We start from the raw sequence: 70540 nt of genomic DNA on the forward strand, positions 1-70540 counted from the left end.
ATCTTCTCTAGACAGGAAAAACAGGAAGCATGTATAAACTCAAACCCAAAACACCAAAGTAAATGGCAACAGGACCATACTTATCAATAATTACCTTAAAAGTAAATGAGTTGAATGCCCCAACCAACAAAGACTGGCTGAATGGATATAAAAACAAGACCCCTATATATGCTGTCTACAAAACACCTACCTCAAAACAAGGGACACATACAGACTGAAAGTGAAGGGCTGGAAAAATACATTTCATGCAAATGGAGATCAAAAAAAAAAAAAAAAGGAGGAGTAGCAATACTCATATCAGATAAAATAAACTTTAAATAAAGGCTGTGAAAAAAGACAAAGAAGTACACTATATAATGATTAAAGGATCAATCCAAAAAGAAGATATAACAATTTAAAATATATATGCACCCAACATAGGAGCACCACAATATGTAAGGCAAATGCAAACAAGTATGAAAGGGGAAATTAACAATAACACAATAATAGTGGGGGACTTTAATACCCCACTCACACCTATAGATAGATCAACTAAACAGAAAATTAACAAGGAAACACAAACTTTAAATGACACAATGGACCAGCTAGACCTAATTGATATCTATAGGACATTTCACCCCAAAACAATGAATTTCACCTTTTTCTCAAGTGCACACGGAACCTTCCTCAGGATAGGTCACATCCTGGGCCGTAAATCTAGCCTTGGTAAATTCAAAAATATTGAAATTATTCCAAGCATCTTTTCTGACCATAATGCAGTAAGGTTAGATATCAATTACAGTATAAAAAAACTATTAAAAATTCCAACATATGGAGGCTAAACAACACGCTTCTGAATAACCAACAAATCACAGAAGAAATCAAAAAAGAAATAAAAATATGTATAGAAATGAATGAAAATGAAAACACAACAACCCAAAACCTATGGGACACTGTAAAAGCAGTGCTAAGGGAAAGGTTCATAGCAATAACGGCTTACCTCAGGAAACAAGAAAAAAGTCAAATAAATAATCTAACTCTACAGTTAAAGCAACTAGAAAAGGAAGAAATGAAGAACCTCAGGGTTAGTAGAAGGAAAGAAATCTTAAAAATTAGGGCAGACATGCAAAAGAAACAATAGAGACCGTAGCAAAAATCAACAAAGCTAAAAGTTAGTTCTTTGAGATGATAAATAAAATTGACAAACAATTAGCCAGACTCATCAAGACACAAAGGGAGAAGAATCAAATCAACAAAATTAGAGACGAAAATGGAGAAATCAAAAAAGATAGCACAGAAATACAAAGGATCATAAGAGACTACTATCAGCAACTATACGCCAATAAAATGGAAAATTTAGAAGAAATGGAAAAATTCTTAGAAAAGCACAACTTTCCAAAACTGAACCAGAAAGAAATAGAAAATCTTAATAGACCCATCACAAGCATGGAAATTGAGACTGTAATAAGAAGTCTTCCAGCAAACAAAAGCCCAGGACCAGACGGCTTCACATCTGAATTCTACCAAAAATTTAGAGAAGAGCTAACACCTATCCTACTCAAACTCTTCCAGAGAATTGAAGAGGAAGGGTCAGCTTCCAAACACTTTCTATGAGGCCACCATCACCATAATACCAAAACCAGGCAAAGATGCCATAAAAAAAGAAAACTATAGGCCAATATCACTGAGGAACATAGATGCAAAAATCCTTAACAAAATTCTAGTAAACAGAATACAACAACATATTAAAAAGATCGTACATCATGACGAAGTGGGCTTTTTCCCAGGGATGCGAGGATTCTTCAATATCCTCAAATCAATCAATGTAATACATCACATTAACAAACTGAAAGATATAAACCATATGATTTTCTCAATAGATGTAGAGAAAGCCTTTGACACAATTCAACATCCATTTATGATAAAAAAAAAAAAAAAAAAAACCTCCAGAAAGCAAGAATAGAAGGAACATACCTCAACATAATAAAAGCTATATATGACAAACCCACAGGAAAGATTATCCTCAATGGTGAAAAATTGAAGCATTTCCCCTAAAGTCAGGAACAAGACAAGGGTGCCCACTTTCACCATTACTATTCAACATAGTTTTGGAAGTTTTGGCCACAGCAATCAGAGAGAAAAAGAAATAAAAGGAATCCAGATTGGAAAAGAAGTAAAACTCTCACTGTTTGCAGATGACTTGATCCTCTACATAGAAAACCCTAAAGACCCCACCAGAAAATTACTAGAGCTTATCAATGAATATAGTAAAGTTGCAGGATATAAAATCAACACACAGGAATCCCTTGCATTCCTTTACACTAGCAATGAGAAAACAGAAAGAAAAATTAAGGAAACAATTCCATTTACCATTGTAATGAAAAGAATAAAATACTTAGGAATATATCTACCTAAAGAAACAAAAGACCTATATATAGAAAACTATAAAACACTGATGAAAGAAATCAAAGAGGACACTAACAGATGGAGAAATATACCATGTTCATGGATCAGAAGAATTAATATAGTGAAAATGAGTGTACTACCCAAAGCAATCTATAGATTCAGTGCAATCCCTATCAAGCTACCAAAGGTATTTTTCACAGAACTAGAACAAATAATTTCACAATTTGTATGGAAATACAAAAAACCTCGAATAGCCAAAGAAATCTTGAGATAGAAGAATGGAACTGGAGGAATCAATCTGCCTGACTTCAGGCTCTACTACAAAGCCACAGTCATCAAGACAGTATGGTACGGGCACAAAGACAGAAATATAGATCAATGGAACTAAATAGAAAGCCCAGAGATAAATCCACATACCTATGGACACCTTATCTTTCACAAAGGAGGCAAGAATATACGATGGAGAAAAGACAATCTATTTAACAAGTGGTGCTGGGAAAACTGGTCAACTACTTGCAAAAGAATGAAACTAGACACTTTCTAACACCATACACAAAAATAAACTCAAAATGGAATAAAGATCTAAATGTAAGGCCAGAAACTATAAAACTCCTAGAGGAGAACATAGGCAAAACACTCTCTGACATAAATCACAGCAGGATCCTCTATGACCCACCTCCCAGAAAATTGGAAATAAGAGCAAAAATAAACAAATGGGATCTAATTAAAATTAAAAGCTTCTGCACAACAAAAGAAACTATAAGCAAGGTGAAAAGACAGCCTTCAGAATGGGAGAAAATAATAGCAAATGAAGCAACTGACAAACAACTAATCTCAAAAATATATAAGCAACTCCTGCAGCTCAATTCCAGAAAAATAAACGACCCAATCAAAACATGGGCCAAAGAACTAAATAGACATTTCTCCAAAGAAGACATACAGATGGCTAACAAACACATGAAAAGATGCTCAACATCACTCATTATCAGAGAAATGCAAATCAAAACCACAATGAGGTACCATTTCACACCAGTCAAAATGGCTGTGATCCAAAAGTCTACAAGCAATAAATGCTGGAGAGGATGTGGAAAAAAGGGAACCCTCTTATATTGTTGGTGGGAATGCAAACTAGTACAGCCACTATGGAGAACAGTGTGGAGATTCCTTAAAAAACTGGAAATAGAACTGCCATATGACCCAGCAATCCCACTACTGGGCATACACACTGAGGAAACCAGAATTGAAAGAGACATGTGTACTCCAATGTTCATTACAGCACTGTTTATAATAGCCAGGACATGGAAGCAACCTAGATGTCCATCAGCAGATGAATGGACAAGAAAGCTGTGGTACATATACACAATGGAATATTACTCAGCCATTAAAAAGAATACATTTGAATCAGTTTTAATGAGGTGGATGAAATTGGAGCCGATAATACAGAGTGAAGTAAGCCAGAAATAAAAACACCAATACAGTATACTAACACATATATATGGAATTTAGAAAGATGGTAACGACAATCCTGTATGGGAGACAGCAAAAGAGACACAGATGTATAGAACAGTCTTTTGGACTCTGTAGGAGAGGGAGGGGGGGGGGAATGATTTGGGAGAATGGCATCGAAACACGTGTAATATCATGTAAGAAGTGAATTGCCAGTCCAGGTTCGATGCAGGATAAAGGAAGCTTGGTGCTGGTGCACTGGGATGACCCAGAGGGATGGTATGGGGAAGGAGGTGGGAGGGGGGTTCAGGATTGGGAACACGTGTACACCCGTGGCAGATTCATGTTGATGTATGGCAAAATCAATACAATATTGTAAAGTAATTAGCCTCTAATAAAATAAATAAATTTAAATTAAAAAAAAAAAAAAACACCAATGGAAATAGAACTGCCATATGACCCAGCAATCCCACTGCTGGGCATACACACCAAGAAAACCAGAGTTGAAAGAGACACATATATCCCAATGTTCACCGCAGCACTGTTTATAATAGCCAGGACATGGAAGCAACCTGGACGTCCATGAGCAGATGAATGGATAAGAAAGCTGTGGTACATATACACAATGGAGTATTACTCAGGCATTAAAAAGAATACATTTTAATCAGTTCTAATGAGGGGGATGAAACTGGAGCCTATTATACAGAGTGAAGTAAGCCAGAGAGTAAAACATCAATACAGTATACTAACACATATATATGGAATTTAGAAAGATGGTAACAATGACCCTGTATGGGAGACAGCAAAAGAGACACAGATGTATAGAACTGTCTTCTGGACTCTATGGGAGAATGCAAGGGTGGGATGATCTGGGAGAATAGCCTTGAAACATATATATTATCATATATGAAACAGATTGCCAGTCCAGGCTTGATGCATGAGACAGGGTGCTCAGGGCTGGTGCACTGGGGTGATCCAGAGGGATGGGATGGGGGCTCAGGAGGGGGAACACATGTAAACCCATGGATGATTCATATCAGTGTATGGCAAAACCCCCTACAATATTATAAAGTAATTAGTCTCCAACTAAAATAAATAAATTAAAAAAAAAGGAGATGCATCAACTTGCATGGATGGTTGAATTAAGGTTTTTCTTAGTAGATTGAAGGGATGATTACACTAGAGTAGAATCCCCCACATAATCATTTGTGGTCATCTATTTACCGAGTTTCTTTGAATCTGTTACATGCATCCCAGACAAAGGAGTTAATAATCTAGAGTCTCTGCCTGAAAATCTTGAGGAAGTAGAAATAGGTGGGTTCTGCACACAGTCCTGGTTATGACTCCTAAGTGTCTGGGGATTTCATGAACCAAGAGTTTGGTGAAGCCGTGGTGAGCATGACACTGCCCTACATTGAACATGATGACTTCATCTTGTCTTTCATCCTTTTAACTTGAGCAGATTTGGTTGTGCTCCCTCTTGGGTGAGTCTAAACCTTGTACCTTTATAGGGAATTGGGAGACATTGTCTACAGTCCTGCCCTACTTTACGATGAGATGTTTAGACTGCACTTAGTCATTAAGAATGTTTTGCTTAAAACTCAAATGGGGCACTGTATCAACATAGAGGGGTAGGATTTGGAGGGAGATGGGAAGAAGCTTGAAAAGGGAGGAGATATATGTTTACCTATGGCTGATTCATGTTGAGGTTTGACAGAAAACAACAAAATTCTGTAAAACACTGATCCTTCAATTTAAAAAAAAGAATTTAAAAAAAGGAAAGGTTTACTTTGCACTCTTGATTTCAAGTTACAGAAATCAACTCAAGCCATCTGATGCAAAATAGCTTAGTGGACTATGTAGTTGCAAATCTCAGACACAGAGAGATTTGAGGATTTGCAGGACTCTTCATAAATGTCTCCTTTTTCTATCCCTTATCATTACATTACTATATTTTCACTGAACATTTTCATTGGTGGCAAATGTGATTTTGGAGGCATTCCAAGGCTCATGGTCATGAATATTTGAGAGCATGTCTGGATCTTCCACATTCCATATCAGCCTAACAAGAGCCTTGTTGGTTCACATGCCTGCTGTAGGGCATCTGATGCTTGAAGAGAAAAGGAAACCTGATTATCTAGCCCAGGTGTCATTCGCAATTTTTATTCTGGAAATTATGGCATGGAACTTACTGCCATTCTCAGACCAGAGACATTTCAAGAGAGGCAAGTACAGGAAACAGACAAAATTCACAGAAGTCACTGGAAGTCCCTTTAAGAACATAGAAAAATTGTATTTTTTGTAACATATAATAAGTATAAGAGAATAGAATAAGCCTCCTTCCTGTAGACATTGCTTACAACTCCATGCACAAATCACATTGCAAATATTAGTATGTAGAAATTTGTAAACCTACCTCATGGAGATTTAATTCCTGGTGCCTTGCAGCCTGGCTAAAGAGAAATTATTTTGTCACATATCTAATATGCCTGCTTCTGTTCCATCCAGGGGAGGAATTATTTCCAAAAGATGGAAAGTGAAAATTGATATTTCATTCGTTGGATCTCTGTCACACGTGGGAGGTGAGTCCAGGGAGGAGAGAACCAGTGGAGGAGCCAGGAGAGGGAAAACCTCCTTCATTTCTTCCACCTGTGAGAATGGGCTGTGGCCCATCAGACTCAGCAGTTCATGAACCTAAGGGCTGGGATGCTCGGGTTGAGGGGAGGAAACCATTGCTGAAATGTTCACATAGAGGAATGAAATGGAGAATTTTGGACAATGAAGACAAGGCATTTCTTTCCTTCCATGTGATATGCCTTCTTTGGTTTTTTTTTTTTTTTTTTTTTTTAAGGCAGAAATAGTAATTGTTCAACTGATGTGATGACTTTCTTCCCTTTTTCCTCTTGATACTCAATGCTAATTCTTGATGGTGACCATGTTTGTTGATTTTTTCAACATTTATTCTTGTTCTTGCCCATTCCAAGTGACCGCTCACCACCCCTCCCTCCCAGGCCCTGGAGAAATGTAAGGACACAGGGCTGACCAAGTCCATTGGGGTGTCCAACTTCAACCACAAGCAGCTGGAGAAGATTATGAACAAGCTGGGGCTCAAGTACAAGCCCGTCTGCAACCAGGTGAGCAGCTTGACTCCTCTCCCTCCTGCTCTTCAGAACCTCCTTCTTACACTGGAGCCAGATGTCTGTCTGTCCTTCTCTCCTGTTCATCTGACCTTTGTGGGACAGAGGACTCTAGAGAGCAGAGTCTCTGTCTGGGTGGTGTGAATAGAATCCAAAGTAGTATCTCTATGTAATCTGGATGGAAAAGGTGGGGAGGGCATCCTTCTGAATTTTGGATAGAATCTAGAGCTAGAGGTAGGAGGTGTTTCCCTGAGATTAAAGGATGACAAGAATGGATGGGAGAGTGCCCTGGAACGAACTGTGTAAAGGAAGGAAGCCTTGAAAACATTGAATGGGAAGTAAATTAATAAAGTAACCAATCAGCTGAGATGAGTGTTAAGTGTTTTTGTGGGGTTCTGATGACTGAATCCTTAGTCTTGGTGTCTTAGCCTTTATGAGTCTCAACAGAGAGCACAGAACAGAAAATGTGCTGGAGATGATTAAAGTCATCCAGGTTAGAGGGTGAAGTTAAAGGCTAGAGGTGATGTTAACAGAAGATAAAACATTTACCCAAGAATATCTACTCAAATATAGAGTACACCTTTTTATTACTCAACCTGGACTGGTTCTCCCATCCATGGTCTGTCATAAAATCAACTGTATAAACACACTTTTCTCTACTTCTCTCTAGATGTTTATATTTCCATTTTACATTTAAAGTAGCAATCTTTCCTTTAGGCACTTAAAACTTTTAATCTGCCTCTGTCATGTTAATACTACCTTTTCAAATAATCTGACACTCTTCTCTGTTGACATTTTACAGGTGGAATGTCATCCTTATCTCAATCATAGCAAATTGTTGGATTTCTGCAAGTCACATGATATTGTTCTTTTAGCCCATGGTGTGCTGGGATCACAAGGAGTAAAAGAATGATATTGAATCCTATTGAAGACAAGTGGGAGTTTCCCTAAAATTCAATTTTTGATGAGATATTTTAAAATACAGTACTCAGATAGCTCTTATAAGCAAAGGGGAGATAGGGGATGGATGGAATATTTTCTTTTCTTTTAATTTCCCATCGCCCAGCCATTTTTTTGTACATTGTAGTAGCTGCGATTCATGGGGTCACAAAGAGTTGGACGTGATTGAGCAACTGAACTGAACTGAACAGCTTGTAAACTCATCATTAAATGTCTGCAATAAAATCTATATATAATCCCCTAGTTGGAACCAGAGACAGAAGCTTATGTCATGATTTATGTAGTTATTAACTAATAAAACATTTCTAAAGATAGAAATTCCAAGCCTCAGTTACCTTATGTGTAAAATTGGGATAATAATATGCAATTGTGAGGTCTATTATGATAGAAAAAAACAAACTTGAACCACTTCTATAAATATCTAAAGAAAAATAATGAAGAAATAAATGTCTCTGATTTTGAGACTACTTACTTTTTATTAATGCCTTAGGAAAGTGAACAGAGAAGGCAATGGCACCCCACTCCAGTACTCTTGCCTGGAAAATCCCATGGACAGAGGAGCCTGGTAGGCTGCAGTCCATGGGGTCACTAAGAGTCGGACACAACTGAACGACTTCACTTTCATTTTTCACTTTCATGCATTGGAGAAGGAAATGACAACCCACTCCAGTGTTCTTGCCTAAAGAATCCCAGGGATGGGGGAGTTTGGTGGGCTGCCATCTATGGAGTCGCACAGAGTCAGACACGACTGAAGCAACTTACCAGCAGCAGCAGCAGCAGCAGCAGGAAAGTGAAATTTAAAAAATTCCTGGTCTTTCCCTTCTGTTTCTCTGTTCATGCCCTTGATTATAGAAGAAAAACAACCTCTGAGAATTAAAGAAAAAACCCACAACTTTAGCAATCCTGGTCTCAGATCAATAATGCATCCAAATACCTGCAGAGTTTTGTAAACACAGAATGGGAGGTGACACAGTTGAGATGCTGATTCAGTTTGTCTTCAGCTAAGCCATGAAATTTGTATTTCTAACAAAATCCCAGGTGATACTGATGATGCTGGTCCATGGACCACACTTTGTGAAGCACTGGTGTAGAGGACACCTACTTAATCTGTCTGGGAAAACTACTCACAGACTGAATACTTAGTCTCAGCTCCTCTGGATTTCTGAATTTCTTTCCAGGGTGAATGTGAACCACCCCATTCTCTTGGAGGACCCGGTTCTTTGTGCCATTGCCAAAAAGCACAAGTGAACTCCAGCTTTGGTTGTCCTTCACTATCAGATACAATGTGGGGTTGTGGTTCTGGCCAAGAGTTACAACAAAAAACGATTCAAAGAGAACATACATGTGATGAGTCGGGCTATGGGTAGAGGGCTCCTAAGGAATATCCTTCATTCCAAAGGGTCATTCTTTGTCTCTCAAGACTTTCCTTGAGTCAAGATGATTTACTGGTTCTTCCCTGTGCATTAATGCCTTGTGTGTATTCCTGATGATTTTCTCCTCTTGCTGTGGCAACAGGAGAGGTGGCCTGGTTGTAGAGGGGTTCAGTTCTGTTCAGTTCAGTCACTCAGTCATGTATGACTCTTTGCGACTTCATGGACTGAAGCACGCCAGGCTTCCCTGTCCATCACCAACTCCCGGAGCTCGCTTAAACTCATGTCCACTGAGTCGGTGATGCCATCCAACCATTTCATCCTCTGTCTTCCCCTTTTCCTCCTGCCTTCAATCTTTCCCAGCATCAGGGTCTTTTCCAATGAGTCAGTTCTTTGCATCAGGTGGCCAAAGTATTGGAACTTCACCTTCAGCATCTGTCCTTCCAATGAATATTCAGGACTGATTTCCTTTACAATTGACTGGTTTAATTTCCTTACAGTCCAAGGAACTTTCAAGAGTTTTCTCCAACACCACAGTTCAAAAGCATCAGTTCTTAGGCACTCAGCTTTCTTTACGGTCCACCTCTCACATCCGTACATGGCTGCTGGAAAAACCACAGCTTTGACTATATGGACCTTTGTCAGTAAAGTAATGCCTCTGTTTTTTAATATACTGCCTAGGTTTGTCATAGCTTTTCTTAGAAGGAGCAAGGGTCTTTTAATTTCATGGCTGCAGTCACGATCTTCAGTGATTTTGCAGTCCAAGAAAATGAATTTGGACAGAAAATGGAGATTTTAGTTTCAGTGCTAGGTCTGCAATTTATCCTATCACCTTGTACAAATGATGTCTTCTTATCTTCGTTCTCAATGGATGAAATTGCATTATGTGATTATTTTATGCCATTTGGACTGTTTTAACAAAATGCCACAAATTTGATGTCTTAGAAACAATGAAAATTTGCTTCTCACATTTCTGAAGCTGGAGGTCTGAGGTCAGGGTGCATTCTTGGTCAGGTGAGGGCCCTCCTCCAGGCTTCTTCTTGTATTTTAATGTAGTTAAGGTGGGAAGGAGAGTTCTCCCAAGTTTCTTATATGACTATGATGTTGTTGAAATCTCATCACAAAGGCTCCACCATCATGACCTAATCACCTCTCAAAGGCTCCATTTCTAACACCATCCACATGTGAATTTGGGGGCACAAAAATTAGGGCAGCAATCTTTCATCTCCAAACCATAGTGGTTTTATTTTGCATTTTCCTGAATACTAATAAGGTTTCATCTTCATATGTTTAAACTTCTTGAGTTTCTGTCTTTGTGAAGTTCCTCTCAAGACTTTGTCCACTTTTGCATGGTGTCTCTCATTTGTTTTCTGTGAAACAGAGCATTACTGTACCCTTAAGCATAGGTGTACAGAAAACTCTCTCCAGTTTTAAGATTTAATACAGAGATCAGTTATGTGTCTCTTGATTCTATGGTTTGAGATTCCACCTGCACTCAGCTCAACTGTTGTCTTCTTGTCTGGGCTCTCATGCATTTGCTGTTCAGTTCAGTACAGCTAGGCAGTTCTGCTTTAGCACTTGTCAGAGGAGCCTGCATGCTTCTCCATGTAGTTTTTCATATATATTTGGCTAGAATCTGGTCAGCTAACTTGGTTTTCATTTCAGGACAGCGCTGTAATTTCAAGCCAGGGAGAGGGAAAAAATCCATGTCATTATCTCAGCTCAGAAATAAGTCACCACTTCTTTTGGCAAACTTCAGTCTCCATTGGAAATTACAGTCTCCATTGGAAATTACAGGAAATTACAGTCTACATTGGAAATTACAGGAAATTTTTTTTTTTTTTTTTTTTTGGAAATGAACGTAAATTTATTGAAACTGGTGTTGGGGAGGATGGGTGGGTAGACAGTTGAGGGTTTTCCAAAGAACTGTGGGGAGGAACCAGCGCCCGGCCGGATGGGAGCGGGTGCCTGGCCACAGACCCTATCTCAGGCCCAATTTCTTCTTCTCCTTCTGCTTCTTGCGCACCACGTCCAGGTTCCGGTCCTTCCACATGCTCTTGCGCAGCCTGATGGGGCGTGAGCCCACATACTTCCCGTTCATCTCACGCATGGCGTGCACATAGTCACTGGGGTCCTTAAAGCTGACGAAGCCATAACCCTTGGTCTTGCCTGTGCGCTTGTCGCGAATAACCTTAGCCTTAAGGAAGGATGGGAAGCGGCTGAAGGCTCGGGCCAAGATGTCATCGTTCACCTCGTTGCCCAGGTCCCCACAGAAGATCCGGAAGTCATCTGCATCCCACTCTAGCAGGCTGGGGTCCTCCCAGCTGCTCCCAGCTGCTGTGCGAATGCAGCGCTTCAGTTTCTCTGGTTTCCCTTTCTTCTTGTCCTCACTCAGAGGTTCCGGCACCTCAAGAGCCATGAGGCCAGGGGGTGGTTCAGGCCGAGGTGGCCGGGGTCTTGGACGCAGGGACAGGAGCTCAGGAATGCGCAGTGGGGGCAGTAGGCCTCACACAACTTCCAGTGGGAGGGGCAGGGGTTCAGGCTCAGGCAGAGGCATGGCCAGGGCCAGTGGCAGGCTGGGCCCAATGACTGCAGGGCCAGCTGGGGCGCCCCCGGCTCCCACCGCCACTGCTGCACTAGCCTCCTCCAGCCCAGCCGCTGCTGCCACCACAGCCTCTTCGTTCTCTTTCAGGCCCAACCCCAGGCCTAGGCCCAGCTCTCGGGGTGTTGCTGGCTCTTCCAGAGGAGGCCTCAGCGCAGCCATGGAGCCCAAGGGCGGTCCGGGGGCCCGAGCCATTGGTGGTAGCATCATAGGTGGTCCAGGGGGCCCAGGCAGGGGGGGGCCCACGAGGGCCTGGTGAGGGGGCCGCAAGGCCATAGGGCGGGGCCCAGCTGCTGCTCGCCGCAGGAACATGGCTTCTCGAGCCTCTGGACTGTCCAGGTGACTCCGATCACCAGGGCCAAAGCCAACTGGACCCACAAAAGGCGGGCCACCCACCATGGGAAGAACCACTATGGCTGCAGCGGCTGCTCGGGCCTCCAGAGTCTGTTGGACCTGCTGGTATGTGTTGGTCGCGATAATTGGGCGGATCACAGGAGCTGCTGGGACTTGCATCGCTTCAACCGTGGGGACTGTGGGCACCGCAGGCACGGCAGTTGGGATTCCTGTTACGGGAGCCCCCAGAACTTCCTGCTCAAACAGGGCCATCTCCGCCTCCATCTTCTTCAAGCGTTCCTCGCCGCTCTTTCCAGGGATGCCGGCACCAGGACCCGGAACCATGGGTCCTCCTGCACCCGGGAGGCCCGGGGCTGGCCCCGCTCCGGCCATTGCTGCTGCCGTCACTGTCTCCGGTACTACCGCCTTAGCTCTGTCGCCTCCGCCGGTTCCGCTGTATACTCTCTGGCTCATTATCTCAGCTCAGAAATAAGTCACCACTTCTTTTGGCAAACTTCAGTCTCCATTGGAAATTACAGGTCAGGCCATGTCAAGGGTCAGGTGCATGGTCCCCTGAAAAATTGTTTTTCTGTTTCCATTGAAATTTCATTCGAAAATATATCTGAAACTGATTTTTTTAATGTGGTATAAAAATGATTGCCTATATGTTTCTTTATTTAAATAGAAATCTAAGTGTCTGTGTATTTCATTGATTTTTATTATCAACTCTGTCATATAATAAGTGTCCATAAGTACATTTGTGGCCCTTCTCTTCTATTTAAGTATTCAGTTTTCTGTTCTGTGTTTTTAAAATGGAAAGTAAGTGTTCTTCCTTAGAATGGTACATTTGTCTTTAAGGATATCTTGACTGCTCTTGACTAGCTGTTCTTTTATTTAAAATTTAGTATCACTTTACTGACTTCCACAAAAGATTGTGTTTTAGACTTTGGTTCATGTTGCACTGAATCACTAGATCACTCTGGAAAATGTATTTCTTTAGAAAATTAAGCTTTTCTTTTCATGACTGTGATGTGAATTTTTAATAATTTGTGTTCTTTAATATTTTAAAGACTTTTCATTCATAACTGTTTACACTAAAGTGTTAGTTGCTTTAGTTGTGTCCAGCTCTTTGTAACCCCATGGACTGTAGCCCACCCGGCTCCTCTGTCCATGTGATTCTCCAAGCAAGAATGCTGGAGTGGGTTGCCATTTTCTTCTCCAGGACATTTTCCCAACACAGGGGTCTTCTCCACTAAGGCACTGACATATAGGTTTTGTTAGATTTATTATATTAGATAATGAGCAAGTTTCATATCAGATTCCTGAACAGGCTTTCATGGGGAGCCTCCTTCCCACACTGCTTCAGCTGAATGCTGTCACCCTTAGGGCATGTTGGGGAGAGGCAATCAGTCTAGTGTCAGCTCAGGTTCAGTATCGAGTCAGGAGTGTCTAAAGCAGTGTGTTTGGAAAAAGCAAATTTTAGTTTGTTTTCTGTCACAAGTGATTCACTCAGAAAGATAAGGGACTGATGCACTGTAATGTTTGTGAGGTGGACAGAGTAGGAGAAGGTGTGGAAAGAAGAGGTGAGAATTCGTCAGAGGGGCCCAGATTGTTCTCCTGGAAGCTGAGGACAGACACGTCTTCCTGACTCTTCTTGTCTCCATCCAGCTGAAAAGTCTTCCAGTGCCCTGGAGGAGGCCGGCTCCTTCCAGGAGAGGTTAATGTGATTGTTCCTTCCTTCCAGGTGTTTGGGTTTGAACTGAGTCCAGATGACATGAAAGCAATCGATGGCCTCAACAGAAATATAAGATATTATGAATTTCTAATGTAAGTGACTGTTTCACACACACAGTTTTGTTTTGTTTTGTTTTGTTTTGGTAGTAGACAGGTGAGCAGGGGAACTAAGCTTCTTAAAAGCTTCAGTCAGTCCTCTTTTCAGGACTGAAAAGAAAGACAGTCCAGCATAGGAGTCTTCCAGCATAGGAGTCAGCCAGGTACTTCCCGCAGACCTCAAACCAGAAGTTTCCTCCAGGGCTCCATCCTTGATCAACAGAAATGAGACTGGGGCCCAGGAGAGCCCATCAGTAAAATTCCCACAGTTAACATTGTGGTGAATGAATTCACTACTTTGTGCCCCTAATCCCTGTGCCTGGTGTACCTCCTCTCAGAGCCCAGGGAGCCAGGAAACACAAAGGGCACAGTGCCTGCAGCCCACTATTCTTTCAGGGACTAATGAACATGTTTAATGTTTAATTCTTTTCACATCAGGGGAAAATGATTATATTAATTATAAAACTATGTTATAATGAGGCCAGAGTTCATAAATGAATATATCTCTTTGTCTTCCAGTGGTGTCAGTCACCCTGAGCATCCATTCTCTGAATAATATTGACTCTCAGCTCTCCCTGTGGTTCTTCGATAACTTCATACTTCTAGGGTGGTTAAGAAAATTTTTGTGCCTGAAAGAGAAGTTTAAATAAAGTGTCTGAACTTTCTGAAACCTTGCCTTTCCTTTTAAAAATAAACTGTTTATGAAACAGCATAGACTTCAAAGTAAGAATACTCTTTTTCCTGATGATTGAAATAATACAGATATATGACAGAATATTTAGATAGAAAAGGGACAGGATAGGGAATGATGATAAGCTGTGTCCACTCAAAAACACTTCCTTTGGTGCATTTACATTGTGATTTTACTTGACAAATATGTGTGTTTGTTCATTTACAAAGACATATAAACTTCAATCTATAGGTTGTATACTTCTTTTGAAACATAGCCTAAGTATCTTGGTAAGCTAAAAATATGATTTAAAAAATCCAGTATTATATTTTGCTTCCTGTATAGCAAGCAGCACATCTTAGTTATTTTTGTAATTTCTTGTCTGCTCATGCTCAGCATTTTGATGAATCCTTACATATTTTGAGTTTATTCAGTGGTCATTCCACAAAACTTTACTGAACATTCTTTAGAAAGACATTGTTATATCAACAAATGTCAATAACTGAAATGAGAAATGTCTTGAGTCATTAGTCTCATGTAGAATGAGACTGTGAATGAAATCATGAGAATTTAACTGTTAGAAATGGGTAAATGTCTGTTGAGATAATTCTGCACAATCTTTTTTTAAATTTTATTTTATTTTTAAACTTTACAATATTGTATTGGTTTTGCCAAATATTGAAATGAATCCGCCACAGGTATACATGTGTTCCCCATCCTGAACCCTCCTCCCTCCTCCCTCCCCATACCATCCCTCTGGGTCATCCCAGTGCACCAGCCCCAAGCATCCAGTATCGTGCATCAAACCTGGACTGGCGTTTCATATATGATATTATACGTATTTCAATGCCATTCTCCCAAATTCTGCACAATCTTTCCCATTTCTGTACTTCTGTTAGGCAGAGACACAAGCTACCGTTCACCCCACACAACTTTTCATTTGTACCAAACAGCCTTGAAAATAGAGACAGTGGCTCCCTGTATTTCTCTGGAACAGAAAACACTCATTCCAGGAAGGAAGGGTATTCATGGAACATTTAAGGGCCAGCAAGTCTGCTGATGTGGGTGGAGTTTAGTGAGGTGGGGAGACAGGAGCTGAAGACAAGTCAGAGAGCCAGTGGGGCAGAGGGTCCTTGTCACATAGGCTTTTAAAGGACTTTACTCAGAGGGAAATGGAGAAAGATATTTCCAGAACACTGCTCCTCAGGCCCCTCTCTGATAGCCGATGGCCACCCTGGCCCATCCAGACATCCTGCTGGTCTGAGCCAGATCTGTACCCCTCACTGCCCACTCTGCCCAGCATAGGCGGCCCTTGTCCCAGGGAGAGTGAACTAGATCCAGAGGTGCTGAGGGGGCATTTGTGGGCTGCGGGGCACATGGGCTGCCCAGTAAACTGGCTGAGTCCTGGGCAGCATCTGGCCACCCTCTCAGCCTGTTCCAGGACCAGGAGCGGGTGCGTGTCTCAGGAGAGGAGTCAGGTTCCCAGGCCTCCTGTGGGTCCTCCTGGGTTCACAGCAGCTGCGGGGTCATGACCTCCCAGGGTCGTACCAGGGCTGCAGTGCCCAGTGTGTGGTGTACACGGGTCTCTCCAGGGAGGATCTCTGAGCCCCTGTCACCCCTCTTGTCTGGGGCCCTCCCGGGGTTCAGTCCTCATCTGCCGGCTTCTCTTCCCTTCCCACCCAGCTCTGTGGGGACAAGAGGATTTTACAGCCCTGGTGTGGACAAGTCTTCCTGCTGTTGTCATGTGTTATTAGGAGATGTGACCCTGATGTGCTCCTGGGGTAGCTGAGCTCAGCGTCCTCTTGCCCACCTGGAGCTCCTCCCAGCACAGTTGTGACACTCACTGTGAGCTAAGTGTGGCTCCTGTGATTGTTCAGGAAGAGTTGGTGCTGATTTCTTTTCTTCGTCTCATGGATCAGGCTTCCCAGGTATGGCAGTGGTAAAAAATCTGCCTGACAGTGCAGGAGATACAGGTTGGATCTCAGATCCAGGAAGATTCACTGGAAAAGGAAATGGCAGCCCACTCCAGTATTCTTGCCTGGAGAATCCCATGGCCAGAGAAACCTGTCAGGCTACCATCCATGCTGTCACAAAGAGGGGCTTTGACTTAGCCAACTAAACAGTAACAACAACAGTTCCATGGCTCATGTCATTCTCTTTTTCTTTTTCCACTCTGTCTCTCTTTTTTAGCTTTCTTGTTTCACCTTTCTTTATTGTACGCCTTTTCTCTCTCTTCCTCTGTATGTTCATGACTGGGTACTTGGACAACATACCCACTGTTTTCAGATTTTTACCACATCCTGATTGTCCTTTACTAGGTGGCATGGCATGTGCCTGGTCCGGGATCAGCCCAACAGGAAACTAATGGCAGTTCAGTTCAGTTCAGTTGCTCAGTTGTGTCCAACTCTTTGTGAGCCCATGGACTGCAGCATGCCAGGCCTGCCTGTCCATCACCAACTCCTGGAGCTTGCTCAAACTCATGTCCATTGAGTCAGTGATGCCATCCAACCATCTCATCTTCTGTTGTCACCTCCTCCCACCTTCAATCTTTCCCAGCATCAGGGTCTTTTCCAATGAGTCAGTTCTTTGCATCAGGTGGCCAAAGGATTGGAGTTTCCGCTTCAACATCAGTCCTTCCAATGAATATTCAGGACTGATTTCCTTTAGGATGGACTGGTTTGATCTCTTTGCAGTTCAAGAAACTCTCAAGAGTCTTCTCCAATACCACAGTTCAAAAGCATCAATTCTTCTGTGCTCAGTTTTCTTTACAGTCCAACTCTCACATCCATACATGACTACTGGAAAAACCATAGCCTTGACTAGATGGACAAAGCAATGTCTCTGCTTTTTAATATGCTGTCTAGGTTGGTCATAACTTTCCTTCCAAGGAATAAGTGTTTTTTAATTTCATGGCTGCAGTCACTATCTGCAGTAATTTTGGATCTCCAAAAAATAAAGCCTGCCACTGTTTTCACTGTTTCCCCATCTATTAGCCGTGAAATGATGGGACTGGATGCCAAGATCTTAGTTTTCTGAATGTTGAGCTTTAAGTCAACTTTTTCACTCTCCTCTTTCACTTTCATCAGGAGGATCTTTAGTTCTTCTTTGCTTTCTGCCATAAGGGTGGTGTCATCTGCAACTGAGTTCATTTCTGAATCAACAACATAGCTGACCCATGGATGACTCTGGTTATGGGGAATTTATGACTGTTTTTGAATGCTTTACTATCCCCCAAATCCACACCTGTTATACTCAGTGTTTAACATGGTCTAGTCTTGTTTCTCCACCGTACTCCTTGTCCCTGTCCCCACATATAGAAATCCCTCTGTAGCTGTAAGGAACCACCCCTGCTGCTCTTCAGTTTAAGTTCAGAGTTAAGTGAAAGGGACACCAGTCTTCAGTCAGCCCCCAAGTAGGTGGGAACTTTGCACATAAGGATTTCTGTCATCAGTTTGTTTTGAGGGAGACAACTGGGTGCTGAGCTGCTGCCGTTTACAGATCAAGACACCACCGTACAAGTCAGAGAAGAGGTGAATGTGAATAAAAACACACGTAAATGTCCTTCTGCAGTTCTGGATCTTTCCTAGTTGCATGTTCACTTTGTAGCTGTAGATCTTTGACTGTTCCCCAGAATGCCTATGACATTTTCAGCTGCTTTCTGTTTCCATACTTCCTTCTCCAAGGGAGACTTCACTTCTCCTACCTCACTATTTTGCTGACATCACTCTGTGTGTTAAACTATATTTTCCTTCACAACATCCCCTTGTACTAGTGCATCATGATTTCCCTTACTCTTCTCAATTTTGTTGCAGTTTCAGTTGTTTATAGATTTTCCTTTTATGAATAATGTTGAGCAGGATAGTAAATTATCTAAGTATTTGTCAGCTATATTATGAGTGTTTTTTAAAAAATTATGTAACAAAGTCCATGGTATAAACACTCAGAGACTGTTTGCACACTGCACATGGTAACCAATAATTATTAATATTTAGTCTCCTATAAACATCTTGCCAAATATCTGGCTTTGGTATCCTTTTCAGGATTTTACCCTTGTCAGATCTGTAAGGGTTTCTCAGGTGGCTCAGTGTTAAAGAATCTGCCTGTCAATGCAGGAGTTGTAAGAGAAGTGAGTTAGATTCCCTGGGTCAGGAATTTCCCGTGGTATAGTAAATGGCAACCCACTCCAGTATTCTTGCTGGGAAATTCCATGAACAGAGTAGCCTGCCAGCTACAGTCCATGGGGTTGTAAAAGAATCAGACAGGACTTAGCAACTAAAACTTCCACCAGTACAGGTCTATAAAGCAAAATAATTTTGCTGGTGGGAAATGTAAAAAGGCAGTTTGTTTTCACTTGATATTTTTATTCTTTATTAAGGGATTACATTTTGAAAAATGCTTATTAAATATTCTTTCAAATTGTGTGACTTGCGTGTTTGTATGTACTACAAGATAGTTGTTTCAAATGATGTTTGATCAAGAGTGGGCTTCTTAATTAGAAAAATGAAATGACTGGCCTTGGAGGTTTCTGTGTAACATATGGTCAATAATTGTTCTGCACATCTCATCATTATATAACTTAAGACATTCTGATAAGAAAAAACAAACAAGCCAAGTGGCTAAATACTCCTCTTACCCTGTGAGACTCATTTAATCCTTCTCCTCCTACAGTGTGTCTGCTAACATTGGACAGTCAGCTGGGGCGTTAACTTCCTGTTATTTATAACCTCTGAAGGCAAAAGAAAAAAATCAGTCTGATTACTCAGTGGAGCAACAAACAATGGATCCCAAAGGCCAGAGAATGAAGCTTAATGATGGCCACTTCATTCCTGTCCTGGGATTTGGAACCTTTGCACCTCGAGAGGTAACATTAGTGGCTGTGGGTTGAAATATAAATAGTAAGTGAATGTAACATGAGAGGAAGGGCCTTGGGTTGTCAAGTACTGAGCTCCTGTGTGACTCTGGGAGGATCTCAAGATTCCACTAACCAGGCTAGAACCATGCCCTGTGAAAGGGGAGAGAGCATTCAGTCTTCACTCTGCATCAGGATCTGAGGCTGTGCTCACCTGCAGATTACTCTGGGTTCCCCTCCAGTTTCCACCTCTTTCCCAGATTGGCAGAAGAGGTGGGGCTCGGCTGTCAAGAACGCTGTCAACTGCTTTGCTTTGAGGGGGATTGCAATGGTGGGGTTTCTCTGTGTATTTAATTAGTTCAAAAATTCTTTGCTCCTTCTGAAAAGACATGACCCAGAGAAATATTTGAGGTAAAAGTTCTCAAATATGAGGTGACTGAAAACTAATGGGAGACAATTTCTTTTCTACTGTGGGGTGCCTGTTTGGTGCTAAGCAAGACACTCCAGCTGTGCCTGTACTTCTGTTTCTGCTTGGAAACTTCTTCTAATGGAAAATATAGTGTCATTTGAGGGGATAAGCTACAGTCTTACAGGAAAGGTTTTGCAATGTTTCCTTGGGTGTTGTAATATGTTTTTATTAAAGTATAATTTTCAGTGCTTGGTCATAAGAGGAGTCTTGGTGATCATCAACAATGGATCTTTTATAAGAATATAGCTTTGTACACCTTGAATAGATAGAGTTTTTATTTAATGTATTCTGTGTGGCTTCACTGGTAAACAGAGGTCTCAGTAGCTTTCACCTGCTTTCTTGATGCTTTTACCAGGCAACTTACACCTTTATTGATTTTGCTTCAAACATCTCACAGTATAAATCATATCCATGACTACAAACTTATACTGAGTCTTATGATTTATTCCAGCAAATTTCTGAAACTTGAAGTGGTCTTGGGGTCCTCTTATGCCAGCAATCAACCACTTATTGCCTGGTATTAAATGTTTCTGCACGTCCATTTAGTTACTTACTAGGAATGAAGCAGATGACAGACGATGAGATGGTTGGACCACATCACTGACCCAATGGACATGAGTATGAGCAAACTCCAGAACATAGTGAAAGACAGGGAAGTCTGATGTGCTGTAGTCTCTGATGTCTCAAAGAGTTGGCCACGACTTGGTGACTGAGCAACAACAATGTTTAGGGAAACTGTCATGGCTACATCACCACACATACAGAACTAACCAAAGGCACACAAAAAAGTGGGTTCTTGGGAAGATCAACCTGGGCCTTAGCAATATCTTAATCATGTGGATATTTAACTTGTACTTTTGTTGCTTATGTAGGTTCCTAAGAGTGAAGCTCTGGAAGTCACCAAATTTGCTATAGAGGCTGGGTTCCGCCATATTGACAGTGCTCATTTGTACCAAAATGAAGAGCAGGTTGGCCAGGCCATTCGAAGCAAGATTGCCGATGGCACTGTAAAGAGAGAAGACATTTTCTACACTTCAAAGGTGCTGTGTGTTTTGTGTGTACACATGTGTGTAAGTGATTGTGTGCAGGTGACAGGTAATAGGATCAGTAGTTGTTTGGTCAATGGTGCTTATTGCTACAACTTTTTTCACACATATTTATATATTAAATCTAATATCCTTCTCCACCAAACCATACTCTCCCATCAAATAAAGAATGTGATTATACCCTTCTCATCATCGGTGTGTTCAAATTTTAATTTTAAATTAGTCACTTGCTTCTCTGCGCCTATACCAGAGCAATGTGATTTAGTATGGGCGAATGAATCAGACTGAACAGTTGTCAGATTATAGCTTTCCTTATCACCTGGTAGACTTTCTAGAATTTCTTCTCATTCTGAATCAGTTCTTAGATCTGTCAGTATGAGAGCATTAGGACAGGCACTTTGTGTATCACACAAGATCTAGCCGAAATGTCTTTACTTATCTTCCACCCATGTTAATATGTTCAAGGTCTTCTGTATATAACATATACAGTTATGTAAACAGCAAGATATTAATTAATTTTGAGAGATCTGATTGTTTGACCCAGTTAGAGCAAGTTTGTGAGCAGGTTTCACATTCTATCAAACATAATCAGATGATGAACATGGTAATTTTTCAATAATTCTTTTTATCTCTTGCTTCATTTCACTCCATTGTGATTGATGTAAGAATCTGTCTGATTCAACTGATGATAATTTAAGCAAATAATAAAGCTTACATGGGTAAGTTAGATCAAAAAGGACCTCAAAAGGAAAATGAACATCCTTCTTGAGGTTATTTGTTTTAATCAGTAAAAATGTCTAAAGTGTTAGACATAATCAATCAGTTGTGTCCATCTCTTTGTGACCCCATGGGCTATAGCCTTCCAGTTTCCTCTGTCCATGTAATTCTCCAGGCAAGAATACTGGAGTGGGTTGCCATTCCCTTCTCCAAGGGATCTTCCCTACCCAGGGATCAAACCTGGGTCTCCTGCATTGCAGGCAGATTCTTTACTGTCTCAGCTACCAGGGAAGCCCCCAAATGTCTAAATATTAGATGAAAGCATAAAAAAAAATTACCTGAAGTATTGAAATTCCCTGGGGGTCCAGTGGTTGGGACTCAATGTATTATTGCCATGAACCTGGGTTCCATCCCTAACTAGGGAACTAAGATCTCTTCAGCCTCACATTTAGGGCCCCCCATGCCCCCCACCAAATTACCTAAAGAATTAATTTAACACAGCTTCTATTGTTTAACCTCTGCAGCTTTGGTCCACTTCCCTTCGTCCAGAATTGGTCCGACCAGCCTTGGAAAAGTCACTGAATAATCTTCAACTGGACTATGTCGATCTTTATATTATTCATTTTCCAGTGGCTCTGAAGGTTGGCAATCTATTTTTAAAATCAATCACATATATATTTTTTCTTGCCTCAGAATGCTTATAAACTTGCATGGATGGTTGACAAGATTTTTCTTAGTAGGTTGTAGGGAAGCCCTCACTATGGCAGAATCCTCCCAAATAATCATTTGTGGCCATCTTTTTACTGAGTTTCTTTGAATACGTTACCTGCTTCCCAGAGAAAGGAGTTAAATAATCTGACTCAAAAACTTGTGAAAATAAAATAGGCAAGTTCAACACACAGTCAAGATTATGACTCCTGAGCCTCTGGGGATTTCATGAATCCAGAGTTTGGTGCAGCCGTGGTGAGCATGACACTGCCTTACATTGAACATCATGAATTTATCTGCTCTTTCAAGTTGAGCAGATTTGGTGCTCTTTCTGTGTAGGTCTAAACCTCCCAGCCTTTATAGGGACTTGGGAAGCTTTGCCTACACTGATGTCTGTTTTCACGATGTTTGTAGACTGCACTCAACCACTAAGAACTGTATCATGTAGAACTCTTGATTTTAAGTTATAGAAATCTACTCAAGCTATCTGATGCAAAATAGCTTGGAGGACTATGAAGATGGCAGGTCCCAACCATGGAGATCTAAGGATTTGCAGTACTCTTCAGAAATGTCTTAAAAAAAAAAAATCTTTATCAAGCCAATCCTCTAGGTTTGCTTTACTTTTACTGAACATTTTCCATTGGTGGCAAATATGGCCTTGGGACAGCTCAAAGCTCATGGTCATGAACATTTGAAAGCATGTCTGGATCGTCCACATTCCATATCAACTTAAGGAGAGCCTTTCTAGTTCACATGCCTGCCCTAGGATATCAGATGCTCAGAGGGAAAAGGAAGTCTGATTATCTAGCCCAGGTCAAGGTTGCAATTTTTATTCTGGAAATAAAGCCATGTAGCTTACTGCCATTCCTAGCTCAAAAGAGGCATTTCAAAAGAGACAATTACAGGAAACAAACAAAATTCACATAAGCCAATATGCATCCCATTAAGATCTACAAAAATTTTATTTATTACAACAGATAGTATGTGTAAGAGATTAGAATAAGCCTCCCTCTAAAGACATTGCTTACAACTCCATATGCAATCATTGCAAATATTAGTATCTAGAAAGTTATAAACCTACCTCATGATGGTTTAATCCCTGGTGCCTGGCAGGCTGGCTAAATGTGGAGAAATTACTTTGTGACATCTCTAAAATGACTGCTTCCATTTCAGCCAGGGGAGACACTTTTCCCAACAGATGAAAATGGAAAACCAATATTTGACTCAGTGGATCTCTGTCGCACATGGGAGGTGAGTCTGGGGAGGAGAGAACCAGGGGAGGAGCCAGGAGAGGGGGAACCTCCTTCATCTCTTCCACTTGTGAGAATGGGCTGTGGACCATCACACTCAGCAGTTCATGAATCTAAGGGTTGTGATGCTAGGGTTGTGGGGGAGGAAACCATTGCTGAAATGTTCACAGAAAGGAATGGAGGAGGAGAATTTTGGCCAGTAAGACAGGCTTCTATTTCCTTCCACATGACGTCTTCCCTGAGGTTTTTCTTAAGAGGAGATGGTAATTCTTCATGTATCATGACCTTCTTCCCCTTTTTCCTTCCTTATAATCAATGCTAATTCTTGACAGGAGACATTTTTTACAGATTGTTTTTCAGCTTTTATTCTTGTTCTATTGCTCATTCCAAGTTACTGTTCATGACTTCACCACCCCTCCCTCCCAGGCCCTGGAAAAGTGTAAGGACGCAGGGCTGACCAAGTCCATCGGGGTGTCCAACTTCAACCACAAGCAGCTGGAGAAGATCCTGAACAAGCCGGGGCTCAAGTACAAGCCCGTCTGCAACCAGGTGAGCAGCTCGGCTCCTCTCCCTCCTGCTCTTCAGAACCTCCTTCTTGCCCTGGCGCCTGTCTGTCCTCCCTCTTCTGTGAACAGAAGATTCTAGAGAACAGGACTCACAATGGTATCTGTGTTTGATAATGTCTGGGTAGAAAATGTGGGAGACTTTTCTGTTAAATTGTGGTGGGGACTGAGGAAAGGTAATGGAGGTGAAATGGGTTAGACTAGACATGCAGAACTAAAGAAAGGAGGTGTTTCCCTGAGCTGAAAGCATGACCAGAAGTTGATGTGAAAGTGCTCAGAGGGAACTGTGTACAGGAAGAAAGACAGTGAACATATGAGTTTCCCAAGTGGATCATCAGTAAAGACTCTGTCTGCACTGAAGGAGAAGCAGGCTCCATCCCTGGGTCAGGAAGATCCCCTGGATGAGGAAAAGGCAACTCACTCCAGTATTCTTGCCTGGGAAATCCCATGGACAGAGGAGCCTGGCGGGCTACAGTTCATGGGGATTGCAAGAGTTGGACAGGACCTAGTAACTAAACCACCACCACCAAAGAAAAGTCATATAAGATGGGTTTCAGAGTTGTATGGGGTTTGAATGACTGAATCCTTAGCCTTGGTGTCTTGGCATTTATGAGTACAGTACAGAAACAGGCAGGCAGCACTGTACAGAAAATGTACTGGAGATGATGAAAATCATCCAGGTAAGAGGGTGAAGGTAAAGGATCATGGTGATGCTAACACTAGATGAAATATTTACTCTGAAACATTTACTCAAATGTAGAGCCCACCTTGTGATTTTCTCCGTCTTGGATTAGTTCTCCCACCTATGTCTATCATAAAATTAACTATATAAACACACTTTCCTCTATTTTTCTCTTGATATTGATATTTCCAGTTTACATATAGGTTGCAGTTTTTCCTTTAGCATCTTTTAAACTTTTAATCTTCCTCTATCCTGTTAATATTACCTTTTAATATAATCTGACACTCTTCTTTGTTGGCATTCTACAGGTGGAATGTCACCCTTATTTCAATCAGAGCAAACTGTTGGATTTCTGCAAGTCACATGATATTGTTCTTGTTGCCTATGGTGCTCTGGGATCCCAACGACTAAAAGAATGGTATTGAATCCTATTGAAGACAAGTGGGAGTTTTTTGATGAAATAGTTTAAATCGTACAGTACTCAGATAACCCTCATAGGCAGAGGGGAGAAAGGGGAAGGATGGAAAGAATTCTTCTCTTTTATTTTCCCAGCTCCCAGACAATTTTTCTACATTGTATTAGTCATGTAGATTCATCAGGAACAAATGTCTGTATTAAAATCTCTATATAATCCCTCTTTGAGGCCAAAGACACAAGCGTATTTCATGATTTACTTATCTATTAACTAATGAACACATTTCTAAAAATATGCATTTCTAGCCTCACTTACCATATGTTTAAAATTGGGATAGTAATATGCAACTTCCAGATCTATCATGATAGAAAAAATTCAAATATGAAGCATTTTTCTAAAAGATCCATAGAAGACTAATGGTGAAATGAATAGCTCTCATTTTGAGACTATTCAATTTTGATCAATATCCTAGAAAAGTGAAAAGTAAAAAAAAAAAAAATCCTAGTCTTTTCTTTCTCTTTTTCTATTCATGGTGGTTAAAGAAGAAAAAAAGTAAAAAAGAAATAAAATCCACCTGTTTGGCAGCACTGGCTTCAACTCAAAAATGCATCCGAATCACCTGTATAGCTTTGTAAACACAGAATGGGAGGTGACACAGTTGTGGTTCTGATTCAATTGGTCTTCAGCTCAGCCATGGAATTTGTATTTCTAACAAGATCCCAAGTGATGCTGATGCTGTTGGTCCATGGACCACACTTTGAGAAGCACTGGTCTAGAGTGGACCTACTTGGTCTGTTTGGGAAGTTGCCTCACAAATAAGTCTCAGCTCCTCGGCATTTCTGAATTTCCTTCTAGGGTGAACCCAAACCTCCCCTTTCTCTTGGAGGACCCAGTTCTCTCTGCCATTGCCAAAAAGCACAGGCAAACCCCAGCTCTGGTTGCCCTTCGCTACCAGATACAACGTGGGGTTGTGGTTCTGGCCAAGAGTTACAACAAGAAGCGGATCAAAGAGAACATACAGGTGATGAGAGGGACTGTGGGCAGAGGGCTCCTAGGAATATCCTTCACAAGAGTCATTCTTTGTCCAACTGAGGACAGATACAGCTTCCCTGTCCCCTCTTCTTGTCCCCATCCAGTTGGAAAGTCCTCCGGTCTCCAGGGGAAGGCTGGCTCCTTGTGGGGAGAGGTTAATGCGATTCTTCCTTCCTTCCAGGTGTTTGACTTTGAACTGACTCCAGAAGATATGAAAGCAATCGATGGCCTCAACAGCAATATGAGATATAATGAGCTATTACTGTAAGTGACTTGCAGACATTTCACACAGTTTTCTGTAGCAGGCAGGTCAACAGGGAACTAAGTTTTGTCAAAGCTTAGTTTGAGGGAGACGGTCCTAATTTCCAGCATAGGAGTAAACCAGGGGCTTCCTGCAGACCTCAGACCAGAGGTTTCCTCCAAGGCTCCATCTCTGACCAACAGAAATGTAACTGGGGCCCAGGCCAGCCTAGAGATGACATGGAGGTGAATTCACTACTTTGTACCACTCATCCCTGTGTCTGGTGCACCTCCTCTCAGGGCCCAGGCACCCTGTGGACACAGACAGCACAGTGCTTTCAGCCCACTATTCTTTTAAGGACTTATGAAAATATTTCATCTTCAATTCTTTTTATACATCAGGGGGAAATGATTATATTAATGATTACTATGTAATAATGAATCCATCCTTTTGCATGTTCATGTTTATCCTAATACAATTGTAAAATGCCATGCTTATGTTTTTATGGAGGAGGGACCTACAAAGGCCACTGTGCATGGGTACTGAGAGGTCACAGTGGGCCTGCTTCAACCCCCCCACCACCCCCCAGCCAAGAGTCTAGTCGCTTTTCTCCCTAGTGGGCATTTCTTTACCAAGCCATTACTAATTTCTTTCAAATTTAGCTCTTCATTGGCCTTTTTACCCTGTTCCAATTTCCATTTCTTCATCCTTATAATATCACCAAATGAATCACAAGTAGATCATGAGCTTAACTGACCCTCCAGTGAGTGATGGCTGTGTCCTTGGCAGGACACACTCAGGTAAGATCGTCTGGTCTCTCTGGTTTTTTGAGTCCAGACTCACCCCAGTGTAGCATTTGTCCACCAGGGCTCCATCCCATAGGGAGCCTCTACCTCCTTGACTTTGACTTAGTCAGTACCATGGAATTTCAACTGCCTAATTACTGCATGTGGTTGTCAGGACTGAAGAGACAGAAGGCTAATCAAACACAAAGAAGTTGAAAGGGAGTTTAAAGAGAAGAAAATACAATTTAGTGATAAAACAAACATTTAGTTTTAAATGAAAGATCTCAAAACTCTCTTGTTTGTAAAGCTGTATCTTGATAAATGAAAAAAGATGGATCCTTTTCTGTTCTCAGCCTTTGAAGTATATTTCTATGTGCTCCTTCATTAAGCTGTGAATGCCTAGATTTGCTCATATTTGTGGGTTTAGGTCAACAGCATGGTTCTTTTGATATGGAATTGCTCAGAATACACTCTTTAGTGAATTGAATTGAAAAGGACAAATTTAGAAAGAAAAATGAGAATATAAGAAGCAGAAGACAATGGTAATGCTAATTATGAACAATAAGCATTCTCATAAATTATACAATAATTTATTCTCTAATTATGATCACTCAGATGAATGTGGTATCTCTTCATTATATTAGAAGCTCCTCACCAGGGGCACCCTGTGTCCTGGCTTCAGTAGTTATTTTCTGAATGTTGTGTGAAAAAGATCAACCAATTCCTTAAGGGTTTTCCTTTTCATCATCTAGGGTCCTATGTTTTACCTATGGCTGAAATGACCTCCACCTTTAGCGGTCGTTCATTTTATAAAAACTTTCCTTACTATTAAACATTTTTTTAAAAAGTTATTTATTTTTGGCTGTGCTGGATCTTTGTTGCTGCATGGGCTTTTTTGTCTAGCTGAGGCAAGTAGAGGCTACTCTGTAGTTGCGCTTCATGGGCTTCTCATTGCAGTGGCTTCTTTTGTTGTGGAGCACAGGCTCCAGGGTGCACAGGCTTCAGGAGCTGTGGTCCCCAGGCTCTAGAACACAGGCTCAGTAGTGGTGACGCATGGGCTTAGTTATTCCATGGCATATGGGATCTTCCTGGACCAGGGATCAAACCCATGTCTCCTGGATTGGCAGGCAGATTCTTATCCACTGAGCCACCAGGGAAGCCCCTAGCCATAATTCTTGGGCCCTTTTATAAACTGTAACCTGGGTCAAATTACCTGTCACTGTGGAGGGAATATTACATGTGGATGTTGGGACTGGACTTGCAGGTCCAGTGTACACGTGGAGCAGGCATCTGCATGTGTGCTTGTTGGGGGAGAAGGAGGGACGTGTTTGTAGATTCAGAGTGTCAACCCATCCTGACTGCAACACAGAGCCAAGCTCTCTATGAAAACATGACAGATTTAATAAATTAACACTCCTCTTTCTCTTTCAGGGGTGTTGGTCACCCTGAGTATCCATTTGTTGAAGAATATTGACTGTGAGCTGTACACGTGCATTCTACCAGAACATCTTGCTTCTAGGGCTGTGAAGAGGATTTCTGTACTTGGTAGAGGTGCTTAAAAAAACTGTCTTCCACTTCAAAAACTTGCCTTTCCTTTATTAAAAAATATTTTATGAAATAGTGAAGGCTTGAAAGCATTGATTCTTGTCTTCCCCAATAATTAAAATAATAGATGTAAAAGCTACAGAAAATTTAGAAAATAAAAGGGAAAGTTTAGAAAATGAAGCTAACCTGTGATTAATCCATTTAGTAATACTTAACTTTGGTGCATTTTCCTTTGTCAGTGAAATATTAGTCAGTTGACCTAATAAAGAAATGGAAAATTTTATTCGATTTAAATGTGAGGATTAATACCTTCAAGGAAGAGCATCTCAGAAAGTTCTGAGAACTGTTCTGTCCATTAGAGGTCTAGGTATAGTTGTGGAAGTTTTTAGAAAGAAGGCTGTACATCAAATGACATATTTATTGACAGTGTACATAATCCATATCTAAGCATCATCGTGCTGGGTCATGGAACCCCTAACAAGGTCAAGATAGAATGCTGTCTTTTAAGGAACTGTCTTACTGATGCTGGGAGAATGTTGCTTTTTATGGTTGAGCAGGTCTTCCCTCTGATGGGGGAGGTCTGATCCATGCGTCATACAGACACATAACTCACAGTGAGGAGAGAGGAGTGCAAAGGGCAGAGAAGAATTTTTTGTTGCTGAAGTTTATCTTCTTTTCACAAAATATGTAATTTATTTCACACTTTCGTAATTTTCCTTTCCAACTGTGTGTGCATTCGTGCTAAGTCACTTTAGTCGCGTCTGACTCTTGGTCACCTTATGGACTAAAGCCTGTGAGGCTCTTCTGTCCATGGCATTGTCCAGGCAAGAATGCTGGAATGGGTTGCCATGCCCTCTTCCAGGGGTCCTTCCCAATCAAGAAATTGAACCTGCGTCTCCTGCATTGGCAGGCAGGTTCTTTACCACTGGTCCCACCTTGTGTATTTATTTATAAATTGAAATAATATTCAGCACACAGATTGCATACTTATTTTTTACTTGGCTTAAGTATCTTGGTAAGCTATGACATAGTATTTTAAAATTCCAGTATTATATTTTGCCTATTGTAAAGCAGTGCATCATATCAAATTATCCAATTTTAAGTCATCTGCCCATGCTCAGCCTTTTTTTAAATTAATTAATTTTTTTATTGAAGGATAATTGCTTTACAGAATTTTGCTGTTTTCTGTCAAACCTCAACATGAATCAGCCATGACAGTGAAAGTGAAGTTGCTCAGTCATGTCCGACTCTTTGTGACCCCGTGGACTGTAGCCCACCAGGCTCCTCCATCCATGGGATTCTCCAGGCAAGAATACTGGAGTGGGTTGCCATTTCCTTCTCCAGGGGATCTTTCCGACCCAGGGATCGAACCCAGGTCTCCTGCATTGCAGGCAGACACTTTAACCTCTGAGCCACCAGGAAGCCCAAAAAATATACATATATCCCCTCCCTTTTGAAACTACCTCCCATCTTCTTCCCCATCCCACCCCTCTAGGTTGATACAGAGCCCCTGTTTGAGTTTTCTGAACCATACAGCAAATTCCCATTGGCTATCTACTTTACATATGGTAATGTAAGTTTCTATGTTACTCTTTCCATATATCTCACCCTCTCCTCCCCTCTCCCCATGTCCATAAGTCTATTCTGTATGTCTGTTTCTCCATTGTTGCCCTGTAAATAAATTCTTCAGTACCATTTTTCTAGATTTTGTATATATGTGTTAGATTATGGTATTTATCTTTCTCTTTCTGACTCTCTTCACTCTGTATAATAGGTTCTAGGTTCATCTACCTCATTAGAACTGACTCAAATGTGTTCCTTTTTATGGCTGAGTAATATTCCATTGTGTGTATATACCACAACTTCTTTATCCATTCATCTGTCGATGGACATCTAGGTTGCTTCCATGTTCTAGCTATTGTAAATAGTGCTGCAGTGAACAATGGGATATATGTGTCTCTTCCAATTTTCGATTCCTCAGGGTATATGACTAGGAGTAGGATTGCTGGGTCATATGGTGCTTTTATTCCTAGTTTTTTAAGGAATTTCCATACCATCTTCCATAGTGGCTGTAACAGTGCAAGAGTGTTCCCTTTTCTCCACACCCTTTCCAGCATTTATTGTTTCTAGACTTTTTGAGGGGGCTATTCTGACTGGTGTGAGGTGGTATTTCATTGTAGTTTTGATTTGCATTTCTCTAATAATGAGCAATGTTGAGCATCTTTTCATATGTTTGTTAACCACCTATATGTCTTCTTTGGAGAAATGAATGTTTAGGTCTTTTTCCCACTTTTTAATTGGGTTGTTTGTTTTTCTGGTATTCAGTTGTATGAGTTGCTTGTATATTTTGGAAATTAATCCTTTATCAGTTGTTTCATTTGCTATTATTTTCTCCCATTCTGAAGGTTGTGTTTTCACCTTGCTTATAGTTTCCTTTGCTGTGAAAAAGCTTTTAAGTTTAATCAGGTCCCACTTGTTTACTTTTTTTTTTAATTTCCATTACTCTAGGAGATGGGTCATAGAGGATCTTGCTTTGATTTGTGTCACTGAGTGTTCTGCCTATGTTTTCCTCTAAGAGTCTTAGAGTTTCTGATCTTACATTTAGGTCTTTCATCCATTTTGAGTTTATCTTTGTATATGGTATTAGGAAGTATTCTAATTTCATTCTTTTACATGTAGCTGTCCAGTTTTCCCAGCACCATTTATTGAAGAAGCTGTCTTTGCCCCATTGTATATTCTTGCCTCCTTTGTAAAAAATAAGGTACCTATAGGTGCATGGGTTTACTTCTGGACTTTCTATCTTGTTTCATTAGTACCATACTGTCTTGATGACTATAGCTTTGTAGTATAACCTGAAGTCAGGAAGCTTGATTCCTCCAGCTCCATTCTTCTTTCTCACTGCTTTGGCTATTCGGGGTCTTTTGTGTTTCCATATGAATTCTGAAATTTTTGTTCTAGTTCTGTGAAAAATGCCATTGGTAATTTGATAAGGATTGTACTAAATCTGTAGATTGCATTTGGTAATACAGTCATTTTCACAATATTGATTCTTCCTACCCAGGAACATGGAATATCTCTCCATCTGTTTATGTCATCTTTGATTTCTTTTATTAGTGTCTTATAATTTTCTGTGTACAGTTCTTTCATCTCCTTAGGTAAATTTATTCCTAGATATTTAATTTTTTTTTGTTGCAATCATGAATAGGATTGATTCCATAATTGCTCTTTCAGAGTTTTCATTGCTAGTATATAGAAATGCAAGTGATTTCTGTGTATTGATTTTGTATCCTGCAACTTTGCTAAATTCACTGATTCACTTCAGTTCAGTTCAGTCACTCAGTCATGTCCGACTCTTTGTGACTCCATGAACTGCAGCACATCAGGCCTCCCTGTCCATCACCAACTCCTGGAGTTTACCCAAACTCATGTCCATTGAGTTGGTGATCCCATCCAACCATCTCATACTCTGTCATCCCCTTATCCTCCTGCCCTCAATCTTTCCCAGCATCAGAGTCTTTTCAAATGAGTCAGCTCTTTGCATCAGGTGGCCAAAGTATTGGAGTTTCAGCTTCAACATCAGTCTTTCCAATGAACACTGAGGACTGATCTCCTTTAGGATGGACTGGTTGGATCTCCTTGCAGTCCAAGGGACTCTCAAGAATCTTCTCCAATACCACAGTTCAAAAGCATCAATTCTTCAGCGCTTAGCTTTCTTTATATTCCAACTCTCACATCCATACATGATTACTGGAAAAAGTATAGCCTTAGCTCTAGTAATTTTCTGGTATCTTTAGGGTTTTCTATGTACGGTATCATGTCATCTGCAAACAGTGAGAGCTGTACTTCTTTTCTGATCTGGATTCCTTTTATTTCTTTTTCTTCTCTGATTACTGTAGGTAGGACTTCCAGAACTATGCTGAATAATAGTTGAGGAAGTGGACACCCTTGTCTTGGGCATCTTAGAATCAGGGATCTTAGGGGGAATGCTTTCAGTTTTTCACCATTGAGAATAATATTTGCTGTAAGCTTATTATATATGGCCTTTACTATGTTGAGGTAGGTTCCTTCTGTGCCCATTTTTTGAAGAGTTTTAATCATAGACAGGTGCTGAATTTTGTCAAAGTTTTTTTTCTGCATCTATTGAGATTACCGTATGGTTTTTATCTTTCAATTTGTTAATATGGTGTATCACACTGATTGTTTTCCATATATTGAAGAATCCTTCCATCCCTGGAATAAACCTAACTTGATCACGGTGTATGAGCTGTTTGATGTGTTGCTGAATTCTGTTTGTTAAAATTTTGTTGAAGATTTTTGCATCTATGATCAGCAGTGACATTGGCTTATAGTTTTGTTTTTCTGTGTTGTCTTTGTCTAGTTTCAGTATTAGGGTGATGGTGGCCATGTAGAACGAGTTTGGAAGTGTTCCTTCCTCCGAAATTTTTTGAGAGTTTTAGAAGGATAGGCATTAGCTCTTCTCTAAATGTTTGATAGAATTCTCCCGTGAAACCGTCAGGTTCTGGGCTTTTGTATTTTGGGAGATTTTTGATCACAGCTTCAATTTCAGTGCTTGTATTTGGGTTGTTTATAATTTCTATTTCTTCCTGGTTCAGTCTTAGAAGATTGAATTTTTCTAAGAATCTGTCCATTTCTTCCAGGTTATCTATTTTATTGCCATATAGCGTTCATAATAGTCTCTTATAATCCTTTGTATTTCTACAGTGTCTGTTGTAACCTCTCCTTTTCCATTTCCAGTTTTGTTGATTTGATTCTTCTCTCTTTTTTCCTTGATGAGTCTGGCTAAGGGTTTGTCAATTTTGTTTATCTTCTCAAAGAACCAGCTTTTAATTTTATTAATCTTCAATATTGTTTCTTTCATTTCTTTTCCATTTATTTCTGCTCAGATCTTTATGATTTTTTTCCTTCTACTAATTTTGGTTTTTTTCTTCTTCTTTTTCCAATTGCTTTAGGTATAAAGTTAGGTTGTCTATTCAATATTTTTCTTGTTTCTTGAGGTAGGATTGTATTGCTATAAACTTTCATCTTAGAACTGCTTTTGTTGCATCCCATAAATTTTGAGTTGTCATGTTTTCACTGTCATTTGTTTCTAGAAATCTTTTTATTTCCCTTTTGATTTCTTCAGTAACCTGTTGGTTATTTAGAGATGTGTTGTTTAATCTCCATGTGTTTGTGTTTCTTACAGTTTTTTTCTTGTACTTGATATTTAATCTAATAGAATTGTGGTTGGAGGAGATGCTTGATACAATTTCAGTTTTCTTAAATTTACTGAGGTTTGATTTGTGACCCAAGATGTGGTCTATCCTGGAGAATGTTCCATGTGCACTTGAGAAGGTGTATTCTTCTGTGTTTGTATGGAAAGTCCTGAAGATATCAATGAGATTCATCTCATCTAATGTATCACTTAAGACTTGTGTTTCCTTATTAATTTTCTATTTTGATGATCTGTCCATTGGTGTGAGTGGGTGGTAAAGTCTCCTACTGTTATTGTGTTACTGTCAATTTCTCCTTTTGTGTCTGTTACTGTTTGTCTTATGTATTGAGGTGCTCCCATGTTGGGTGCATAGATATTTACAATTGTTATATCTTCCTCTTGGATTGACCCCTTAATCATTATGTAGTGTCCTTGCTTATCTCTTAGAATCTTCTTTATTTTAAGGTCTATTTTGTTTGATATGGGAATTGCTACTTCAGCTTTCTTTTGCTTCCCATTTGCATGGAATATATTTTTCCATCCTCTCAATTTCAGTCTACATGTGTCTTGAGGTCTGAAGTGGGTTTTCTGTAGACAGCATATATATATGGGTCTTGTTTTTGTATCCCTTTAGCCAGTCTGTTTCTTTCAGTTGGAGCATTTGATCCACTTACATTTAAAGTAATTTTATATATATATATATATATATATATATATATATATATATTCCTATTGGCATTTTCTAATTGCTTGGGGTTGATTTTGTATATCTTTTATCTTCTGTTATATTTCTTGACTATATAAGTCCATTTAACATTTGTTGTATGGCTGGCTTGGTGGTACTGAATTCTCTTAACTTTTGCTTGTCTGAAAAACTTTTGATTTCCCCATCAATTTTGAGTGAGATCCGTGCTGGGTACAGTAATCTTTGTTGTAGATTTTTCCCTTTCAGTACTTTAAATATGTCCTGCCATTCCCTTCTGGCCTGAAGAGTTTCTGCTGAAATACAAGCTGTTAAGCATATGCGGTTTCCTTTGTATGTCACTTGTTGTTCTCCCTTGCTTCTTTTAATATTCTTTCTTTGTGTTTAGTGTTTGTTAGTTTGGTTAGTATGTGTCTTGGATGTTTCCCCTTGTGTTTGTCCTATATGGGACTCTTTATACCTCTTGGACTTGATTGGCTCTTTCCTTTTCCATGTTGGGGAAATTTTCAACTATAATCTCTTCAAAAATTTTCTCATATCCTTTCTTTTTCTCTTCTTCTGGGATCCCTATAATTCGAATGTTGGTGTGTTTGATATGGTCCCAGAAGTCTATGAGAATGTCCTCAGCTCTTTTCATTCTTTTTATTTTATTCTGCTCTTCAAAAATTATTTCCACAATTTTATCTTCCAGCTCACTGTTTTGTTCTTCTGATTCATATATTCTGCTATTGATTCCTTCTAGAGTATTTTTAATTTCAGTAATTGTGTTGTTTGTCTCTGTATGCTTATTCTTTAGTTCTTCTAGGTCTTTGTTAATTGATTCTGGCATTTTCTCCATTTTGTTTTCAAGGTTTTTGATCATCCTTACTATCATTATTCTGAATTCTTTTTCAGGTAATTTTCCTATTTCCTCTTGATTTATTTTGAACTCCTGTGTTTCTAGTGTGTTCCCTCATTTGTGCAGTAATTCTCCACCTTTTCTTTTTTTTTTTTTTAAGGTATTGTGTTTGAAGTCTCCTTTTCCCAGGCTTCAAGGAAAGTTGAATTCTTTCTTTGAAGAAGGTTGAATTCTTTCTTCCTTTTGGTTTCTGACCTGCTAAAGTTGGCCTAGTGGTTTGTGTGAGCTTTATATACAGTGAGATATGTGCTGAATTTTTGTTTATTTGGTTGGTTTTCCTCTGATGGGCAAGGCTGAGTGAAGTGGTACTCCTGTCTGCTGATGATCAGGTTTCTATTTTTGTTTTGTTTGTTGTTTAGATGAGGTGTGTTGCACAGGGTGCTGCTGGTGGGTGGTTGATGCCGGGTCTTGTATTCAAGTGCTTTCCTTTGTGTGAATTCTCACTATTTGATACTCCCTAGGGTTAGCTCTCTGGTAGTCTAGGGTCTTGGAGTCAGTGCTCCCACTCCAAAGGCTCAGGTTTTGATCTCTGGTCAGGAATGAAGATTCCACAGGTGGTTTGTTATGGCATTAAGGGAGAGTAAAATATCCAAAAGCAAGAAACCAAAGATGAACCCCAGACAAATGGCAGTTACAAAATCAGGAAAATAATAATTAAAATAATGGAATATATACATATATACCCATGAGCAAAGTGAAAACAGTCCAGCAAAAATAAAGTACAGCAGATTAATCCAGCAAACAAAGGAAATAAAAAATTGTATTTACCTATTAAGAACAAAGCTAACTTAAGCACAAACTGGAAAACAAAACTAAAGCAAGGTGCCAAGTAGGGAATAAAGCAATGAAAACAAAACTAACAAATATGTTGAGAGGAAAGGAAAGAAAGAAAAGAAAGAATATGCAAAGTTAAATAGATATAGATGAAGAAGATGTATATACATTAAAGATTACCTGTAAGGGGAAAAGAACGGTAGGAAAGAAAAATGCTGAATAAATGTAGAAAAAATATAATCAGTTCAAAAAATTAAAAATTAAAATTATAAAAAAGGGAAAGAGAAAAAAATGGAAGAAGAAAGAAAAAAGGGAAAAAAAGGAAAACTCCACAGAACTGCAAAAGCCTAATGTAGAGGCAGAGGTTTCATAACAACAATAGAAGATGTGATTGAATATACACATACACATATACACCCATAAACAAAATCAAAGCAGTCCAACAAAAATTAAGTACAATAGATTGACTTGGTGAACAAAGGAAACCAAAATTTATATCTACCAGAACAAAACTAATTAAAGCACAAACTGGAAAACAAAACTAAAGCAAGGTGCCAATTGGGGAATAAAGCAATGAAAATGAAACTGACAAATATGTTGAGAGGAAAGGAGAGAAAGAAAAGAAAGAAAGAATAGATATGCAAAGTTAAATAGAGGTAGATAAAGAAGAGTTATATACATTAAAGATTAACTGCAATGGGGAAAAAAGTAGGAAAAGCAAACAAAGGAATAAATATAGAAAAAATAGTGGTCAGTTTAAAAAATTAAGCATTAAAATTAAAAAAAGAGAAAAGAAAATAAAAGAGGAAAACTCCATAGAACTGCAAAAGCCCAATGTAGAGGCAGAGGTTTATGATAACAATAAAAAATAAAATGTAACTGAGGAAAAAGAAAAAGCTCAAAACTTTAGTTGAATTTCTTAGTGCCAATAAAATCGACAACTACAATGGAGGGGGCAAAAAAAGAAAATCCAAAGAATCTACAGAACAAGTAAAAAAAAAAAATAAGAATAATAAATGCTTTTCTTGAGTCACTGTTGTCAGAATCCTTTCCCATGCTGGAAATCACAGTCTACCTCACCTCCCTAGGATGCCCTCCAACACTGTACTTATCTCTGGACCTGCTGTGGGGGCTGCTCAGATTCTAACCTGGTCCTACTCCTGTGTGTTCTTGCCTCCAATATCCCCAGCTATCGGAGCTAGTGCATTTTCTTTTGTGGGAGCTCTCAATGGCCTTTTATATATTCCATAGGCACAAACTCTGCTTAGTTGATCATGTGGGTTTAATCTGCTGCCTTGTACAGCTGGTGGGCAGGTTTTGAGTCTTCTTCTTTAGCCACACTGCCCCTGGGTTTCAATTGTGGTTTTATTTCCACCCCTACATATGGGTTGTCCACTGGGGTTTAGCTCCTGAGGCTGCCCTGGAGGGCTTGGATTTGTCCCTGTGAGGGCCAGGTGTGGAGGTGGTGCAGCTGCTTGGGTCACAGGTGTTCTGGCAGCACCAGGTACTCAGGGGAGTTCACCGCTAGGGTAGTAGAAAATAAAGTGCTCTAGAAGGTGTGGCAACCATTATTGCCCAATACGCTCCAGTATTTGTTGGGAAGCATAGTGCAAAATAACCATAAAAGGAGAAAGTCCTTGGGAAAATGGCGAAGGGCCAGAAGTACGCGGCTTTGCACTACGGACAGAAAGACATCTCCTGCCTTTGGTTATGCTCGGCACCAAGAGTTAATAATAAATAGGGATGTTACTTGTGAGAGCGGGTTGTGGGAGAAGCCCTAGAGTCATTTAGAGAGCACTGTCCTTGAAATGTTTCTACTGATTATGTGTTAACTCCGTATGCGCTCTGCTGGCCGCATGCTTTGAGCTCTTTGTTCCTGCTTCTATAAAAAAGCTTGACTGCAGAAACAAACTTGTCAGTCCTTGCAAGAGACTGTCCAAGTGCCCTTCATTCAGGTTCGTTGCTTCCAAGTCCCGGGGAGAAAATCCCCAATAAGTGGCTCCATGAACAGGGACTTGAGAGAAAGTTTGAACAAAGCGACAAGCCCTGCAGAAAGAGATAAGCAGGATGGGACAACATAGCAGGTAAAATTCCTTTCATTTCTATAATGCATCATTTTTTGAAACAAAACGGTGTTAATGTTTCAAGAGATCAGTTGAATGACTGGTATCATATACTAGTGGAACATAATCTATGGTTCCCGGAGGAGGGGACGCTTGATCTTGATGTATGGAAAAGGGTTAAAAATAATATTTTGCGAGCATATCGGCAGGGAGTTCGCATTCCGCCTCAATGGTGGGTTACCTGGTCACTCATATGGGCTCTCATAGAACAAATTGAAGGACATAATATTGATTTGGAGGTAGAGACTGTTCAGTCTTTGCATGAATACGAGCTTGATGAACAAGACATGCAAGGTACTTTGAAATGCAAGAATGTCATGCTCAATCAAACACAAACCCTGGAAAAACAACTTGAGGATGTATCTATTAAGGATGTGCCAAAACCGAAACCGTTTAAGGTGGAAGTCATTTCGTTCAGTGGACAGCCCAAATCTAAGGTTTTTCCTTCTGCTCCGCCTGTAACAGCAGTTGCTAACTTTGCTCGTACTAATCATTTCACTCCTCCTCGGGAGATGCCTGCTTGCACTTTCGCTTTCCCAATGCAATTTAATCAACCTGCCCAAGACCAAAATACTTGGGCTAATCTAGATTTTGGCATGTTGTCTAGCTTTAAGAAAGCATGTACTCTGTATGGACCTACTTCTCCTTACTGTATAGAATTTCTCAGAGGATGGGCTGACCATTGGATGCCATATGATTTTTTCCAAGTAGCAAAGGTGGTTTTAAATCCTCAACAATTACTGCAGTGGCAAATGTGGGTTGGTGATGAGGCCCAACAGCTGATGATTGACCAGCAATCTCGTGATAACCCTGCCAATTTAACCTATGATATACTGACTGGAACAGGGACTGTGGCCGATGTAATGGCGCAATTAGCTAATGTTACCCTTGAGATGTTACATTTCATTAAAGAAACTGCCTGCAGGGCATGGGCAAAGGTTGATAGCGCTAACTCTGATGGTTCATTTGTTAAGATTATTCAAGGACATGAGAAGGAATATTCTCAATTTATAGGAAAATTAAAGGATGCAATTGAAAAATCTATTAAGGATGTGACTTTACAAAATATTATTTTAAAACAACTTGCTTTTGAAAATGCTAATGAGGAATGTCAATCCGTGCTCAGACTTATTCGAGAGACTGGCTCTCTTATGGAATATTTGAAAGTGTGTAGGGACATCGGGTCTATGTCCCATAGAGCAACATTGGCAGCATTGGAAACCTTTAATGTACAAAAGGCTGCTAATACCAAATGTTTTAACTGTGGGAAGCCCGGCCATATGAAAAAACAATGTAGCCTGCCAACATAGGCTGGAAAAAATAATACTACTTCTAATAGGAAGAGACCCCCAGGAGTATGTCCAAGATGTAAAAGGGGGTTTCATTGGCTGAATGAATGTCATTCTAAATTTGATAAGGATAGAAACACTTTGAACCCCGGTGCACAGCAAAAACAACAGGGAAACTGATAAAGGGGCCATCCTCTAGCCCCACGACAAAAGGAGGACCTAGCGTTATGACGCTACAAGCAGCTACATCTAAGAGTGCTTGCATTGATATACCTAGTCCTTATGGCATGGAACTAATAGAATTATACAACCCCCACAAAATTCCCACTGGATATTATGGCCCGATTCCACCCGGGACAATGGGACTGATTTTGGGACATAATAGCTGCACAATGAGAGGTTTAATGGTATTGACTGGTGTTGTGGACAAAGATTATGAAGGGGAAATACATGTTATGGTAAATGTTATGAAAACGGGAAATGCATACTTACAAAAAGGGGAACATTTTGCACAATGATTACTTTTGCCATATGTTAAACCAATGAAGGCACCTGATAAAGTTCGGCAGGGAGGCTTTGGCAGTATCAACCTTATTGCTTCACTATCCACCTTATTAAAGGAATATCAGAAACCCATGCTTACTTTACACATACGGGGAAAGAATTTCACAGGCATGTTAGATACTGGAGCTGACATTTCAATCATTAGAGCTGCAGAATGGCCCCTCAATTGGGGTAAGGTTGTGACTCCTTCTAGACTATTAGGAGTGGGTGAAGCTGATGCCACACAAACTTTTGTCAGTGCATCCTATTTACAAGTGTATGGCCCTGATCAAATTGTAGCTTATCTTAAACCATATATTACTGATATCCCTATCAATTTATGGGGACATGATTTTCTTGAACAAACGAAAGCCACAATTTCTTTAAATGAACCTTTTTAATGGGGGCCATTGAGTTAATACCACTGCCCCTCGATTGGGAATCTGATACCCCAGTATGGACACCTCAATGGCCCCTAACTAAAGAAAAATTGGCAGCTCTTATGCAATTAGTTAATGAACAATTACAAAAAGCTCATATAGAACCTTCATTTTCCCTATGGAATTCCCCTATTTTTGTAATAAAAAAGAAATCAGGAAAATGGCGAATGTTGATAGATTTAAGAAATGTTAATAATACCACGTCACCTATGGGGCCCTTACAACCTGGATTGCCCTCCCCTTCTATGGTACCAAAAGGATGGTCTGTAGTTATTATTGACTTACAAGACTGCTTTTTTACTATACCTTTGCAGCCTAAAGATAGAAAACATTTTGCCTTTTCAGTTCCTTCTATAAATCACATGGCTCCTGTTAAAAGATTCCAATGGAAGATGCTACCTCAGGGAATGATGAATTCCCCTACCATTTGCCAATATCTCATATCTGTTTTATTACAACCCATTAGAGACAAGTATCCTACTGCGTTTATAATTCATTATATGGATGATATACTTCTCTCTATGGAATCTGAACTCTGTTTACAACAGTTATATAATGAAGTTACTATTACTCTTCAAAATCATGGCCTGCTTGTTGTGCCAGATAAAATTCAGTGGAAAGCACCCTTTAATTATTTAGGACATGTTATGGAAGAATCTAAAATCAAACCTCAAAAAACTCAAATTTCTGTGCAATCTCTACGCACACTGAATGATTTTCAAAAATTGCTAGGAGATATTAATTGGCTACGGCCATCTGTCGGCATCCCCACCTATGCCTTACAAATAGCCCTAGGCAGCTAACAAAAGAGGCCAAAGAAGAACTGGCCTTAATGGAGAAACGCGTTCAACAATCTTTTTCAACTCAGCTAGATTATGATAAACCAGTTTCTTTATATATATTCCTACTGAACATTAGCCCACTGCAATTATAGCTCAGCATAGCCCAATATAATGGGTATATTTACACACTAAACAGTCTAAAAAAATTGCATCATATATTGAGAAAATAGGGCACTTAATTGTGTCAGGAAGAAGCCATGTACAAACTTTGACTGGATTTGATCCATATGCAATACACGTTCCCTTGACAAAACAGGAATTGCAAATTGCCTTACAGTATAACCTGACCATGCAAATGGCATTAAGTGATTTTCAGAATGTTATCTCATTTCATCTGCCGAAAGGATAATTGTGGGACTTTCTACAATGTACTAAATTCATTGTAACTAATATCATTGCATCCCAGCCTATTATCAATGCACCCACCTATTTCATTGATGGCAACAAGAAAGGCATAGCAGGGTTTGTCGGCCCTGATATCAAAGAGAAATTACCCACTACCTATTCTTCAGTACAAAGAGTGGAGTTGTATGCTTTATATGCTGCCGGGAGCCGGCATATTGAGTGCATATTGCATATTGAGTGCAGCACTTTCCACAGCATCATCTTTCAGGATCTGGAATAGCTCAACTGGAATTCTATCACTGCTGGGAGCCAGCGTGAGGAACCCCGCCCATGACAAAGGTCATGAGGAAGGAGGCTCGACATACGCAAAGGCGGGATTGAGCTTCAGGAGTCCCCCTGGAAATTCTCGAGCATCTAGCCCCAAAACCAGAGTCTGCCTACTTTCTGCTTTGTGCTTTCACCTACACCTCTGACTTTACGGGGGGCTGTCCCCCACTACCTCTCTCTGAAAAAAGTTAGCTTACAGTTCCAGTTAATAATTCCTGGGTGTGACAGTGTTTAACCTACAAACTCCTTTGGAAATCCTCTAGCCTGCCTGAATAGGTTTTTCCGGCCACATGTGATTGTTCAGAGCCTCCCAACTGTGAGAGGCAGGAGATGTTCTAAACTGTCTAAACACAGATTCTTTCGAGTAGTTAAAAGATTGATTAGAAATTGTATTGGTGAAGGGATTTTCACTTGTTGGGCCAATGTTTGCTGCTAAGTTTCCATATCCCTTACCTGCTGTGTCCCTGACAGTGTATTGATTAATATAATTGGTGTAAGTAGTAGCTTTAATGTTTGTAACCTGGGACCCTTGAGTTAATTCTTTTTCTTGTTATAGCCCACCACACCTTTGCTCTGTAGGAACGCAACTTTACCTAACGCTTTTGGAGGGTGGCGCTTGACTTATCACCTTTAGAGAAAAATAAGTTTTCTGAAGAAAGGGTCTTAAAATGTTAACAGGCCTCCGGGCCAGAAGATGATGCAAATCACCTAAGCTTTTGCATATGATAAGTTTGCAGGAAGAAACCCTGGCTTGCTGCCTGACTCTACCCCTTCCCCCATTATCCTCTATGCATAACTTAAGGTATAAAAACTACTTTGGAAAATAAAGTGCAGGCCTTGTTCACCGAAACTTGGTCTCACCATGTCGTTCTTTCTCTTACCTTCTGGCTGAATTATTCAGCCTCTTTTCTCCACTGAATTTCCTCACTGAGCTATCCTTATTTCAGCCTCTTTTCTTCACTGAATTTTCCTACTGAGCTATCCTCATCCTATTACTCTTTATATCTTTGAGAAAATATTTAAATAAATAGGTCGCCGACGCCGTCCCCGCTTCGAATACCCTGGTTCAGCCGGGGCTGGTCCCCAGCAATATGCTCTTTTGTCGCTTCAACCATAATCATTCAACGTATATACTGATTCCAAATACCTTGCTTCCCTTTTTCCTGATTTTGTTACCGCCTTTCTATACAACCTAGATGAAGAATTATATACTCTCTTTTCACAGGCTCAAGCTTTAATTCGCTCACGTACGGAACCTTTCTTTATTGCACATATACGTGCTCATTCAGGTTTACCTGGCCCTCTGGTCGCAGGAAATGATGCTGTTGACAGGCTCATAGCTCCCATTTTTACATCTGCCAGTGATGAACATGCTAATCTTCATACCAATGCTAACAGATTGCACTCTAAATACCATATTCCTCTCACTGAAACACGACATATTATTAAAATCTGTGATGTCTGCGCCCCGCCGCACGTGCGTACTAGGATTTCAGGAGTTAATCCCCGAGGGCAACAGCCTAACTCCCTTTGGCAATCTGATTTCACTCACTGCTCCTTAAGAAAATTTTCTTTACTTTTTGTCTCAATAGATACATTTTCCAACTCTATCTGGGCAGTACCTGTCTCTTCAGAATCCAGCAAACACGCCATTTCTGCACTCTTACTCACCTTCCCCGTTATGGGGATTCCTTCTGTCTTGAAAACAGACAATGGACCTGCATTCACCTCGCACTCATTTCGTTCATTTTTATCAGAATGGAACATAACATACACTACAGGAATACCCTATAATCCTCAAGGTCAAGCCATTATGGAAAGAGCCCACCGCACCCTAAAAACTCATTTACTAAAACAGAAAGGGGGAATATGGAAGAGGAGATACACTTCTTATCCTATGAACCCTCAATTACTATTACCTTTAACTCTTTATTCCCTGAAATTTTTAAATTTAACAAAAAATAATTCTGTCTATCTGTGCAGATAGATATTTTGCAGAAGACAAAAACAGCAAATTAGAAATCAATACACCAGTATGGTATAAGCAATTTAAACAGTGGCTGCCAGGAATCTTACGACTCCTAGGCAAGGGTTATGGTCTTGTCATTGCAGATGGAGACGAAATCTGGGTTCCCCTTCGCCATGTCCACTACCGAGAAGGACCCCAAGACCGGACTCTCTCGGGAAGTGACAAAGTTGACGCAAAGGGTCTCGCAAAAGATCTTCCCATCAGGTGGCCTAAGTATTGGTTCAGCTTTAGCATAAGTCCTTCCAATGAATATCAGGACTGATTTCCTTTAGGATGGACTGGTTTGATCTCCTTGCAGTCCAAGGGACTCTTCAACAGTCTTCTCCAACACAGTAGTTCGAAAGCATCAATTCTTTAGAGCTCAACTTTCTTTATGGTCCAACTCTCACATCCACACATGACTACTGGAGAAAACACAACTTTGACTAGATGAAACTTTGTCAGCAAAGTAATGTCTCTGCTTTTTAATATGCTGTCTAGGTTGGTCCTAGCTTTTCTTCCAAGGAGCAAGTGTCTTTTAATTTATGGTTGCAGTCACCATCTGCAGGGTTTTGGAGCCCTAGAAAATAAAGTCTGTCATTATTTCCATTGCTTCCCCATCTATTTGCCATGAAGTGATGGGACTGGATGCCATCACTTATTGGTACCATCACTTATGGATGCCATAATATATCGGTGACATATCCAAATCTAATGCCATGAAGTTTTCCCTCTAGTTTCTCTTCTAAGAGTTCCGTATTTGTGTCTTGTATGTGTCAGTCTTTGATGCATATTGAGTTTTGTGTGTATGGGGTGTGAATGTGTTCACAACTGGGCACTTGAAACAAACACAAAATACCCACTCTTTGTAGACTTGTGCCATGTCCTGACTGGCCTTCACTAGTTAACTTGACTTTAGTCCTGGGATTAGCCCAATAGTTAAGCTACGGGCACTGAGTTCATTTCTGAGTCAGCATCTTGCCTGGAGTAGGTGTGCCTCTTTGATTCTCCTGAATATATGGCTGTTTTTGAATGCCTTCCGTCCCCTAAATCCACACCCTGTTCCATTTAAGGTTTTATATGCTCTAGTCTATGTCTCCACCCTTAATTCCTTGTCCCTGGCCCCATATATATATATATATATATAGTCTCCCTGCAATAGTAATAAGCCACTCCAGCTGCTCTTTAGTTTAAGCTTAGGTTTATGAAAAACAGACACCAGTCTCCAGGCAACACCCAAATAGGTTGGAACATTGCATTAAGGTTTTTGTGATCAATCTGGTTTGCTGGAGGCAACTGGGAGCTGAACTGCCGCCCTTTACAGATCAAGACTGATGTGTACAAGTCAGGGAAGCGGTAAGTGGGAGTAAATGAAATGACCTTCTGCTCTCTTCTGGAATTTTCCTGATAGTGTGTTTAATGTATTCCCGTAGTTTTGTTCGTTTCTAGAGCTCCTGTGAGGTTTTTCATCTGGTTTCTGATTGTTTTCTCACATTTCTAAGGGAGAATTCAATACTTCCAGCTTCACAACATCCCATTGTATCAATACTTCTTGATTTCCCTGACTCTTCCCATATTTGTAACAATTTAACTTGTGTACAGATTCTTCTTTTATGAGTAACCATTGAGCAAGATAGTAAAGTAAATAAAATCGTTATCATTTCCATTATGATATCTTAGCTGTGGTATATATACACAATGGAGTATTACCCAGCCATTAAAAAGAATGCATTTGAGTCAGTTCTAGTGAGGTGGATGAAACTGGAGCCTATTATACAGAGTGAAGTAAGCCAGAAAGAAAAACACCAATACAGTATACTAATGCATATATATGGAATTTAGAAAGATGGTAACAATAACCCTGTATAGGAGACAGCAAAAGAGACACTGATGTATAGAACAGTCTTTTGGACTCTGTGGGAGAGGGAGAGGGTGGGATGATTTGCGAGAATGGCATTGAAACATGTATAATATCATATATGAAATGAGTCACCAGTCCAGGTTCAATACATGATACTGGATGCTTGGGGCTGGTGCACTGGGACGACCCAGAGGGATGGTATGGGGAAGGAGGTGGGAGGAGGGTTCAGGATGGGGAACACATGTATACCTGTGGCGGATTCATTTTGATATATAACAAAACCAATACAATATTGTAAAGTTAAAAAATAAAATAAAATAAATAAATAAAATAAAACAAAAAGTTATACAACTAAGTCCAAGGATTAACCCTTGTAAGGGTCTGTTTGCACACTACACATGGTATCCTGAAACTGTTAATAATTAATCTCAAAAAAACACTCTGTTAGAATGTGTGGTTTTGGGATTCTTTTCAGGATATCACCACTGTCAGGTCTGGATAGCAACATAATTATGGTGGTGGGGAAAGTAAAAAGGCAAATTTATCTTCATTTGAAGTTTTCTTTACTAAGAAATAATATTTTGAAAAATGCTTATTAATCACTCCCTTAAATTGTGTGATTCTCTATATGTGTGTATGTGTATCAGCACCTTCCCTGATAGCTCAGTGGGTGAACAATCTGCCTACAATGTGGGAGACCTGGGTTTGATCCCTGAGTTAGGAAGATCCCCTGGAGAAGGGAAAGGCTACCCACTCTAGTGTTCTGGCCTGAAGAATTCCATGGCCTATATAGGACTATATCCATGGGGTCGCAAAGAGTCAGACATGACTGAGCGAGTTTCACTTCACTGTATGTGTGTATGTGTATACTGTAAGATAGTTAATTATTTCAACTGATGTTTGATCAAAATCAAGCTTCATATTAGAAAAATGAAAAAAAAAATTGTGTGGAAGTTTCTAGTCTTCCCTGGTGCCTCAGATGATAAAGAATGGTAACAATAACCCTGTATACAAGACAGCAGAAGAGACACTGATGTATAGAACAGTCTTTTGGACTCTGTGGGAGAGGGAGAGGGAGAGGGTGGGATGATTTGGGAGAATGGCATTGAAATATGTATAATATCATATATGAAATGAGTCGCCAGTCCAGGTTCGATGCACGATACTGGATGCTTGGGGCTGGTGCACTGGGACGACCCAGAGGGATGGTATGGGGAGGGAGGAGGGAGGAGGGTTCAGGATGGGGAACACATGTATGCCTGCGGTGGATTCATTTCTATATATGGCAGAACCAATACAATATTGTAAAGTTTAAAAATAAAATTAAATTAAAAAAAAAAAAAAGAATCTGCCTGTAATGCGGGAGACCTGGGTTCAATCCCTGGGTTGGAAAGATCCCCTGGAGAAAGGACATGGCAATCCACTCCAGTTTTCTTGCCTAGGGAATCCCATGGACTAGGAGCCTGCAGAATACAGTCCATGAGATCAAAAGAGTGGTACATGACTGAGCAACTAAGCACAGCACAAGCTTCATATTAGACAATGAAAAAAAAGTTATGTGGAGGTTTCTAGTCTAATATATGGTCAATAATTGTTCATTCAATCTCAACATTATATAATTAATGATTCAGTTCAGTTCAGTTCAGTTGCTCAGTTGTGTCTGACTTTTTGCAACCCCATAGACTGCAGCATGCCAGGCCTCCCTGTACATCGCCAACTCCCGGAGTTTACTCAAACTCATGTCCATTGAGTTGGTGATGTCATCCAACCATCTCATTCTCCGTCATCCCCTTCTCCTCCTGACTTCAATCTTTCCTAGCATCAGAGTCTTTTTAAATGAGTCAGTTCTTCCCATCAGGTGGCCAAAGGATTGGCGCTTCAGCTTTAGCATCAGTTTTTTCAATGAATATTCAGGACTGATCTCCTTTAGGATGGACTGGTTGTATCTCCTTGAAGCCCAAGGGACTCTCAAGAGTCTTCCCCAACACCACAGTTCAAAAGCATCAATTCTTTGGCACTCAGCTTTCCTCATACTCCAACTCTCACATTGATGCATGAACTGGAAAAACCATAGCTTTGACTAGACAGACCTTTGTTGGCAAAGTAATGTCTCTGCATTTTAATATGCTATCTAGATTGGTCATAGCTTTCCTTCCAAAGAGCAATTATCTTTTAATTTCATGGGTGCAGTCACCATCTGCAGTGATTTTGGAGCTAAAGAAAATAAAATCTGTCACTGTTTCCACTGTTTCCCCATCTATTTCCCATGAAGTGATGGGACAGATGCCATGATCTTAGGTTTCTGAATGTTGAGTTTTAAGCCAACTTTTTCATTCTCCTCTTTCACTTTCATAAAGAGGCTCTTTAGCTCTTCTTTGCTTTCTGCCATAAAGGTGGTATTTTCTGCATACCTGTGGTTAATGATTTAACCTCAGGTCAATGATTTAATCAGTGTAATTAATGATTACACTGATAAAAATGCAAACAAGTTAATTGACTTCAATCCTTTTCTTATGCCCAGGGTACTGATTTCACCTTGCCCCTCCTACAATGTATCTGCTAACACTAGAGAGTGCAGCTAGGGCATTACCTCACTGGCATTTATAACCTGTGAAGGCAGAAGAGAAAAATCGGAGTCTACTTAGTCGGAGGAGCAAAACAGACAATGGATCCCAAAAGTCAGAGAGTGAAGCTTAATGACGGCCACTTCATTCCTGCCCTGGGATTTGGCACCGGTGCACCTCCAGAGGTAAGTGTGGTGGTTTGGGGTTGAGATATAAATAGTAAGTGGATGCAACATGAGTGGAAGGAGGTTAAGGTTCTTAAGCATTGAGTTCCTGGGTGACTCTAGGAGGATCATGTGGTTCCATTAATCAGGCCAGAACCATGTCCTGTGAAAGGGGATCGAGCATCCAGTCTTCACTCTGCATCAGGGTCTGAGGCTGTGCTCACCTGCAGATTACTCTGGGTTCCCCTCCAGTTTCTATCTCTTTCCCAGCTTGGCAGAAGAGTGAGACTCAACTGTCAAGATCACTGACTGTCAGCAGACTGGCTTTGAGGGTGATTGCAATGGCGGTGTTTTCTGTATATATCATTTCAGAACTCTTTCCTCCTTCAGAAACACATGACTCAGTGAAATAATTGAGGTCGGAGGGCCTAAAGATAAGGTGACAGAAATCTAGTGGGAGAGAATTGCTTTTCTCCTGTGGTATACCTGCTCAGTGCCAGGCAAGACACACTCCAGCTGTGTTTGGCCTTGTACTTCTGCTTGGAAACTTTTTCTGATGGGAACTATACTATCATTTGAAGGGATAATGCCAGGCTTTTTACTATATCCTTGGATTTTGTAGTGCCTTTTTATTAAAGTATCATTTTCAGTCCTTGGGTATAAGAGGGACTAGTAGACAAGTCTCTAGACTGGAAGCCAGAAACTTTGCTGTCCATCTTGCCTTTAGAATATGTAGTTGCAACAATTGACTGTTCAAACTTTGAATCTCACTTTTCTAATTTACAGAACAGAAGACATTTTACAGGTAAAAGATGGGGTTGTTCACTTTGCAAAATGTGATGAGCGAAGGGAATGGGTCCAGGCTAGTACAGAGCTCACTGGTTCACTCCTCAGTACACCCCACAAGGCACATGATCATAAAGAAATGGAGACTAGATCCAACAGGGGGAACTTGGACCAAGCATCTACCTGCCTGAAACATGAAAAATCCTGGATTACAGAAACATATTGCAATATTATTTGGCTTGAAAAAGGAAGTTAATCTCACCATTTGCAACCACACAGATGAACCTGGAGAACATTAAGCTAAGTGAAATAAGCCAGAAATAGAAAGACAAATACTACATGTTCTCTTCATAAGTAGAATCTGAAAAAGTGAACTCACAGAAGTAGAGTGTAGAGGAATGGTGACCAGAAGCTGGGGACAAGGTTAGGAAAAATGGAAAGATGTTGGTCAAAGGTCCAGACCTTCTGTAATGAGATAAATGTACCTGATGTACAGTTTGGTGACTATAGTTAATAGATATTAAGTATCCTCATGAAAACACCCCAAAAGTTAGCTATGTGAGATGATGGGTCTGCTAACTAGCTTGAATGTGGTAATCGGTAACAATGAATAGTTACATGAGAACATCACTTTTTACACCTTGAATAGATACAGCTTTTATTTGGTGTTTTCTGTGTGGTAACACTGGTAGACAGAGGTCTTAGAAGCTTTCACCTGGTTTCTTGATGTATTTACCATCCCCTTGTAGTTTTATTGATTTTGCTTCAAACATCTCACTGTATAAATCATATCCATGACTACAATTTTATTCTGAGTCCTTTGGGTTTTACCACCAGATCACTGAACCTAGAGGGTATTTGGGTCCTCTGATGCCTGTGATCAACCAGTGATAGCCTGGGGTTGAAGGGTTCCTGGGTGTCCATTTAATCACTGACCAGGAACATGCAGGGAAAGTGTTATGGGTTCCTCACCACACATGCAGAATGAATCAAATGCATGAAGAAATGTTGGTTCTTGATAAGATTAAGCTTGTGCCTTAGGAATCTCTTAATCATCTGGATATTCAATTACTATTTTTGTTGCTTATGTAGGTTCCTAAGAGTGAAGCTGTGGAGGTCACCAAATTTGCTATAGAGGCTGGGTTCCGGCATATTGACAGTGCTTATACATACCAAAATGAAGAGCAGGTTGGCCAGGCCATTCGAAGCAAGATTGCCGATGGCACTGTGAAAAGAGAAGACATATTCTACACTTCAAAGGTGCTGTGTGTGTTGTGTTTGTGCACATGTGTGCAAGTGACTGGGGTAGATGACAATTTGGTAATAGAAGCAGTAGTTTAGTGAAGGTGCTTATTGGTACCACTGTTTTCACACTTATTTGTATCTTAAATCTAGTATCCTTTTTCTCTCACTGTGTCCTCCTCTCCCAAAAGAGTGCAACTATAGCTTTATCATCATGGTGTGTTCAAATTTTAATTTTACATGAAAGTCACTTTATTTCTTTGAGCCCAGGCCAGAGCAGTGTAATTTATTATGGGCTAATGAATCAGATAGACCTGGGAGCAGATTATAGCTTTTCTTATCATCTGGGTGAGTTTCTCAAATTTCTTCACATTCTGAATCTCAGTTCTCAGCTCCAAGAGTAAGAGAGCATTGGGAGAGACACTTTGTGTATTATACAAGATCTAGCCAAAGTGTCTTGAATTATGTTCTGCTCATATTAAAGTGTTCAAAGCATTTCCCCTTATAGTTATGTAAACAAGATAGTAATTAATTTTGAGAAGATGGATTGTTTGGTCAAAGTAGACTAAGGTTCTGCTTTTATACTCTATCAAGCATAGGTCAGTTGATGGGTATGGTAATTATTTGATAAAGTTATTTATATCTTGATTCATTTCATTCCATTGTGAAAGATGTACGGGTGATAAATTCAATCAAATAATGATGTTTACATGGGTAGGTTAGATAAAGAATGGAACTCAGGAAGAAATGAAACTTTTTTCCCATGGTCATCTCTTGCTAACCAATAACAATGTCTAGTTATTAAGTGAAACAAGTCAAACAAAATCACATGAAGCAATCATTTCCCACAGCTTCCTTTGTTTAATCTCTGCAGGTTTGGTCCACTTTCCTTCGTCCAGAGTTGGTCCGACCAGCATTGGAAAAGTCACTGAAAGATCTTCAACTGGACTATGTCGATCTCTATATTATTCATCAACCAGTGGCTTTGATGGTAGGTGATTTATGTGATCACCTTTGTTCTATTTCTTGGGTCAGAATGTCTATAACTTCCATGGATGGCTGACAAGAGTTTTCTTAGTTAGGTTGAAGGAATGATTACACTAGAGTAGATCTCTTAATCATTTGTGATCATCTTTTGGGGGAGGTTCTTTGAATTTCTTACCTGTCTCCAGAGAAACAAATTAAATAATCCAAGACTCTGTCTCAAAATCTTGAGGAAGTAGAAATAGGTGAGTTCTGTGCATGGCGCTGATTAGGCCTGGGAGTTGGGATTTCACATCCAGAGTTTAGTGCAGAATGCTGAGCGCTGACACGGCCTCATACCTGAACAGGATGAGGTCTTCTCATCTCTCACCCTTTCATGTTTCGTGGATTTGGTGATGTCCTTCTGGGTGGGCCTAAACCTCACAGTCTTCTCAGGACTCAGGAGACCTGGCCTCCGCTGTCGCCTGGATTCATAGTGAGGTTTGCAGACTGCACTTAGCCATTAAGAACTGCATTATGTAGAGGGGAATTTTCCAGTTATTCCAGTGGTTAGAATTATGTGCTTTCAGTGCTGAGTCAGGGTATTTTGAGGGAATGGGTTCAATTCCTGTTCAGGGAACTAAGATACAGCAAACCCATGGCACAGCCAAAACAAAACAGCAAGAACAACATCTATTATGCAGAACAATTTTTTAGAATACAGAATTCTGCTCAAGCCATCCTTTGCCAAAGAGTTTATTGGACTATGTAGATGGCAATTCCCATCTACATAGATTTAAGGATTCCTAATACTTGACAGAAATGTCTCTGTTTTTGTATTCCTTATAATGACATCACTCTTAGTTTTATTTTTTATCTCAGCATTTTCCATGGGTGGCAGAATGACCGTGATCTGTTCAAGCCTCATTCTCCAGAATATTTGAGAGTATGTCTGCTTCTTCCACAAAGCTTATCAACCTAAAGAGAACCTTGCTGGTTCATGTATATGTCCTGAAGCTATCAGATGTTTAGAGTGAAAAGGAATTTTTATATGTAGTCCAAGTCAAGATTGCAATTTTTATGCAGGCAGTAAAATAGAGGCATTTTGCAAGAGGAAAGGCATAAGGGGCAGAAAAAATTTCACTTAAGGCACTGACAGTTCCCATGAGAATGTAGGAAAATTATATCTATGAAAACATATAGTATGTAAAAGAGATTACTGGAAAACTGCCTTCTAAAGACATTGCTGATAACTCCATTTGCAAACCTCTTTGCAAATATTAGTATGCAGAAAGTAAATGAACCTCATGGAGGTTTAGCATCCACATTTAGTACCAGATGTGCCTGGCAAGCTGGCTAAAAGTGGAGAAATTATTTGGTGATATCTCTGAAATGACTGCTTCTATTCCAGCCAGGGGAGACACTTTTCCCAACAGATGAAAATGGAAAACCGATGTTTGACTCAGTGGATCTCTGTCGCACATGGGAGGTGAGTCTGGGGAGGAGAGAACCAGGGGAGGAGCCAGGAGAGGGGGAACCTCCTTCCTCTCTTCCATTTGTGAGAATGGGCTGTGGACCATCACACTCAGCAGTTCATGAATCCAAGGGCTGGGATGCTGGGGTTGAGGGGAGGGAACCATTGCTGAAATGTCCACAGAGAGGAAAAAATTGGAGAATTTGGGACAGTGTAGATAGACATCTCTTTCGTTCCATGTGATTGTCTTCTCCAGGTTTTTTCTAAGGAAGAGATGATACTTCTTCTTGTTTCATGACCTTCTTCCCCTTTATCTTCTTGATAAGCAATGCTTATTCTTGACAAGAGACCCTCTTAATGATTTTTCAGCATTTCTTATTGCTATATTGCCCACTCCAAGTGACTGTTCACCACCCCTCCCTCCCAGGCCCTGGAGAAGTGTAAGGACACAGGGCTGACCAAGTCCATTGGGGTGTCCAACTTCAACCACAAGCAGCTGGAGAAGATCCTGAACAAGCCGGGGCTCAAGTACAAGCCCGTCTGCAATCAGGTGAGCAGCTCGGCTCCTCTCCCTCCTGTTCTTCAGAACCTCCTTCTTACACTGGAGCCTGATGTCTGTCTGTCCTTCCCTCCTGTTCATCTGACCTTTGTGGAGAGGGGATTCTACAGAACTAAGCTTGTGTCTGGACTGTGTAAATAGAATCTATAACAGTATCTTTGATCAACTCTGGGTGGAAAAGATGGGGATGGCTTCCTGCTCAATTGTAGTGGGGACTGAGGGAAGGCAACAGAGATGAAATTCCTCCAGAACTTAGAGGAAGGAGTTGTTTCACTGAGCTGAACACATGACCAGATATCAGGTGTGAAAGTGCTCAGATGAAACTGTGTACAGGAAGGAAGACCATGAAAACACGGAATGGGAAGTAAATAAAGAGAAAACCAAGTGAGACAGGTGTTAAGGGTTTGTGTGGAGTTTGGATGCCTGAATCCTTAGTCTTGGTGTCCCAGCTTCAACAGGGAGCACAGTACAGAGAAATGTGCTGGAGACTATGAAAGTCACCCAGGTTAGAGGATGAAGTTAAACGCTTATGTTGATCCTAACAGTTTATGGAAGAGTTGCTCAGGATTTAGAGCAGATCTTGTGATTTCAGATCAGTTCAGTTCAGTCGCTTAGTTATGTCTGACTCTTTGCAACCCCGTGGACTGCAGCACACCAAGCCTCCCAGTCCATCACCAACTGCCAGAGCTTATTCAAACTCAAGTCCACCGAGTCATTGAGGCCATCAAACAATCTCATCCTCTGTTGTCCCCTTTTTCTTCTGCCTTCAATCTCTCCCAGCATCAGGGTCTTTTCCAATGACTCAGTTCTTTGCATCAGGTGGCCAAAGTATTGGAATTTCAGCCTCAGCATCAGCCCTTACAATGATCATTCAGGAAGGATTTCCTCTAAGATTGACTGGTTGGATCTCTTTGCAGTCCAAAGGATTCTCAAGAGTCTTCCCCAACATCACAGTTCAAAAGCATCAATTCTTTGGCACTCTGCTTTCTTTATGGTCCAACTCTCACATCCATACGTGACTACTGGAAAAAGGATAGCTTTGACTAGACGGTCCTTTGTTGACAAAGTAACGTGTTTGCTTTTTAATACGCTGTCTATGTTGATCACAGTTTTTCTTCCAAGGAGCAATCATCTTTTAATTTCATGGCTGAAGTCACCATCTGCAGTGATTTTGGAGCCCCCATAAATAAAATCTCTCACTGTTTCCATTGTTTCCCATCTATTTGTCATGAAGTGATGGGACTGGATGCCATCATCTTTATTTTATGAATGTAGAATTTTTAAGCCAACTTTTTCATTCTGTTTCACTTTCATCAAGAGGCTTTTAGTTTATCTTCACTTTCTGCCATAAGGGTTGTGTCATCTGCATATCTGAGGCTATTGATATTTCTCCCAGCAATCTTGATTCCAGTATGTGTTTCATCCATCCAGGCATTTTGCAAGATGTACTCTGCATATAAGTTAAATAAGCAGGGTGAAAAACATACAGCCTTGACTTATTCCATTCCCACTTGGAACTTGTCTGTTGTTCCATGCTTCCCTGGTGGCTCAGATGGTAAAGCATCTGCCTGCAATGTGGGAGACCTGGGTTCGATTCCTGGGTTGGGAAGATCCCCTGGAGAAGGAAATGGCAACCCACTCCAGTACCATTGCCTGGAAAAACCCATGGACGGAGGAGCCTGGTAGGCCACAGTCCATGGGGTCACAAAGAGTTGGACATGACTGAGCAGCTTCACTTTCCTGTTGTTCCACATTCGGTTCTAACTGTTGCTTCTTGACCTGCATACAGATTTCTCAGGAGGCAGGTAAGGTGGTCTCGTATTCCCATTTCTTGAAGACTTTTCCAGTTTGTTGTGATCCAGTCAAAGACTTTGGAATAGTTAATAAAGCAGAAGTAGATGTTTTTCTGGAACTCTCTTACTTTTTTAATGATCCAGCAGATGTTGCCAATTTCATCTCTGTTTCCTCTGCCTTTTCTAAATCTAACTTGAATATCTGGAAGTTCACAGTTCACGTACTGCTAAAGCCTGGCTTGGAGAATTTTGAGCATTACTTTAGTGTGTGAGATGAGTGCAATTATATGGTGGTTTGAGCATTCTTTGGCATTGCCTTTCTTTGGGACTGGAATGAAAACCGACCATTGCCAATCTTGTGGTCAATGCTTAGTTTTCCCAGTTTGCTGGCATATTGAGTGCAGCACTTTCACAGCACCATCTTTCAGGATTTGAAATAGCTCAACTGGAATTCCATCACTTCCACTAGCTTTGTTCCTAGTGATACTTCCTAAGACCCATTTGACTTCCCATTCCAGGATGTCTGGCTCTAGGTGAGTGATCACACCATTGTGATTATCTGGGTTGTGAAGATTTTTTTTTGTATAATTCTTCTGTGCATCCTTGCCACTTCTTCTTAATATCTTCTTCTATTATGTCCATACCATTTCTGTCCTTTATTGAGCCCATCTTTACAGGAAATGTTCCCTTGGTGTCTCTAATTTTCTTGAAGAGGTCTCTAGTCTTTCCCATTCTATGGTTTTCCTCTATTTCTTTGCATTGATCACTGAAGAAGGTTTTCTTATCTCTCCTTGCTATTCTTTGGAACTCTGCATACAAATAAGTATGTCTTTCCTTTTCTCCTTTGCCTTTCAGTATTCTTCTTTTCATAGCTATTCATAAGGCCTCCTCAGACAACCATTTTGCCTTTTTGCATTTCTTTGTCTTAGGGATGGTCTTGATCACTGCCTCTTGTACAATGTCAAGAACCTCTGTCCATAGTTCTTCAGGCACTCTGTCTATCAGATCTAATTCCTTCAATCTATTTCTCACTTCCACTGTATAATCATAAGGGATTTGATTTAGGTCATATCTAAATGGTCTAGTGGTTTTTCCCTACTTTCTTCAATTTATGTCTGAATTTGGCAATAAGGACTTCATGATCTGAGTCATAGTCAGCTCCCAGTCTTGTTTTTGCTGACTGTATAGAGCTTCTCCATCTTTGGCTGCAAAGAATATAATCAATCTGATTTTGGTGTTGACCATCTGGTGATGTCCATGTGTAGAGTCTTCTCTTGCATTGTTGGAAGAGGGTGTTTGCTATGACCATTGTGATTTCTTGGCAAAACTCTGTTAGCCTTTGCCCTGCTTCATTTTGTACTCCAAAGCCAAAGTTGCCTGTTACTCCAGGTGTCTCTTGACTTCCTACTTTTGCATTCCAGTCCCCTATAATGAAAAGGACATATTTTTTGGGGTGTTAGTTCTAGAAGGTCTTGTTGGTCTTCATAGAACCATTCAACTTCAGCTTCTTCAGCATTACTGGTCGTGGCATAGAGTTGGATTACTGTGAGATTGAATGGTTTAACTTCTAAACAAACAGAGATCATTCTGTTGTTATGGAGATTGCATCCAAGTACTGCATTTTGGACTCTTTTGGTGACTATGATGGCTACTCTATTTCTTCTAAGGGATTCTTGCCCACATATAATTAATGCTTATCTGAGTTAAATTCACCCATTCCAGTCCACCCAGCCCACTCATCCGGTCCAGTCATGATTCCTGAAATGTTGATGTTCACTATTGCCATCTCCTGTTTGACCACTTCCAATGTGCCTTGATTCATGGACCTAACAATCCAGGTTCCTATGCAATATTGTTCTTTACAACAACGGACTTTGCCTCCATCACCAGTCACATCCACACCTGGGCATTGTTTTTGCTTTGGCTCTGTCTTTTCATTTTTTCTGGAGTTATTTCTCCACTGATCTCCAGTAGCATACTGGGCACCTATCGACCTGGGGAATTCATCTTTCAGTATCCTATCTTTTTGCCTTTACATGGGGTTCTCAAGGCAAGAATACTGAAGTGGTTTGCCATTCCCTTCTCCAGTGGATCATGTTTGTCAGAACTCCACCATGACCCATCCGTCTTGGGTGGCCCTACATGGCATGGCTCATAGTTCATTGAGTTAGACAAGTCTATGGTCAAATGTGATCAGTTTGGTTAGTTTTCTGTTACTGTGGTTTCCGTCTGTCTGTCCTCTGATGGATAAGGATAAGAGGCTTATGGAAACTTCCTAATGGGAGAGACTGACTGAAGGGTACGGCAGGCCACTGCTGACACTTACCTCTGCTTGAGAGACTCAAACACAGTTCTGGCTCAGTCTCAGTGTGGTCTCTGTGTCCTGGTGCACACAAGGTTTTTTTGAGCCCTCCGAGGTCCCTGGCGGGTACAAGTTTTGATTCTAAACGTGATTTTGCCCCTTCTACTCTCTTGCTGGGGCTTCTCCTTTGCCCTTGGATGTGGGGTTCTTTTTTTGGTGGGATACAGCATTCTCCTGTTGACAATGTTCAGCAGCGAGTTGTAATTTTGCAGTTCTCACAGCAGAAGATGAGCACATGTCCTTCTACTTCGCCATCTTGAAGACTTGTAGACTCATCATCCCCAGAGGCAACATTTTTCATTGGTACTGTATCATGGGGGTTTGTTGGTTAATATTGGGTACCAAAAATGCAAATTTTCCTTTGTCTTGTGTGGCTAAGGGGATTGTATAAAAACAATCTTTAAGATCCAGCACTATAATTGGCCAATTCTGACGTAAGGCTGAAGGGGATGGGAGTCCAGGCTGCAAAGTCCCCATGGGTTGCATTACTGCATTAATCAAAGCTCATGAAGCAGCCTCCATTTGCCTGATTTTTTATGGGCTGTGAAAACTGGAGTATTCCAAGGACTAGCATTCTCCTCTATGTGTCCTGCTTGAAACTGTTCTTCTACCAAGGCTTGTAAATGTATAAGTTTCTCCCTTGCTAGAGGCCACTGATATACCCAAGCAGGTTTAGAGGTAAGTCATGTTAGAGCTGTGGCGTGTGGTGGCAGAGAAACTTTAATGGCCCCTCAATTAGCCCTTTTCTGTCCAGTTTCGGGTGAATAGGTAAAGAAGAAGGATCTCCCTGTAAATCTTTCCTAGCTCTTTTGCTGGTTGGTATCCCATTCTTGCCATCGTATGATCTGCCTTTTCCTTATTGGAGAGAACTAGGTGCCAATGGGCAAGCAGATCTCTGCCCCATAAATTACAGGGAATTTCTGCAATAAAAGGTTGGAAGTGAGCAAGCTGTTTGTCGGGCCCTAGGCAAGGAAGAATTGCTGCACTTTGAGCAAATTGTTGAGGTTTCCCCAAGCCTGATTATCTTTTCCTGGGGTTCAGTCAGGGGCCAATCAGCTCACCATTGAGGAGAAGTAATGATGGAAATGTCAGCCCTAGAATCTAAGATTTCAGAGAACGTTTTTGCTTGGATTTTAGCCTTACATGTGGGCCGATCTGAGAGTATTTGTTGAATAAAGCACACTACTTGATCACCTGTGCTCCCAAATCCTTGTTCTCCTCTGGTGACAGGATTATAGTTGTTAGGGGCATGGTAAGGCAAGAGAAGGAGTTGAGCAATTTGTTGAGCTTGAGGAATGACATGGAATTAAAGGGAGAGAGCCATTACTATAATTTCTCCTGAATAGTCTGGGTCAGTAAGGCCAGGAAGAATTTGGAGGCCCTTAAGGGTAAGGCCACTTATGCCCAGAATGAGTCTTATGGTCCCTGGTGGCATGGGACCTTGGATCCCAGTAGGGATTGCTATTGGGTGGTGGTGGGGGGTGGGAATCCAATTCATTAATTGAGACAGTTACTCAGGGTGGAAGGTCCAACCCAGCACTTCCACTGGTAGAGACTGAGAGGCTGGAGATAGGCTGAAGGGTGTGCTGGAGGTCCTCACAGTGTATGCCCCCACTGTTTGTGGGGCCTAGGGCTGGCCCTGATGGCAGTTGCCGGGCTGCAAAGGGGACCCATTCCTATGGAATTTTGATCTGCATTGATTAGCCCAGTGACTGCCTTTTTGGTACCTAGGATACAGTCCTGATGTTTTATTTTCACCAGTAGACGGAGGTATTGTAACATCTGTTTTGGGCCCAGAACAGCAAGCCTTTTTCATATGTCTGGGTTTTCCACATTGAAAGCATTTGACATGGGAAGAGCTAAAATTATTTTTAAAGGCAGCACAAATTGCTTGGGCTAGCTTGGCTTGTTTGTGAGCCTGTGTACCAACATTTTGACACCTTCGAACAAAATCACCAAGGCTGCCATTTTGACAAATAGTGTTAAGGGCAGCCTTGCAATCTTTATTGGCATTTTCATAGGATAATTGTTTTAATAAAATGTCCTCCACTGTAGGACTATTAATTTGATGGTGGAGAGCAGATGAGATCCAGTCTACCAATTCAGTGAAGTCTTTTTTGGGTCTCTGTAATATTTTAACAAATGAACCAGTAGGCTTGCTGAGTTCTCATACTGTCTGCCCCTGCTTCAGCAGCATTTTGCAATCTGTACATATGCTCCCACCAGTATATCTTCATAAGTCAATTGCGCTATTAAACTGGTATATTGCCCTGTGCCTATGAACATTTCAAAAGTGAGATTATCTCCATTGGCCAAATTAATACAGGCTAGCTATTGACACAATTCAGTATAAGAGGCAAAAATCTGTAAATTTGGGGGACCACTTAAAGCTGTTTTGGCTAGCATTTTAACATTGTAAGGAGAGCATCTCCCATGCAAGCAAATTTCCAACAGCTCCCATGTATGTATATGGAGAATTGACCCCAATCAGTCTAACACTAGAATTAGTTCCTTTAAAACCTGATGTCAAAAGTTTCATGGGTTACAATAACCCGAGTGGGACTATTGGGGTTGGGCCTGTAATCGTTGGGAAAGGGAGATGGTCCTTAATGTCTAAAGCACCCATAGGAAGGGCAGAGGCCATGCCCGCTGAAACCAGGTCAGCGGCTTATCCTCCCGAGACATTTCTGGACCCAGTGGAGGTGGCGGTGGTGGAAAATTGTCCTTGAGCTTGGGTGGCAAAGGGGTGGAAGGGTTAACAAGACGTTTGAGGACACCGTCTTCTCACATTATTTCTGTCTGTATAGGGTATAGGACCAATTGCACTAGCCCCCAGGTGACAAATACCATCACATGTATGCAATCCCCTCTCCTGTGTGCTGTTTTCAAATTTTCTCCCACTGGATCCCAATTTTCAATATCTAGAGTGCCTTCCTCCGGAAACCAAAGATTATATTTAACCACCTCTCTTAGCAATTGTGTCAATGGCTCCTCTTTCACCTGTGCCCCTGCAGTCTGGGGAAGGTGCCTCAAAAGCTGGAGATGATGTTTCTCAGCTTTACTCAAATCCTTCCCCATTGACACCATGTCTTGGACAACAAGGGACTTCCCACCCTTACAGTTTGAGGGCCTGGTCACGATCCATGTGTCTCACCTACAGCTCAATGTCTTCACTTTCAGTTTCTTCCCTCGGAGGAATCCTTCCTGACTTCAGGTCTCTGTTCAGGGGCCACCTGCCATGTCCAGCACAGAGGGTGAGAAAGACCTGAACCAGGGGCGAGTGCCTAATGAAAAGACAGACACATCTAATTTGCAAGTGGGGGATCAGTAGGCCCTCCTGCTCTCCATGGCAGGAAGCCAAGACATCTCCTTTCAGCCCGCACTTTTATGGGCAGAAGTCATGAGATCACTAGGAAAGAGCGATACTGGGGAGTTTGATCAGCGCTCCATAAAGAGGAAGTAAAGTTGAGGCTCTGCTGTTGATCAGGAACATTTGTTTTGTTTCCACAGGGATGGACGCAGGGGCCAGCAGTGAAGCAGAGCAGAGAGCATGCCCAGCCCCAAGTCTGTCCATTCAGCATGCTTACTAGCACAATCATGAGGGCACAGTTTGCCGCACCCTTGAGCCATGGGGCAGGTTCTGGTTTCTGCTCTGCCAGGCTGCAACAATATTTTGCTGACCTGGGTCTGATTGTGGTTCACATGTAATTTTGAGTCATTTTAAGCTCTTTTAATGTAAAATGGTCACTCAGTCTTTGTGTTACCAAGATATCCAGGCAAGGTTTGGACAAATATACTGTCTTTATCATTGTTATTTTGTGATGCTAATTAACTTGTTCCTGTAATCCTAGATTATGTAAATTAGTACTTAAATCTGAACTCCTTGCTACATTAAGGTTAAATATTTTGACAAGAAAATGATAGTTGCATGCTTTGTCCCTAAATGAACCCCGGTAGGAAGTGCAAGGTGACAAGTTGTCCCACTGTGAGTGACAGTACTTTTGTTCTTCTGGTAAAGCTATTAGTAGCTGGATATTTTACTTGGAAATGTGTATTTTCCCTCTTGAAATTATCTAGTCATCTGTTGAATGATAACCATCATCAGGGGAAGTTTGATTTCCCCCAAGTTTTCATGTAATGGTTGAGAATCCATTGATGACTTTCCACTGAATTAATTATTTCATTGGAACATTTTTCATTATTTTCCATTTTAAATGCTCTTTTTAATCTTCTGACCTGACATTTTATTGTAAAAGTAAAATTCCCTCATTATTCAGGGTAAAATACATCTATTCTTATAAGACAGGGGAAAACACTGCACTCTTTCACATTAACTGTCAGTTTCTGAGAAAAGATTAAGTATTCTTGCCTGGAAAATCCCATGGACGAAGAAGCCTGGTAGGCTACAATCCACGGGGTTGCAAAGAGTCGTACACGACTGAGCAACTTCACTTACTTACTTACTTGTGGAGAGAAGCATTTTTGCTCTTTCTTCCTCTCTCAGGGATTTTTATTGTTTCTGTTTGCTACATTTGCTTTCACTGGAGGTTTCCTTTGATGCTCAAATCTACTGAAATGTCACCAATGGGAATTCATCAAACTGGTTCTTTTGTCCTTCAGACATTTCTTCATAAGACTGTGCAATTTCTTTCTTTCTGGCATAGTTTGGTGTCCAAAGCTTAGACAGCCCTTTTCCTGTCCCACATCTGGAATTAAGCACATGTCTTGGTCTGTTCAGTCATGTTCAGCAACCAAGATCTGTTTGGTAGAATTACTTATTCTCAGTAATGTCATTATTTTTTACCTTTTCAGGGGACAAAAGTATAATTAAAACAAATTCTTTCCTTGATATTTCCAGTTGTAATTTGATGTGACACAGTTTTTCTTTAGCATATATAATTCTTACTTTTAAGCTTTCTCTGATGTATTACCTTTTCATATAATCTGACACTCTTTTCTCTTTGGTGTTCTACAGGTGGAATGTCACCCTTATCTCAACCAGAGCAAGCTGCTGGAGTTCTGCAAGTCACACGATATTGTCCTGGTTGCCTATGGTGCTCTGGGAGCCCAGCGGACATTACAATGGTAATGAGCAGTACTGATGGTCACAAGGAGTTTATCTAAAACTCCTTTTCTGATGAAAATATTATTGTTCCATACTCAGTGCTTTGGAGACAACTCTCAAAGGGTAGAGGGGAGAGAAGACAGATGGGAGAAATCCTCTTTTGTCTTTCATCACCCAGCTAGATATCTTACATTGCATGTGTCTTGTATATACATTTTAACACAAGTTTCTGCATTAAAATCTCTATATAATCCCCCAGTTGATAACTAAGACATAAGCTTTCTCATAATTTACTTATTTATGGACTAATGAGCATATTAGTATAATAGACTTGCCAAGCCTCCCTCACTGTATGTCTAAAATCAGGATAATAATACACAATTTCCAGGTTTATCATGATTGAAAAATAAGTACAAGTTGAATCATTTTTGTAAACATTTGTAGAGGAACTACACAATGTAAATAATTATGAAATACATTGTCTTCATTTTCAGACTACTCTGCTTTTATCAACAGCTGAGACAAGTGAAAATTAGAAAAAAATGAAAAATAAAATATTTCCCAATATTTCGCATCATGTTCTCCTTTCATACCATTGTCTTTACTTTTGAGCATTGATTGGAAAAGAAAAATAACCACAGAGAAGTAATAAAGAAACAAACTCCATGAGTTCGGCAGTCCTGGTCTCAACTCAATAATGCATCTGAATCACCCACAGAGATCTGTAATCACAGAATAGGAGGTGACATATTTGAGGTTCTGTATCAGTTTGTCTTCAGCTAAGCCATGGAATTTTGTGTTTCTAACAAGATCCCAGGTGATGCTGATGATGCTGGTTCATGGACCACACTTTGAGAAGCGCTGGTCTAGAGGTGACATACCTGATATGTTTGGGAAGCCTCTTCATAAACTGAGCACTTAGTCTTAGCTACTCACCGTTTCTGAATTTCCTTTCAGGGTGAACCCAAACCTCCCATTTCTCTTGGAGGACCCAGTTCTCTCTGCCATTGCCAAAAAGCACAAGCAAACCCCAGCTCTGGTTGCCCTTCGCTACCAGATACAACGTGGGGTTGTGGTTCTGGCCAAGAGTTACAACAAAAAGCGGATCAAAGAGAACATACAGGTGATGAGTGGGGCTGTGGGCAGAGGGCTTCTAAAGAATATGCTTCACGAGGGGCATTCTTTGTCTAACTGAGGACAAACATGGCTTCCCTTTCCCCTGTAGTTGTCCCCATCCAGCTGGAAATTCCTCCAGTCCCCAGGGGGAGGCTGGCTCCTTGGGGGAAAGATTAATGTGATTCTTCCTTCTTTTCAGGTGTTTGACTTTGAACTGACTCTGGAAGACATGAAAGCAATTGATGGCCTCAACAGCAATATAAGATACTATGATTTTCAACAGTAAGTGACTTGTATATGTTCCACATATACTGTTTTCTCTAGCATATAGATCAGCAGAGGAATAAGCTTTCTTAATTTCAGGGAGACAGCCCTGGTTTCCAGTGTAGGAGTATACCAGGGGCTTCCTGCAGACCTCAGATCAGAGGTTTCCTCTAGGGTTCTGTCTCTGATCAACAGAAATGTGACTGGGACCCAGGACAGACAATCAGTAAAATCCCCAGTGTTGACATTGTGGTGAATTCACTACGTTGTGTCTAATCCCTGTGCTTGGTGTTCCTCCTCTCAGGGCCCAGAGACCCAGGAAACACAGAGGGCACAGTGCCTGTAGCCCATTCTTCTTTCAGAAAGTGATAGTGTTAGTTGCTCAGTCTTGTCTGACTCTATGGACCCCATCAACTGTAGCCCACCAGGCTCCTTCTTTCAAGGACTGATGCAAATCTTTCATCTTTAACTCTTTGTAGAATCAGGAGGAAATGATACGTAATGACTATATAGTAAGAAATCCATCCTGAATTACATTTCTGCTTATCCTAACACAATTGTAAATGCATTGTTGATATTTCTGGAGGAGGGGCCCATGAAGGCCAACATGCTTCAGTGTGAGAAGTCACAGTGAGCCTGGCTCCACTTCTTCTCCTAAGTGTCTGGTGGATTTTCTCCCTGATGGACTTTTCTTTACCAAGACACCATCTATTTATTCCAAATTTATCTCTTTATTGATCTTTTCCCCAACACATCTCCCATTTCCTCACCCTTAAAATGTCACCTAATGAATTTTGAGTATATCATGGACTGACCTTCCAGAGAGAGACTTCTGTCCTTAGCTGGACACACCTGATAAGATCATCTGGGTCTCTCTGGTTTCTTGAGTCAAGACTCATCCTAGTGTAGACTTTGACCATCAGGGATCCATCCACTGGGAGCTCCTACCTTCTTGACTTTACTTAGTACCATGGAATTCCAGCTGCCTAATTACTGCAGGAGGATGTCAGGACTGAAGAGACAGAAGAGTAATCAAATAGAGAGATGTTTGGAGGGAGTTTAGAGAAAAGGGAACACAAAGTAGTGATAAAATGAAGATTTAGTTTCAAATGAAAGATCTCAAAACTCCCCTTGTTTGTAGTGTTCAGTCACTTCGGTTGTGTCTGACTTTGCAACCCTATGGACTATAGCCCGCAAGGCTCCTCTGCCCATGAGATTCTCTAGGCAAGAATACTTGAGTGGGTTGCCATGACCATCTTGAGGGGATTGTCCCAACCTGGGGATTGAATCCAAGTCTCCTGTGTCTCCTGCATTTCAGGCAGATTCTTTACCCATTGAGACACTGGGAAGCCTCCTTGTTTGTAAAGAAGATATATATATTTATATGTACATTTACATATGGGCTTTCTAGTTGGCACTAATGGTGAGAAAGTCTTCTGCCAATGCAGGAGACCTAAGAGGTGCAGGATGGATCTATGGGTTGCAAAGATCCCCTGGAGAAGGAAATGGCAACCCACTCCAGTATTTGCCTGGAGAATCCCATGGACAGAGGAACCTGGTGGGCTACAGCCCATGGAGATGCAAAGAGTCAGACACAACTGAAGCGACTTAGCACACAGTACACATGCACATATATATGGACTCCCTAGGGGGCGGTAGTGGTAAAGAAGCCACCTGCCAATGCAGGAGATATAAGAGATGCAGGTTTGAACCCTGTGTGGGAAGATCCCCTAGAGGAATGCAGACAACTCACTCCAGTATTCTTGCCTAGAGAATCCATGGACAGAGAAGCCTGTGGGCTATAGTCCATAGGGTCTTTAAGACTTGGACACAACTGAGCGACTTAGTATGCCTGCATACTTATGTATATGTATATTATGATTCTGAAAAAAGACATGATGAAAAATGAGAAAAGATAGCAAGTTACTTTTCTGTCCTCAAAAGCGTTATGTATATTCTGTGCTCTCCTTCATTATTCTGTGAATACCTAGACTTACTCATCCTTGTAGGTTTATGTTGATAGCACAGCTCCTGGCACATGGAATGGCTCAGGATGCACTCTTTAATGAACTGAATTGAAAAGGACAAATTTAGAAAGAAAAATCAGGCTATAAAGAAGGAAAACAACAGTAATATTAATTAATAATGAGTGTAGTTATATAATACAAATTAAGAAAGCAGTAATCACCTTTTATAAGTAAGACTGTTTAGGTGTATGTGGTATTTCTTCAATTTAATAGTAATACCTTAATGAAAGCACCCTGTATTTGAGGGGTGCTCAATATTTTTTTTTTCTGTTGAATGGATTTATGAAAAACAGCAAAGAATTCCTTGACTGTGATCCTTCTCACCACTTAGGGTCAAAAGTTCCACCTGTGTCTGAAATGACCTCCACAGTTACCCCTAGGTCTGTGCCCTCTTATAAATTGTAACCTGAGTCAAACTACCTGTCATTATGGGGTGAATATTACACGTGAAGGTTGGGATTGGATATGCAGGTGCCGTGTGCACATGGAGCAGACACCTGAAGTGTGCTTGTTGGGGGAGAAAATGGATGTGTTTATAGATTTAGAGTTTTAGCCCATCCTGACTGCATCCACAGACTAATGATCTCTGTGACAATATGACAGATTTAATCAATTATTTCCCCTCTTTCTCTTTTAGGGCACTTGATCACCCTGAGTATCCATATTCTGAAGAATACTGACTGTGAGCTGTCCACCATGCATTCTACCAGAACTTCTTTTCCAGGGTTGTGAAGAGCATTCTGTCCTTGGTGGAGATGTTTAAGAGAAGTGTATGAACTTTTGAAGCCTGTTTATCATTAAAATATTTTTTATGAAATAAAGAAGACTTAAAATATGAATTCTAGTTTTTCGTGATAACAAAATAATTTGGAAAGCGAAAGAGAAAGGATAGAAAATAAAGATAACCTCCTGGTGCCTTTTCCTTTGTCAAAAATGAATTAGTTGATCTATCGAGAACCCTGTATGTGAGACCACAAAAGAGACACAGATGTATAGAACAGTCTTTTGGACTCTGTGGGAGAAGGCGAGGGTGGGATGATTTGGGAGAATGGCATTGAGAAATGTATAATATCATATGTGAAACAGAAAAAAAAGAAAAAGAAAAAAAGAAAAGAAAGAAATGGAAAATTGTATTCGAGTCAGATTTGAGAACTATAACCCAGGAAGAGCATCTCAGAAAGCCTGAGAACTGTTATGTCCTCTAGAAGTCAAGGCACGGGGATGTAAGTTTTGGAGACAGAGGGCTCTGCGTGAAAAGACATATTATTGACAGTGTACATAATCCAGATCTAAGCATCATCATGGTGGGTCATGTGACCCCTTACAAGGTTAAGAAGGAATTTATCTTTTAAGGAGCTGTCTTACTGATGCTAGGAGTCTGTTGCTCTTCAATGTCGAGCAGGTCTTCCCTCTGATGTGGGAGGTCTGGTCCATGCATGTGTCATGCACACAACTTACAGTGAGGAAGAGGAGTACAAAGGTAGAGAAAAGTTTTTCATGTTTAAATTTTTCTTGCCATAAAATATAAATTTAATTTCATACTTTCATGACTCTCCTATATAAACGTATTTGCATGTTTATTTACAATTTGAAATGATCTTCAATATACAGGTTTTACACTTTTTTTTAAACTTGGTGTAAGTATTTTTGTAAGCTATCAATTATTATCTGATGGTTTCCAAGGAGGAAGGGCTTGAGAAAGAGTTGGACTGGGAGGTTGGGGTTAGCAGATGCATACTATTATATACAAACTGGATTAACACAAAATCCAACTGTACAGCACAGGGGACTATATTCAATATTTTATGACAAACCATAATAGAAGAGCATATGAAAAAGTATATATATATATAACTGAGTCATTTTGCTGTACTGCAGTAATTAACACAACATTGTAATTCAACTATATCTCAATACAAATGAAATAAAATAGTTCCAGTGTTATATTTTGTTTCTTACAATGATTCCCAGGTGGCTCAGTGGTAGGAATTCTAAAGAATGAAAGAGACTCCGGTTCAATCCCTGGATTGGGGACATCTCTTGGAGAAGGGAATGGCAAACTACTCCAGTATTTTTGCCTGGGAAGTCCCATGGATGGAGGCACCTGGGAGAGTGCAGTCCATGGGGTCGCGAAGAGTAGGAAACGACTGAGCGACTTCACTTTCCCTTTTCACTTTCATGCATTGGAGAAGGAAATGGCAACCCACTCCAGTGTTCTTACCTGGAGAATCCCAAGGACGGTGGAGCCTACAGTCCATGGTCACGAGAGTTGGACACAACTTAGACACTGAACATGCATGCATATTACAAAGCAGTGCATCTTACCGATTTAATTTTTTAAAACTGTTAGATCAGATCAGATCAGATGAGATCAGTCACTCAGTCGTGTCCGACTCTTTGCAACCCCATGAATTGCAGCACGCCAGGCCTCCCTGTCCATCACCATCTCCCAGAGTTCACCCAGACTCACGTCCATCGAGTCAGTGATGCCATCCAGCCATCTCATCCTCTGTCGTCCCCTTCTCCTCCTGCCCCCAATCCCTCCCAGCATCAGAGTCTTTTCCAATGAGTCAGCTCTTCGCATGAGGTGGCCAAAGTACTGGAGTTTCAGCTTTACTATCATTCCTTCCAAAGAACACACAGGGCTGATCTCCTTTAGAATGGACTGGTTGGATCTCCTTGCAATCCAAGGGACTCTCAAGAGTCTTCTCCAACACCACAGTTCAAAAGCATCAATTCTTCGGCACTCAGCTTTCTTCACAGTCCAACTCTCACATCCATACATGACCACTGGAAAAACCATAGCCTTGACTAGATGGACCGTTTTTGGCAAAGTAATGTCTCTGCTTTTCAATGGGCTATCTAGGTTGGTCATAACTTTTCTTCCAAGGAGTTAACTATTGAAATGGATAAGTGCCAGTAGGAGATATTTCTACAAAATCTCTCCCATTTCTGTACATCTGTTAGGCAGAGGCACCAACTACCATCCCTCCCACACAAGTATTTGTCTGTACAAAAAACACCCTTGCAACACAGAGACAGTGGCTCCTTGCAGAGACATGGAGGGCATGTTTGCTGTGCAGTACAGAAAACATCTCCCTCCTGAGAAAGTGACCCTACTGACATTGATCCGGGATCCTTAGACTCAAGGTTTTTCTCCTATTACTCTACCCCCTGAATATTCATGGGTTGATATGAGTTCAAATCTTATCAATTAAGAAAATGTTACTATAGTTTGGGGCTGTAGAGGTTGAATAAGTGTGCTTTGCTTAATAGGTGCAGGCTTTGTGTCTTTGACTTTGGAACCCAACAAGTGTTGCAAAATCAGCTTTCTATTAGTTTGCTCAAAGCCGAGTCTGTGTATATGTGACAGTAAATCTGGTGTTTGCTGGTTGGTGAAGAAGGAATGAGCTATCTCACTGAGATCCTGCTAGAGGGGTTGTGTACCTTAGACGTGCTGTGTATCCAAGAGGTCAGGGTTCTTCCCCAAAAGGGAGACCTAAAGATGTTTTAGAGATGAGGAAGACAGTCTTGATTAAAAACAACTTCAAAAGTTTGGGACGAGTTGAGGAGGAAGCATTGACATATATACACTATCTATTATACATGTGTAAAGCAGATAGATAGTGGGAAGCTGCTGTATAGCACAGGGAGCTCAGCTCTGTGCTCTGTGAGGACCTAGAGGCGTGGGTGGGGGAGAGGGTGGGAGAGAGGCTCAAGGGGGAGGGGGACTATGTATAATTATGGCTGATTCTCAATGT

At 40.7% G+C, this 70540-nt stretch overlaps 3 protein-coding genes and 1 long non-coding RNA gene across 7 annotated transcripts; 3 read left to right on the forward strand and 1 right to left on the reverse strand.

Annotated features, from left to right (window-relative positions):
* Positions 1-6304: 6304 nt before the first annotated feature.
* On the forward strand, positions 6305-11070 carry LOC133259257 (uncharacterized). Its single transcript, XR_009740332.1, has 3 exons — positions 6305-6413; positions 6816-6965; positions 7771-11070. It is a non-coding gene; the product is annotated as an uncharacterized LOC133259257 (long non-coding RNA).
* Positions 11071-11128: 58 nt separating this feature from the next.
* Positions 11129-12712, reverse strand: LOC133259255 (RNA-binding protein 42-like). The gene is given in 1 exon segment (XM_061436502.1): positions 11129-12712. A coding segment is annotated over 1 exon segment (1428 nt). The 5' UTR covers positions 12708-12712; the 3' UTR covers positions 11129-11279.
* A 6684-nt stretch (positions 12713-19396) lies between these two features.
* Positions 19397-29115, forward strand: LOC133259261 (dihydrodiol dehydrogenase 3). Of its 3 annotated transcripts, XM_061436512.1 has the most exons (9): positions 19399-19594; positions 20924-21091; positions 22339-22455; positions 23696-23773; positions 24199-24321; positions 25326-25435; positions 26288-26453; positions 26646-26728; positions 28922-29115. In XM_061436512.1, the coding sequence occupies exons 1-9, from the start codon at positions 19511-19513 to the stop codon at positions 28962-28964; spliced, it is 972 nt and encodes a 323-aa protein (XP_061292496.1). In that variant the 5' UTR covers positions 19399-19510; the 3' UTR covers positions 28965-29115. The 3 variants fall into 3 exon arrangements, 2 of the variants coding, with proteins under 2 accessions (XP_061292497.1, XP_061292496.1); XR_009740333.1 differs by lacking the exon at positions 26288-26453 and having other exon boundaries at positions 19397-19594; positions 28922-28938; XM_061436513.1 differs by lacking the exon at positions 22339-22455 and having other exon boundaries at positions 19398-19594.
* Positions 29116-45695: 16580 nt separating this feature from the next.
* Positions 45696-67618, forward strand: LOC133259263 (dihydrodiol dehydrogenase 3-like). Of its 2 annotated transcripts, none has more exons than XM_061436514.1 (10): positions 45696-45895; positions 48922-49149; positions 51007-51174; positions 52031-52147; positions 53531-53608; positions 54021-54143; positions 63283-63392; positions 64330-64495; positions 64688-64770; positions 67417-67618. In XM_061436514.1, the coding sequence occupies exons 2-10, from the start codon at positions 49066-49068 to the stop codon at positions 67457-67459; spliced, it is 972 nt and encodes a 323-aa protein (XP_061292498.1). In that variant the 5' UTR covers positions 45696-45895; positions 48922-49065; the 3' UTR covers positions 67460-67618. The 2 variants fall into 2 exon arrangements, with proteins under 2 accessions (XP_061292498.1, XP_061292499.1); XM_061436515.1 differs by having other exon boundaries at positions 49017-49149.
* Positions 67619-70540: the final 2922 nt, after the last annotated feature.

This window comes from Bos javanicus, chromosome 13, assembly GCF_032452875.1.
Source record: "Bos javanicus breed banteng chromosome 13, ARS-OSU_banteng_1.0, whole genome shotgun sequence".
Lineage (NCBI taxonomy): Eukaryota > Metazoa > Chordata > Mammalia > Artiodactyla > Bovidae > Bos > Bos javanicus.

Bases quoted from the DNA above. Each gene is read 5' to 3' on its own strand.
- LOC133259261 (XM_061436512.1), top strand. From the start codon at position 19,511: ATGGATCCCAAAGGCCAGAGAATGAAGCTTAATGATGGCCACTTCATT. The intron at 21,092-22,338 runs GTGCTGTGTGTT...TAACCTCTGCAG, and splicing joins ACATTTTCTACACTTCAAAG to CTTTGGTCCACTTCCCTTCG. The intron at 25,436-26,287 runs GTATTGAATCCT...ATTTCCTTCTAG, and splicing joins TCCCAACGACTAAAAGAATG to GGTGAACCCAAACCTCCCCT.
- LOC133259263 (XM_061436514.1), top strand. From the start codon at position 49,066: ATGGATCCCAAAAGTCAGAGAGTGAAGCTTAATGACGGCCACTTCATT. The intron at 51,175-52,030 runs GTGCTGTGTGTG...TAATCTCTGCAG, and splicing joins ACATATTCTACACTTCAAAG to GTTTGGTCCACTTTCCTTCG. The intron at 52,148-53,530 runs GTAGGTGATTTA...CTTCTATTCCAG, and splicing joins ATCAACCAGTGGCTTTGATG to CCAGGGGAGACACTTTTCCC.